General features: G+C 41.5%; 12 protein-coding genes across 20 annotated transcripts in view; 7 read left to right on the forward strand and 5 right to left on the reverse strand.

Moving 5' to 3' along the window:
- Positions 1 to 340, reverse strand: part of LOC115679706 (uncharacterized) — a 2586-nt gene extending 2246 nt beyond the window's left edge. Inside the window, exon 1 of the mRNA XM_030603374.2 lies at positions 1 to 340. This exon is cut by the window's left edge and continues 139 nt beyond it. Within this exon, the coding sequence (XP_030459234.1) occupies positions 1 to 93 (93 nt within the window). The 5' untranslated portion in view covers positions 94 to 340.
- A 1433-nt stretch (positions 341 to 1773) lies between these two features.
- LOC115679741 (uncharacterized) lies at positions 1774 to 3458 on the forward strand. The gene has a single exon (XM_030603433.2). It carries the CDS (start codon positions 1880 to 1882, stop codon positions 3122 to 3124), a length of 1245 nt encoding a protein of 414 aa, XP_030459293.2. The 5' UTR covers positions 1774 to 1879; the 3' UTR covers positions 3125 to 3458.
- Positions 3459 to 8243: 4785 nt separating this feature from the next.
- LOC115664342 (peroxidase N1-like) lies at positions 8244 to 9872 on the reverse strand. The gene is made up of 3 exons (XM_030586285.2): positions 9397 to 9872; positions 9033 to 9195; positions 8244 to 8859 (listed from the first exon to the last, which is right to left on the reverse strand). Exons 1-3 carry the CDS (start codon positions 9793 to 9795, stop codon positions 8432 to 8434), a joined length of 990 nt encoding a protein of 329 aa, XP_030442145.2. The 5' UTR covers positions 9796 to 9872; the 3' UTR covers positions 8244 to 8431.
- A 2304-nt stretch (positions 9873 to 12176) lies between these two features.
- Positions 12177 to 19820, reverse strand: LOC115664340 (membrane-bound O-acyltransferase gup1). 2 transcript variants are annotated; one of them, XM_056307355.1, is made up of 18 exons: positions 19513 to 19820; positions 19340 to 19395; positions 18662 to 18843; positions 18512 to 18560; positions 18259 to 18362; positions 18105 to 18169; positions 17657 to 17727; positions 17230 to 17343; positions 16317 to 16441; positions 16187 to 16238; positions 15533 to 15595; positions 15297 to 15406; positions 15125 to 15217; positions 14927 to 15008; positions 13906 to 13983; positions 13633 to 13708; positions 12758 to 12807; positions 12177 to 12682 (listed from the first exon to the last, which is right to left on the reverse strand). In XM_056307355.1, exons 1-18 carry the CDS (start codon positions 19628 to 19630, stop codon positions 12641 to 12643), a joined length of 1530 nt encoding a protein of 509 aa, XP_056163330.1. In that variant the 5' UTR covers positions 19631 to 19820; the 3' UTR covers positions 12177 to 12640. The 2 variants fall into 2 exon arrangements, 1 of the variants encoding a protein (XP_056163330.1); XR_008815571.1 differs by having other exon boundaries at positions 12653 to 12682; positions 13633 to 13692.
- Positions 19821 to 21856: 2036 nt separating this feature from the next.
- LOC115665677 (uncharacterized CRM domain-containing protein At3g25440, chloroplastic) lies at positions 21857 to 26518 on the forward strand. Of its 3 annotated transcripts, none has more exons than XM_056307367.1 (5): positions 21857 to 22142; positions 23190 to 23640; positions 24116 to 24517; positions 25022 to 25176; positions 26139 to 26518. In XM_056307367.1, the coding sequence occupies exons 1-4, from the start codon at positions 22075 to 22077 to the stop codon at positions 25172 to 25174; spliced, it is 1074 nt and encodes a 357-aa protein (XP_056163342.1). In that variant the 5' UTR covers positions 21857 to 22074; the 3' UTR covers positions 25175 to 25176; positions 26139 to 26518. The 3 variants fall into 3 exon arrangements, with proteins under 3 accessions (XP_056163342.1, XP_056163343.1, XP_056163341.1); XM_056307366.1 differs by having other exon boundaries at positions 21858 to 22142; positions 26078 to 26518; XM_056307368.1 differs by lacking the exon at positions 26139 to 26518 and having other exon boundaries at positions 24116 to 24510; positions 25020 to 25161.
- Positions 26519 to 26652: 134 nt separating this feature from the next.
- Positions 26653 to 28981, forward strand: LOC115665678 (annexin Gh1-like). 2 transcript variants are annotated; one of them, XM_030587530.2, is made up of 4 exons: positions 26653 to 27581; positions 27710 to 27858; positions 27952 to 28170; positions 28253 to 28981. In XM_030587530.2, the coding sequence occupies exons 1-4, from the start codon at positions 27509 to 27511 to the stop codon at positions 28766 to 28768; spliced, it is 957 nt and encodes a 318-aa protein (XP_030443390.1). In that variant the 5' UTR covers positions 26653 to 27508; the 3' UTR covers positions 28769 to 28981. The 2 variants fall into 2 exon arrangements, with proteins under 2 accessions (XP_030443390.1, XP_056163344.1); XM_056307369.1 differs by having other exon boundaries at positions 26653 to 27858.
- Positions 28982 to 29931: 950 nt separating this feature from the next.
- Positions 29932 to 32451, forward strand: LOC115679645 (uncharacterized). Of its 3 annotated transcripts, XM_056307358.1 has the most exons (5): positions 29932 to 30173; positions 30985 to 31105; positions 31800 to 31968; positions 32078 to 32337; positions 32426 to 32451. In XM_056307358.1, the coding sequence occupies exons 1-4, from the start codon at positions 29985 to 29987 to the stop codon at positions 32295 to 32297; spliced, it is 699 nt and encodes a 232-aa protein (XP_056163333.1). In that variant the 5' UTR covers positions 29932 to 29984; the 3' UTR covers positions 32298 to 32337; positions 32426 to 32451. The 3 variants fall into 3 exon arrangements, with proteins under 3 accessions (XP_056163333.1, XP_056163332.1, XP_056163334.1); XM_056307357.1 differs by having other exon boundaries at positions 32078 to 32451; XM_056307359.1 differs by having other exon boundaries at positions 30147 to 30173; positions 30933 to 31105; positions 32078 to 32451.
- A 443-nt stretch (positions 32452 to 32894) lies between these two features.
- LOC115679646 (uncharacterized) lies at positions 32895 to 34867 on the forward strand. Its single transcript, XM_030603286.2, has 3 exons — positions 32895 to 33171; positions 33990 to 34146; positions 34388 to 34867. The coding sequence occupies exons 1-3, from the start codon at positions 32905 to 32907 to the stop codon at positions 34519 to 34521; spliced, it is 558 nt and encodes a 185-aa protein (XP_030459146.2). The 5' UTR covers positions 32895 to 32904; the 3' UTR covers positions 34522 to 34867.
- A 1033-nt stretch (positions 34868 to 35900) lies between these two features.
- Positions 35901 to 42254, forward strand: LOC115679643 (SUPPRESSOR OF ABI3-5). Its single transcript, XM_030603283.2, has 10 exons — positions 35901 to 36085; positions 36206 to 36428; positions 37117 to 37242; positions 37321 to 37473; positions 38427 to 38556; positions 38649 to 38690; positions 39797 to 40117; positions 40213 to 40255; positions 41001 to 41078; positions 41838 to 42254. Exons 1-10 carry the CDS (start codon positions 36009 to 36011, stop codon positions 41902 to 41904), a joined length of 1260 nt encoding a protein of 419 aa, XP_030459143.2. The 5' UTR covers positions 35901 to 36008; the 3' UTR covers positions 41905 to 42254.
- Positions 42255 to 42347: 93 nt separating this feature from the next.
- On the reverse strand, positions 42348 to 45944 carry LOC115679642 (MDIS1-interacting receptor like kinase 2-like). Its single transcript, XM_030603282.2, has 2 exons — positions 43345 to 45944; positions 42348 to 42914 (listed from the first exon to the last, which is right to left on the reverse strand). The coding sequence occupies exons 1-2, from the start codon at positions 45797 to 45799 to the stop codon at positions 42475 to 42477; spliced, it is 2895 nt and encodes a 964-aa protein (XP_030459142.2). The 5' UTR covers positions 45800 to 45944; the 3' UTR covers positions 42348 to 42474.
- Positions 45945 to 49357: 3413 nt separating this feature from the next.
- Positions 49358 to 57072, forward strand: LOC115679630 (potassium transporter 7). Of its 3 annotated transcripts, XM_030603263.2 has the most exons (10): positions 49358 to 49960; positions 51081 to 51309; positions 51439 to 51687; positions 51844 to 51894; positions 52601 to 52861; positions 53512 to 53564; positions 53736 to 53850; positions 54076 to 54330; positions 55228 to 55750; positions 55985 to 57072. In XM_030603263.2, the coding sequence occupies exons 1-10, from the start codon at positions 49661 to 49663 to the stop codon at positions 56517 to 56519; spliced, it is 2571 nt and encodes an 856-aa protein (XP_030459123.1). In that variant the 5' UTR covers positions 49358 to 49660; the 3' UTR covers positions 56520 to 57072. The 3 variants fall into 3 exon arrangements, with proteins under 3 accessions (XP_030459123.1, XP_056163236.1, XP_056163235.1); XM_056307261.1 differs by lacking the exon at positions 54076 to 54330; XM_056307260.1 differs by lacking the exon at positions 51844 to 51894.
- Positions 57073 to 57129: 57 nt separating this feature from the next.
- On the reverse strand, positions 57130 to 60470 carry LOC115679631 (ubiquinol oxidase, mitochondrial). The gene is made up of 4 exons (XM_030603265.2): positions 59900 to 60470; positions 59166 to 59294; positions 58087 to 58575; positions 57130 to 57384 (listed from the first exon to the last, which is right to left on the reverse strand). The coding sequence occupies exons 1-4, from the start codon at positions 60230 to 60232 to the stop codon at positions 57325 to 57327; spliced, it is 1011 nt and encodes a 336-aa protein (XP_030459125.1). The 5' UTR covers positions 60233 to 60470; the 3' UTR covers positions 57130 to 57324.
- Positions 60471 to 60948: the final 478 nt, after the last annotated feature.

Here is a 60948-nt window from a genome sequence, read left to right on the forward strand (position 1 = left end):
CGTCAATGCAGTCGATCGGCGAGGAGCGAGAGAAGAAGACGACGAAGGAGAGGAAGAAGAGAGCAACGAACCGGGGAGAGCCGATGCTGCCATCGTGGGCGATGATGGGTCGGACAAAGACGAGCGGAAGGATGGAACCCAGGAGAGAATGGAAGGAAGTGGGAGCGATGAATTTGGGGGATTTATGAAGGCGAAATTGGGCGAGAGAAACGAGGAAGAAGTTGTGTTGTGTTGTGTTGGTGTTGGGATTTTAGATCAGAGTAGGCAAGAACAACATTCTGCTCGCCCACTGCTTGTACGAATGCATGACAGAGAGACACACTCACGCTCCGGAGTGGCCGGGACGGAGATTCCCAAGTTCTTTTCCTTTGTGAAGGGAAAAAACCATAAAAAAGAAAAAGAAAACTCAAATTATGACATTTGCAACACATTTATTTTGGAATTAAACAACTCAAATTATACCCGTTGTGTCACGTTTATCCTAAACTTTTTCTTATGACAAAAAACTCTAAATATGTAGCTATGCGATACATTTATCCTCAACCAAGATTTCGTCAGATTAATTTCCAGTTAAAATAACGTCGTTTTATTTCACTTAAGCCGCGTGAGTGTCGTGTCAACACCATTTTCTTTTCTGGCCTTCATATAATCAGATTTTTAACGATTTTCATTGACGGAACTTTGAAAGGCGGTAAATGTATCACATAGATACAAGCCTGGGATTTTTTGTTTTACAAAATTTTAGGTAAATATGTCACGGTGGACACAGTTAAGATTTTGTGTGGCTTTTTGCTATGTACGTAGTGAATCACATCGCATGAACTTAATTTCAAGTGATTACCTTAAATATGTCCATTCGAAGAGGGTGACTAGAGGTGACCAACATGCGAGTCAAAGGATAAACCCATTTTCATGTGGTGCAATTAATGTGATTCATAACTACTCCAATCCAAGTCCAGTCTAAAGGAAAAAATACTAAAAAAATCTTAAAACTATTATATTAGTACCAACACAATCTTAAATATTTTCAATTAAACAAATTTAATCTTAAAACATTTTGCATTAAAACCCAATTCTCGACTTGGAGCCTTGGAGGAAGTGGCAATAGGGTTTTCAAGTCCATTCTTTTTTACTCATATTTAATGAGCCAGATGGAATATTAAGAGGACAAATATTGGCAGTGTGGTTTGATCAACTCACATTGAAAGGAACTCATATCGAATTGGCAGTGTGGTTTGATCACGATGAGGGGTACCATGTCTCGAGAATGCCTTTTCGAAGGTTACTCTATAGCTCTAGTGCACAATGGTCCAATAGGGCCAATACAACATCAAACTCGATAGACATGCAAGCCGAATATTATGCAGATAGCTGTTGAATGTCTAGATTAGTACCTTATGTGTCTTCTTAATATAATGCTATATCGACAATAACATTAAAATGGTCAAAATCTTCAACTTTAGAAACCCCGATAAAAGAAGTTCTTCTAACCACACTTCCCGCCGCCCGCCACTCGTTGCCGCTGCCGCCCCGAAACGCCACCATGATATGATCAAAACCCACCGCCGGCACCGTGGCCCTGGCTCGCTCGCCACCACCAAAAGGCACGAACAATCAATACTAACACAATAAAACTGCACGAATTGTCAGCCCCGTTATTTTCCTTTTGGGCCTGAGGTTAGCCCATTGGGCCTTTGCAGAGGGCCGGATGGCCCGAACCCGAAGGAAAACACCCCGACCCGACTGGATTCAAGTCATCCAACACAGCAGAAGAAAACCATCGTCGATCATCGTCTTCGTCCTCAAGTGCCCGAACTCCACAGTCCCATCTCCGATCTCTTCTCACGCCATTTTCGTCAGTTCCTACGGAAGAACGGCCATGGACATCCAGCGCAACACCTCGCCTTCCTCCTCCTCCTCCTCCTCCTCCGCCTCCACCGTCGCTCCGAACTCTTTGACCGCCGTCGCGACCGCCGCCGCCGCCGCCGCCGCCGGCACTGACGACCCGATGCACTCCTGGTGGGAGTCCATCTCCAAGGCCCGCGCCCGCATCGAGTCTCTCTCCTCCATCCTCTCCTTACCTCTCTCCTCCCTCACCGACTCCGACCGCCCCGCCCTCTCCCTCCTCTCCTCCTCGCCCGTCTACTCCGCCCTCTCCTCCGCCCTCTCCGATCCGCTTTCCGGCTCCGGCTCGGACCCACTCTGCCACTGGCTCTACGACACTTTCCTCTCCTCCGATCCCCACCTCCGCCTCGTCGTCTTCTCCTTCTTGCCCCTCCTCTCTGGTCTCTACCTCTCCCGCATCCACTCCGATCCCTCCCCTTCCCTCGCCGGCTTCGAGGCCGTCCTCCTTGCCATTTATTCCTCCGAATGCAAGGCCCGCGCAGGCAAACCCACGCTGATTGCGATCCCAGACCTCTCCCAGCCCTCTCTCTACCACACTCCGCGCACCCGTTCCCCTGCGCCGCCGTCCCGTGCCTCTGCCGGGGTTTTGTGGCCGCCCCTTGAGCCGCAGGTCGCGGTCAAGTCTACAAAAAGGGCCGCGATCGTGGGAATAGCTCTGGATTGTTATTATAAGCAGATCTCTCAGATGCCCTCGTGGTCAAAGCTCGAGCTTTGCCAGTTCGCGGCAGCTTGGGCGGGGTACGATTGCTCTTGCAGGAGGGAGTTTGATGGTGATGAGGAAAAAGTTGATGGGTTCAGGGCTTTGGAGGATGGGAATGGCATGGAGGATGAGATTGAGATTGATGGGGTTGTGGAGGAAGTTAGGAACTTGGCAATTGAAGAGTATGGTGTGAATTTGGAGCCAAAGGGTGCAAGAATCCCGCTCCCTTGGGAGCTTTTGCAACCTGTGTTGAGGATCTTGGGCCACTGTTTGTTGGCTCCTTTGAATGCAGAGGAAGTCAAGGCCGCGGCTTCTGTTGCGGTCAGGAGTTTATACGCGAGGGCTTCTCATGATTTGGTTCCCCAGGCAATCTTGGCTGCGAGGAGTCTCATTCAGCTTGACAAGAGGGCACGCGAGGCTGCGAAAGCGGTTGCAGCTGCGGCGGCTGCAAATGCATCTTCAAATGCTAACACGCCGAGCAAAGCTAAGAAACCTGAGATTCTTTTGGTGTCCAAGTGATGTTTATTTTGGTGCGCGGTTTACTTTTGCTAGTGTTTGATGTTGTTGTATAGACAATTCAAAATCAAATAGTTCACAGAGCATCATGTGTAGGTTCTTGAACTGGTACGTTTGTATTGATAGAGGTGAAAAGTTCATCTGCTGATCCGTATGAATGGGGTTCTGCCCCTTATATTTTGTTCTAGAGAGTTTGCAATCTTCTTCCGTACTTGGATGCACTTCCCTGATGCTTGCCGAAATGTTTTGTCTGTAACCCCTGAAACATATGTACTTGACTCTTTTTGTCCATCATTAGTTGTCATGCTATGTGAGGATTGTCCTTTTGTTATGCCAATGTGCTGGGTTATTCTTCCTTTTATTGGTTACGTGTTTCTTAGCAAATTGATGCCATTTGCTGCTTATAAAGTTGATTATTTGATGTTTATTTGTGTTGATCCATCATTTGGAGGGTAGGTCCTTCCTTGTAAATAATATCGTCCCTATGCTATGAATTTTTCGTGGATGCTGCTCCTCGCACCTTATATATATATTATAGTCTAATACTAGAAGATCCGCCTGTCTCTTTTCTTCTGATTCAGTTCTGAAGAGAACCTAACTGTTTATCTTCTCCAAAAAGGCACCGTTGCCTTCTAAGTTATGATAAGGTCTTCTGAATATTATGTCCCAGGGAATTGTCTCCATGGATGGGGTTCAGAGGGATATGAATGGGGTAGCTCATTCCTTGTGCAATTGGGCTTTCACTAATTCCTTTGTTGGTTTACTTTTGACTTGTTTTCTTGTTCCGTTAGGTCGGTGGGGGGTTAAAGAATCTATTATTCCATGTAGTTTGGTCTCTAATTGGATGAATGCATTTTGATTTTCAGCAAGAAAAAAAGGGGAGAAAGGCTTCTGGACTATTGTCTCACACTGTTATGTTCTTGATCTACTTGATTTTCGCAATGACATGTTTGTTGTTCCACTTTGTGCAAGAGCGTTTCCGTGAGAATTCAGTTTAACTCTGGAATAAAATGAGATCCATTTACTGGTCATCGTATTCTTGTGAACTGTGAGATCGATATTTTACTGATCTGTGAGCTAGGCTGAAGGATGATTATTGTTACCATGAATTTGTGGTCCGTAAAAAGGAGTGATGGAAAGACGAGTTGTCGTTAATTTGTGGTATTTGAAAATCTGTAATTTACTGATTGGTCATACAAAATTCTTGTTAATCGACAATTCTTTCATGGAGAATTCATCATTGCTGAATGGTAATTTCTTTATTTGTTGTTGCTGGATAGGATAGTTTGAACAATTCGAGCAGTGGTTCCTCATATGTATTCCAGATACTCAATTTATGTTAGATAGATAGAATTGTGGATGAATAACTACCTCATCCTGCACAGAAATGCACTTGAGCTGGACAGTATTTTTTTGGTCACGGATCTCTGTCTCAGGGGGAATTGTTAAGAGAAGGGGGTTTTACTATTCTATCTGAGCAGGAGAGAAGAATTGCGAATTCTATTGAGAGGTGGACCACAATGGAGAAGTTGTTGATCTATGGATGGATACACCAATAAATTTAAAGTAAAGCCTTCTGCTCTTTTAGGGCCTGTTTAGGGCCTGTTTGGCAACTTGCTAAATAGTAACTGATTCTGTTCTTTTGTTCCCAGAATCAGTTTGGGAACAGAAATCCGTTTGTTAAATATTTTGTGCCCGGGCACAATTTTTTGCAAAATTGTGCCCAAAATCAGTTTTGAAACCGAATCAAGAATAAAAAAAGTAGCTTGATTCCGGAACAATTTTTTCGTAACCGATTTTTCTTGGTTTTTTTCTTTTTTTGGTTGTTGTTGTTCTTCGGCCTCGCCACCCGCCGGCAGCCAAGCCGGTCAAGGTCGGGCGGCGAGGGTGGCTCGCGGCCTCGCCCAGCCAAGGCGAGGCCGACCTCGTCGTCGCCACCTAGGTCCGTCGCCTGGGTGGCGACGGCGAGGCCGGCCTCACCTTGGATGGGCGAGGCTCGACCTCGCCGTCGCTAGGGTTGGCGATGGCGAGGGCCGCGACGCTTCGCGGCCCGGCCTATGGTGGTCGCGTCTGGCGCCGACCATGGCCCGAAAGGAAGGGTAAAGAAAGAAATAAATATTAAAAAATTCAAATATTATTAATAAAAAGAAATTTTGTGCAGTTATCAAACGCATTTCTATTCTTTTTCTATTCTAAGAACATAAATTTTGGGCTTACCAAACGCCTTCAAATGCTTAGAAATTATTTGCACGGGAATAAAAAGAATAATTTCTTTAGAATCGATTAACGCAGAATGTTGCTTACATGCGTAGCCTTAGACTAGCGATGAACTATTTGCTTGCAGATTGATGTAACTACTACTAGGGGTGTCAGCGGTTCGGTTCGGTTCGGTTTCTTGAAAAATGAGCGAACCGAACCGAACCGACAGGAGTGCACCCTTGAACAAGAACCGAATCTTGCTCAAACCGAAGGCTGAATTTTGCTCGAAGGCCGAACCGAAAAATCGATTTCGGTTCGGTTTGGTTCGGCTCGATTTTCGGTTTCTTCCTCTTTATTTTTTTTTTTTTGCTTTTTTATTTGGTTCGGCAGAATCTTAGGTGAATCCACTCTCTCGATCGACCTCACCCACTCTCTCTCTCTCTATAGTCCCACAAACCGAACCCATCCTGTTCCTCCGTCGCCATCGTCGTCACTCTCTACGCCCTCGTCCTCTTGGTGGCCGCCCTCCTCGTCCTTCGCCGTCGCGTCGCAGCCAGGGACTTCACCGACAATGCCAAGACCCAAAGATTCGACGCCACGAACGGTGATTTGCTTAGGGCAATGCCGAGGCGAACGCTCGCGCTCATGCGGAGGAGGACCTCGGAACCAGCCCGAGTTCCTCTACTTGGGGACCATGGTGAACTCCCGTGGGATATCGGGACCATGGTTGTCTCCGGGAGGCCGATGAAGCGCATGAAGAGGCGAGTCACGGCCAACCTCTTGGACTTCCTTACCTTGCCCTCCTCGTCCATCGGCGAGGTAGGGGTCTCTTCGGGTGAGGTGAAGGAGTTTACGTCCCGGGCATGCGGCGTCGCCGCCGCCGCCGTCGGTGTTCGCCGGACGACGTGCAATTCTTGTTCGGGTGGGGGACGTGGCGCAGGGCTGAGCCGTCGGCGGCGGTGGTGTGCTGGACGTGTAGAGGAGGAAATTTCGAGTTTTGGGTTTTGGGAGTGGTGAGCGTCGAGCATGGGTTTTAACTTTTGGTTCGGTTCGGTTAATAAACCGCGACTGAAATAATCCGAACCGATAAAAAACGGATGGTTATTTATCATTACCGAACCGAAACCGAACCAAAATGCACGAAATTTTCGGTTGCTCGATTCGTTAAATTCTCGGTTCGATTTTTCGGTTCGGTTCGCAACTACTGTGTGCGACAGAGCTTTGGCAGAGCCAATGGTTAGTTTTGGCTCGTCAATTTCTGCTCTGGCGAGTATTTATGTAAGGTCTAGGAATCTAAGATTGATTTGATCATGAAAGTCCTTTAGGAAGCGGCAGTCGAGTTTTGGTCCTGAAATTTGTACAGCGAGGATGTTATGTAGTTCTGAATTTTTTTGCCACATTGCTTCAGCTTGTTTGAAATTTGAATCGCATTTCTTTGAGGAAGTTTTACATCATGGGCGTGAAAAATCAAGAGTTGGGTGAGTCTGGAATATTTATATATTCAGTATGTCTGTCACCATCACTGACCAACTACCGTTTTATAAATATATAATGCTAAAATATCTTTAACGATGGCAAATAGGATTTTAAATTGCTGGGAAAGCGTTCTCTTTATTATAGAAAATGGTTTGTTGCATTCTCTATAAAGTGGGTATGAACAATTGCCAGTGGGCAATGCGACGTGGTACTCGTCTATATAGATAATGACATGGCAACATTTATCAAAAATGGATAATGACACAAATAATTCCTGAATTTTGACACAATATGTAATGTGGTCCTTGAACTTTTAATTTGTTCAACGTGCTCCCTGAATTATTGACACATGTTAATTGTATGAAAATTTTCATACAATTAATATGAACTATATGAAAATTTTCAATGTAATTCTTGAACTTGAAATAATGGAAAGATTAAGTTCAAGTTCAGGGATTATGTTGAACATTTTCATATAGTTCAGTTACTAAATTGAATATGTACTAAAAGTTTTGAGACGACATTGAACAGATTAAAAGTTCATGGACCACATTGCATGTTGGGTCAAGTTTCTAGACCACATTCAACAAATTAAAAGTTTAGGAATCATATTGCACATTGGACAAAAGTTTAAAGACTATTTGTGTCATTTTTCCTATAAAAAAAAACAATGTGATATTTATGTTATGTTAACCACATTTGAATGTTTCGACCAAAAAAAACCGTATTTGAACGTTAGCGTGTTAAACATATTTAGTTGTCACTTGTAACACATTTAATTGCTTTTCTTTTATTCACAACTTACTTGAATTAAAGGTATGTGTTGATTTTTAAATTTTATAACCAACTTCAAATAAATAAATTTTGTATTTATTCCATTCTTTTGTTTGATATAAAGATAAATATCATCAAAACAAATTGTCTTATATAAATTCTCAGTTTAAACTAAGTTTTTTTTTTTATATCTATAAGCTTAAATAAAAAGAATGCATATTTTTGAAGCCATTCTAAAACAAATTTTAAGGTCTCTAAAAACGCCACATAGGTTTTCGATATTACCACATAAGATTTTGTTTTCTGAATTCAAATAGAAATTAAGTCTTTGTATTGAATGCTTCTACAGAAGAAGGAAGATTGTCAAAGATTTCAAATTTACCACTAAGAAATCATTCGACATTTGCTCCGCGAATAAAAAAGGGATGTTGAATGAGACATATATGTTATTACGTATTAAATACTAGTCAAAAATATATTTAGCATTTAGAATATTTTATTGTCGATAACTAGTCCATCCGATCAACGTGAAAGTACATATGTCACTATCATTTTCTGTTCTTATTTATACAGTTATTTATTCAAAGCCAACATCTAGTTTTATATAAATAATCAGATGTCGCCAGAAATCCCCGCAAGAAGATAAGAAATCTTTTGAAATTCATGGTCAGGATTTCATTTTGGAGACGATAGCCATCAAATTTTATTGAAATGAGAAAGTACTGCGTATTTCTTTCTATATCTTGAGTCAACCTATCCACTTCTAAAATCAATAGGACGCGCCATGTGTCAGCTTACGTCGGTTCCAACGTATAACCCTGCAATACTGAAGTTCGATACGATAGTCTCCGATGATCTGAATCATGCATTAATGGCGGAGCATATCTTCCTAATTTCACCATCAGACCCCGTCTTCACACCGATGTTGCTCATCTTCACCATCGATCTAGCAAACTCCGCGTTGAAGTCCATCCGGGTCGGGCCGCTGCCGTTCAGGAAGCTCTGCACGAAGGTTCTCGTGGAGGCATCGGTCCATAGCTTCTGATCGGACTCCAGAACTCCTCTCCCGCTCCTCAAGTTCGCGAAGAAGGATGTGTCGAAACGGTTAGGGCTGCCGGTGTCGAGGGCGACGCGTCTCGTGGCGTCGCCGTTTTGTGGACACAGAGACTGGAGTTGAGAAACAAAGGAAGGATCAATGGAGGGGTCAGCTCCACTGGAGGTAGTAGTGGTGAAGTTGTAGAGTCTGTACTTGAAGACCTGGCAAGCTCCAGTTCCTATGGTGTGCCCTCCTGTATCACGTATTGGTCAAATACAAAGAAACTCCGTGTATCCCTTTTGATACACCAGCACACAGGAGAAATATAACTAGGTTTGGACGTGCTGTAATATTAACACATTTCGGTTTGCCAACTTTTACATTCCAGAATAGTAAATGGAAATGGGGACAAATTGTAATGCTCACCAACAAGAGCAACGAGATCAAGGGTGTTCAGTCCCAAGTCAGCAAACTTTTTCTTTTGCACATCAACTGAATCGACGAAACTTGGCAAATTTGTAACATCTGATGCCAAGGAGACCCGTCCGTCTCTGCGTCCCGTTGGCACAGCCCAACTCGGTCCATTCGTCTGCATTGAATTTTATGAATCACATCATTCAAAATGTCTCGAATATTTGAAGACTCGGCATTTTAAACTGGTCGCAGCTAAAAGATATCAATCGTGTAGCTGCTGCCAAGATTTGCGTGGAAGTGAATGAAATTGATCCACACATTGGTTTGCACTTGTATCGGAGATCTCTAATATTGGAAGTAGAGGATTATTAAATACCAGAGCAACGGAATCACGGGTGGCAAGAGCAAGAATATCAGCACAAGAAACGACGCCAGGACAGGCAGCTTCGAGCTGGGTCTTTGCGTCGTCGATCACTTCATATCCTCTCAGCAAACGGTTCGGAGGTGCCGTTTTCTCAGCATTGGGCCCATTGACGAGGATCGAACCATCGCATCCCTGGACGAAGCAGTCGTGAAAGTGCATCCTCAACAGCCCTGGAGCCACGGTGGGATTGGACCGGAATTGGGCCTGAACCGTCGACCTAATAATGGCCTCGGCACGTGGACACGAACTCGAGTAGAACCCTACTCTCGTACCTTGTCCTCGTACAAAGGTTGGCACAATGCATAATGTGAGGAGCATCAGGAACAAGGTGGTTTTGTTCAGAAAGACCATTGTTAGGAAAAGAGTGGAATGAAGTGGATATATATGCCTTGAGCTAAGAATGCTGAGATTTGATTTTCTGAGATGTTCTGAGCTTGGTGTGAGGCAATGCATGCACAATGTGCATGTATATATAGTGTGAAGAGAGGTCAAACTATGGTGGAATATTATAAAAAGATGGCTGGCGAGCGAGCAAGAGAGAGAGAGAGGTCCTACACGGAGTTTCTTGTATCTTTCGTGCAAGTGGATATAAAGAGTGGAGGAGGATGACGAGAGCATGTCTAATGCTCTGCATGGGTTTCGTTTACATGCATATCACAGTGATCATGGTACAAATGCCACTAGTCGAATCAGCATTTTTGCGAGGACGCTTCTAGGAAAGTGAATGACGCTAGTGTTCGTCGCACCGATTTAGAACCCTCCACTAATATGAAATGGGTTCCTCACATCTTTGACCCCCTAAATCGCACATGGCCAGACAGAGTCTAAACATGCAGATCTTGACCGAGGTCGAATAGCAGAACTGTGTGACAACGTTGCAAAGGAGAGTCAAAATAGACGGAAAAAAGAGGTCCACCAAAGAGCCAAAACACGAAAAGGGTAACGTCGTTTTGTTAATCATGTAAAATTGGCCTTTTGCAATTCTTGCCTAGCCTCACACAATCGTGAAAACCGCGTCGGGGGCCATGCAGAGCGCAGAGACAAAGAAGAGAATACATCCAAGCTCCAATGGCCGACCATAGTCAATTCCTTGATTCTTTCCCTGTTCTTCGTTTTTGGGGGCTGTGTAACTTTTTTTACTTTCTCCTTTGAATGTATTTGTATTTTTGGGTCATGGAGTTTTCTCTTTTGTTCCCCTTCTATTGTTTTTTTTTTGGGCTTCTCTTATATATACAGTATTAAAATACCTAACCTAACTTAACTATCGTATCTAACCAAAATCTTTGGCGGATTACCAGCCGGCCAGTTGGCGACGTGACAAATTTAATAATATTTTAATATTTTTTGAATTTTTTTCTTCTCCCTCTTCCTTCCCGCCGCCGAAGAGGCGACGCGAGGCAAGGTCGACCTCGGGCGAGCCACGCCGGCCACGGCGAGGCTCGACCTCGGGCGAGCGCGAAGGAAGAGGGAGAAGAAAAAAAATTCAAAAAATATTAAAATATTATTAAATTTTGTCACATCGCGCGGTGACCGTCGCGCGCCGACGTCCACGTAGTAAAATCGGCCGACCGAATTGGCACTATATCAAAAGGTTTAGGACTCAATTGGCAAAAATAGGTTTATGACTAAATTGGCACCACCCAAAGGTTTAAGACTATTCAGCACTTTTCCCATATTAAAATACCTAACCTAACTTAACTATCGTATCTAACCCAAAAGAAAAAGACTTAACTATCGTCTCTAGATTTTCTAATATCGTATCAAAGTTAAATTCTACCAAGTTTATTTCCCGTGATTTTTTACCCGTGTCTTACTATATTGGTCCATGCATTTATTTAATGGTAAAGCTTGGTATTCGCATATTCTGAAAGGTATCCTCCTAAATTGGACATTTCATCTAGATAAGAGAGACTCAAAGTGCCCAAGTATGAAGATTTAAATTCCAATTGAGAGGAGTCGCAGTTGTCCTAATTAGTAATGATGGAGAGATTGATCGAGAAGAAATTTGGTTAAGCAGTAAGCATTGAAAACTTTCGATATGAATCCTCATAAGACGATTCAGACATTGGAAAATTTGCTATTGTGGGCATTGTTTTGATAATAACATAAGTTGCATCACAATATCATTTCTTCGAAGGATTCTTGGAAAGGTTTGTCTAGTCAATAGTAGAATGGAAAAGAGTAAAAGTAATGCAATCTTACCGTGGTACCCTCCAACGCATGGAGATCGGCCGCGTCGGCGAGGATACCGGCTAGAAGATGCATGAATCTTTTACTTTTATTGCTGAAGAAAATATTGATATAGATCAATCTCGATACTATAAATTTTGTCAAACTAAGTGTTTAATGATCTCGATACTATAAAATATTAAAAAATTGCCATGTCAGTATTGATTCTACGTTAGTGCTAGCCGGCCAAAAGTGACCGGATGGACTGATGGCACAAATGTAAAATAGTTTAAGACTAAATTGGCACAATTATAACAAATTTATAACTGTTTTGTTAATTTTCCCGTCCTGTGTAATAGGCTCCTGCCACATGGTGGGCCTCTATGCATAAAGCCTTATTAGTTTCCTGTAAACACTTAACCGTGGACTTCGTCTGGGCTCAAGCCTAATCCGAAAGGTGACGATGTTCACACTTCACAGTTCATATACCAAATAACGTCAATCATTACATAGATGCCGAATGTAAATATACATATGGATTATATAAATCATAGACACTCCTGTGCAGGAAAAAGTTCTTCATAAATGGCCTTAATACTTCGACCCAAAATAAATGGCCTTATTACCCGTTTGATTCGATATTTCATACAACTAAATGTTGAAAGAGAGAACTGACAGATCTCATTTTCATGTGCATCTGTTTCTGATTTGTTCGTGCTGCATAGATAACTATATCTTACATTGCAATCAATTGACTAGGATGAAACAAAGTTATACAAAAATAGTTCTCAGCAGCACCACCACCATTCACGAGCATTGAAGGGTTACCAGTCCATACAAGGCTAACAAACCGACTCTCCCACCAAGTGCCGAGAGTAGTCATAGAATGCCTCTCCAAGTTACCTCTGATGCTGAGGCCAGTATGTCAAGAAATTTCATCAATGCTCTTCTCCGTGATCCATTGCTAAACAATCCTACTGTGCAGTGGTGCAATTGAGTACAACCCTTTCAAATCATGGTGTCTGATTCACCGTCCTTTCCGTTTGGCGTCCTGGATATGAAACATGAGCTGCAAAATAGGGAAATAGGTCACTCTGTCACTTTTTTCCATTTGATAGCAAAGATAAGTACATATCTAACTTACCTTGGTCCCCACATAGAACGTCAAGAACATGCCAACAAGGATAGGCCATCCTGCAAGACGGAATACTCTATCAATGCCCGCAGCTCCAAAATTGAGGGAATAAGGAAAAGAGAGTGAAACCAAAGATGAGATAACAGCTCCGCAAATAGCAAGAACTAATCGTTCAAGTTCAAGAAAAAGAGACGTGTCATCAATATGCTATATATAGTGACATGAAAGGACAAAATTGGCTGAATGTCTTAGATGCTAAAAGAGCACTGCAAAATCAGAAGCTGCTGACGATCTCTGCTTGCCCACTATAGCAGCATCCATCCATCTCCTCCCAGACTCTAGTTGCAGTTTCAATTGCCCATGGAGAGGAAAAATGAGCTCAAAACCACTTTAGCACTGGGTTAACCATCAACAAAGCATCAACAGACTTGGATCTTGTGAAGTGCTCACCCAGAATGGAGCTTGCTTCAATACTACTTTTGTGTAGAATGGAAAACTGAAACAATGGTAGCTAGTACAATTAAAATGGTCCAGTTGGCCTTAAACTTGTGTCTCTCATGCAGAACGCTTGCACCTAAATCTTTTGCATTTCATGCAGAATGCTTGGAGAGGCTGGCAGTTTGAAGAATGTCTTAACATTGTACCCGTGCTCCCTAAGGTGGCTCATTCTTATCTAGAAGCCACACAAGGACCGCATACATTGTCTTTGAGACCCTATTTCTAGATGACAAAAATGCAGCTGAAATGTAATGAGCACCGGAACAACAATCTTAGGAGATGTATACAGTAACATGGTTAATGATGCACTATCACCAAAAAAGAAAGTTAATCTTTACAGATGATGCATGTTTAGCTTTTGTAAAGGTGGCAATATTGGGATATACCTTCTTTATGAAGGAATCGAGCAATTAACCAACTGATTCCAGATGGTCCAATCACAAAGCCTACAAGATTTGCAACCTGATGCAGGTGAATCCAAAAGTTAGGATATCAAAGATATTTTCATGAAAAAACAGATTATATACCCACGACTAAGAGATTTTTACGCCCAATGGCATCTTTGTCTTTACAATAAAATATAATACACAAACAAAGAACACATGCAAAAATATAATATGAGACTATTGCCGAAGCCATGAACACAGCAATGGACAGACCATGAGGCAAGTGATTGTGACAGCACCAGCAGTTGCACTGACTTCTCGAAAGAATAACTCCCCAAGAGCGTTTTCAACCTGATGGTAAGTCATAGAAGAAATTCAACCCAAAAGTTACGAAGCCTGTACAGATAGATTTAAAAATCTAGAAACAGACAATGGAAACGACTTCAGCTTTACCTTGTCAATTTGTAACTAAGGTAAGATCTCTAACGACCACGCATGTTAAAATCTAAAGGTTGCTGGTTCATCTAAAATTCCTCACGTTATCGATTTGCATCATTTGCGTCCTTAGTCTTCATAGCCTAATTTCCGTCTTGCTATCAAAGTTTATATGGATATCCAATAAACTTGTTGTACATCTGCTTATACAGCTTAAATGTCCTAGTCTTATATGAGTCAACACTCCCATCATGCTCATCAAACGCCAATGCATGCAACCAAGAGGAATATATGCGTACTTGAATGATACTAGTTATTCTCCATGTAGCTAGTAGATAAGCAGCGACAAAACTAGGCCTTGCATCAAGGGCAGCACTATATTTATCAGAAAATTAAGGAATCCAGGTCCAGTCTAGAACCCTCATATATATCACGGGTCTATGAACATTCCATCACCAAGAATCATCAGTTGATTCCATTGCAAGGAAGTTGTAGCCACAAAGAGCAACCAATCTCCACCAATGTGCAACCAAATTCAAATCAAAAGCTTCTCTCTACCCAGAAGATCTCGGTTTGGCTTCATATGCTATCCCTTATCTTCCTCTTATCTTACTAGATACGAAACTTTACTGAATGCAGGGGAAGGAAATGACCCTTAAACTGCATATCAGATAAATTTACCCAAAACATGCAAGGTTTGAGTTATGCAAAACGAAGGGCAAATCATGGCACTAAACTAAATTATGCTTGCTCTTAGTGCTCTATTTCTTTGTCCGCTTTTACTACTTGTATCAAGGATGGGGAGGTTTAACACAATCAACACCAAAATAAAGACAATTGGCAAAACAGAAGGCATCACCTGAAATGCATTTGCCACTGACTTAAGTACCAGTTCTGGAACATAGAACAAACAAGTCAACCAAGCCCACGATAGAAGTTTCCTGTTGTTTAAATGCATAAGCTGTAAGATAAGGCGTATACCATCAAGCTTGCGCACCTAATTCCTCCATCAGATAAAAGAAATTACAGAACAAGTTTCTTGAGGAATTGGAATTACCATTCGAGGTCATGCCACAATGCTACAAATGTGAATATAACCCATATGTTGAGTATTTTTCTCTGAGAACCTCCTAGAGGAATGTACATGTACCTTACATGGTGGAAATTTGGAATAGCATGAGTCCATGTCGATGGGAGAAGTACAAACAATAAAGAGGAGAAAGTTGCACCTTACAAGCCATTTGTTATAGGATGCATGCCAACTTTTCCAAAAACTTTCCAGATTATAGCAATTGTTGATGCACTTTGGCATATTCTCAGGAGCCTCAACCCCACATATCTGCAATTGCAGGACACAAACTCTATTAAGGCAGGAAGGTCAGCAATGCAGATCAAAGATGCACAACGAATCCCTTGCCTAAGGAACTAATGAGGTACAAACGACAATCAAATCCTGGAAAATTACCAGTGACCAAAGGCGGAAATATCGCCAGATCAGAAAAAACTTCAGCCACATAAAGTTTAAAACCTGTACAAACATAAGAATGGTTCCAAAACGGAAGTTAAGTAATCAAATTCATTATTGGTCCACAAATATATGTAAAAAAGATAAAGTATATTACACAGAAATAGTTCTGCTTAATTAAAGTTGTCTCTGCCAGACATACCTTTACTCCTTTTTTACATAATACCCTCCTCATCTTATATTGCATTAGTCCATTTTTACAGCCAAACAGAACCTGGTCCTTAACTATAATTTGATCTGGAGTATGCTTTCCATCCTATGTCGGACTCTTCATGACCTTTCTTATTTCTTGGTTTTCATACAATGGTTTGCCAGGTGAACTTCTTTTAGATGCATCTATAATTAGATCCAAATGGAATTAGTGATCCTCTGCACTGGCCAAATAGTGCTGATTTGAAGTTTTCAGAAAAACATTGGAGCCTCGGTTTCTACATTGCCCTTTCACCGGTGATTAACTCTACCTCAGTTACCTTTTACTTCATTTTTTCATGCAACAGAAGGTGTATTTTCTCACTTGCCACACAAATTCGAACATAAACAATTGCAACAATAAACTAATAAGCAACAGACAGGATACAAAAAAGACATTCTTACTCCGTAGCCAATGATAAATACATCCATGGCTGATAACTGCTTCCACAAGCCACTGGACAAAAAACATATTTGGTTTTAAGGTAATCAACAAAAAACATTATATAGTGAACATTTTGGGTGAAAGAATCACCTGATTGCAAAGGCATTGTAATAGAAGAAATGAGTCATAAGTTCCATAAGGAGAAGACTCGATATCCATCGGACTCCATAGAGAACTATGTCTTTAAGCGCATAATTCTTCTGTGGCGTCTCCAGCTGCGGCAACAAATAATTCGAAAGTTCAGTGAACCACATAATACTCTTTAGTCCCAATTTAGCAGCAAGAATGTAGCAAATCAACCCGTAAAGGTGACATGAAACCCTAAAATTTTCTATATCAAGGGGATTGAATGCATAAGCGTGACACGGCAGTATATCATCAAAGAGAAGTGAGAGGGCTTATCCAATAGCAAAATTCAGTATATGCTCCGCAAATTCTGGATTGCTAACAAAAGAATAAACAAGCCTTTCTCAATTTGGTATTTAGTGCTTAGAATATACTACTTTCCATAGTCTCACCTCCTTGAAAAATGTCAAAGCAATGCATTGGATGTCTATTAACTTTAAACCCTTCTCTTCACCGATTTGATGTCCACTATCCTAATACGAATGTTGAAGGTCAACTCTAAATCTCAAAGAAGTAAATCATCATGTATTATCTCCCATATTTCCAAAGGAAATATCCAAAAACTCTAAAAAACTTTGCACTTCACAAGTACAACGATTAGTTGCATGGCTAAACCACATCGCTCATATGGTATGCATCTAACCAACTTTGAGTTTGAATTTTAGAATCTCAATCTACGATTGGCTAGTTTCTCCAATCTCATTGCCACATGGTACATACGAGGCACAACAGCACAAACGCTTCTATTATAATGGACCCATCCAATCATGAAGGTATCAAAGAGGACTTACTTTCATATAATAACTCATTAAGCATGGACAACTAGATTAAATAAAAGAAAAAGTTAAAAATATGATATGTAAAACACCAAACTAACCTGTGAAGCAAATGCATTGAAGCTTATAATTGGCCCTGAGATGTAGAGAGGTGCATATATCAAATAGCACAGGTATATTCCAAAGGAATACTTATCACTTGGAACACTTTTTTCCTGATAACATTCAAACTTGTCAATAACCTAACTTATTGCAAGAACAAAATGAATAGTGTTCTATTCCAGAATCCAACCAAACTGTAAAATTTGGTGGCATGTTTTTCTTGATTTACAAATGCGGCAATACTCAGCATGCTTCTACACATGGCAAAAAGAATGTCATTGAGCAACATCTAGCTAATGCTACTAAGACTGCGTTCGTCTTAGTACATACTCTGATAAAAAATTATAATACTTGATGTAGATTCAACTTGAGGCAATGAAAAGCTAAGTATGCAACATTTTCACAAGTAATAAGCAGTGACAATACCTTCTGATTAAATCCCGAACCTCGACAGGCCCAGCAGTAATCATATCCAAAACTGACCATTCGCAAAATTACTGTCAAGAGCGACAAAAGCAGAAACATGGTCAGCAAAGGTGAAGGGCAAGTGCCATTACTAGCTAGTGAAATTTTCACAAATCATCTCTCTACGTGTCATCTGAATTTTCCCATGCAAAGAAGGTAAAGACAAGACCTCCAGCAATGGCCTTTTGACAAGTAAGAATGACCACCCACAGAAAGGCCATTGTTGCATTGAGAAGAGTAACTTTAAGTAGCATCGTGCTTCTGTAATGTTGTGAATTCACTCTTGAATTCATATAATCTACAGTGGCCAAGATCATATATAGAAAATCCAGGAGCCAAGTTCTTAATGACAGAAGTACCAAGGAATAATGTCCACTCAACCTATGACCAATTTTAATGACAGAATTACCGAAGTTAAAGCAAATTTGCCAGCGAAAAACTCCCCGAAAGTTGTCCAAGAAGATCCAGCGTTGCCTGTGCATGATTAATGGATAAATTTGCATTATAACTTTGCTCGTGAGTTTATCCATTGCAAGCTAAGGACACTGAGAATAAAAACTTACCCGAACAAAGAAAAAGAGTACCCCTCATAAACACGATTACATAGAAGAAAAAAAATGGAAAAAGACCACAGCATAAGTGAAAAGTACTTTGTCTTCACAAATATCTGCACAAGCATCAACAAATGAAGATATCATCAGAGGAAAACTAAACCACCCGCCTCATTGACATGCATACACACACCTTTTTATCTTCCCCCATCCTAAAGTTGCATTTCCAGCGTAAGAATAATATTTAAAATAGAATGGAAATTACCTTCACAAGAAGAAAGTTAAGTGAAGCAATTGACAAGACAAACACAGTGCTGCCCACAAAGAAGAACAGAGAGGAAGGATGTCAACGAAGAAAAAAAACTGTATGAACATATAAAAAAACAGACAGAAGAATGGAAAGTACATTACATACCATGCTCCATGTAGGTAAAGCAGGTAAGCTAAAGAAATCAGAAGCCACACGTTGGACATCCCCCGCGCTTTCAAATGAAAAAGTACTCTTGTGCTATTGGCAACAAATGCAAAAATTCCAAAAACGACGGTGAGGATAGGCAAATTTCCACGAAAGTTTCTCCACTGGGCATCCGATAAGTCCTACACAAAGCAGAGGGTACTGTGGATAGTCCAAGACAAGTGAGGGAATATCACCCCAAATGTACATAACTCTTCTTTACGGGTCATTTTACTTAAGCAAAACAGAACCCTGCTGCGTATGTACACACGGCCATCCATGTGTATAAAACTTGAGCTTAAACTCCCTGTTCAGAGAAATGATTTGCACTTCCCCACGAAGCAATCAATCAAGCCAAGGAAAACCTTTTTTTTTTTTTTCCAGATAAGACATGCGCAAAAAAAAAGGAAAGAATGCGCTAAATTAGCAATTTATATCATACAATGATAACAGACATAACTCAGAACAAAGTAGCTTCCTAGTCCTCAACACCTCACCCAGAAGCCCAATCCGACCAATGGGGACGCTAATCACTAAGAGCATCACTCACTGTAAATGCACATGGAAAAGTTTCCCCACAGAGGCTCATCGAGTGACGACAATCCGTATTGAAGTTTCAAAGGCGGGGAAAAGACATACATTGAGTCTGTGGGCGATCCAGCCAGGTCGGAGTCCATCGAGATTCAACGAGTAATCTGCAAAGAATCATCACACCCCCAGATCAAAACTCGTGCCGCGAGACCAAATCCGCATTACAACAATAGACAGTGGAGCTACCGCAGCAGCAGCAGCATAAACCGAACACGAATTACCACGAGAGAACTGGAAAGAGCGCCGTATGATGACGGCGTAGAACACGAGCGCGTACAGCACCAAGAGCGGGAGCTCCCTCCGTTTCCATGAGACGATGTTCTTGCCGTCGTTCTTCATGATCAACGACCGCCGCCTTCTTACAGGGCTTCGGGATACGATGATGTCGTGAAGGGGCAACCAAAAGCTGTTCGACTTCACAGCGGAGGAGTCGTCGTCGTCTGCTCCCACTGTGGTGATTTCGGAGACGCGAGCAGAAGTCAGACACAGGAATTTTCTTTTTGCGCCTAAACACGGAAGATGATTACCTCCGTTTACTGCCGGTTTCTATGTCAACTCATCTCCTAATATTTTTAACGCAAGTATACCAAATTGTTATCGCAGTTTTTGTTTTATTTTAGAGTTAATACTACGAAAAATCTCAAACTGATATGTCTATTATAAATTTACCTCAAGTTGGTACACCTACAATAAATTTACCCTTTATTAGTTTCCGTTAAATTTTACCATCAAATTGCTGAATTGAATGACACATGACAGTTGACGGGTGTATTTATTTGAGATTTTACCTTCTGTTTGTTATAAGTATACAAGTTTGTGATTTTTTGTAATATTAATCTAAGGGAAAATTTCAATTAAGGACCCCAAGTAGGGTATTTTTCTCAAAAAAGGACCCCAAGTGAAGGCTTGTTTGGTTTAACTTTGAAAATGCTACTTGGGGGAATGCAAATACCTTTGTGGGAAATGCAAATGGTATTTGGTAAAAATATTTTGTAAAGCTACTTTGGCCAAAATATTGTGTTTGGTGAATTTTTTTGCAAATGGACTTTGAGAATTATTTATTTATTAAAAAAAAACAAAACCTACCATCGCCGGAGCCGAGCCGCCTCGGCGCCGTCGCCGGTCGGCGACCCTGCGAGCTGACTGATCAGCCGCGGCGGTCGCTCGAGGCCGGGCGACCCTCGGCGGGGTCGCGCGACCCGAGCGACGGCCCCTGGGTCGCGTGACCCCGGCGAGCAGGATCTGCCGCCGGCGGTCGCTCGAGACGAGGCGACCCTCGGCGGGGTCGCGCGACCCAGCGACGGCCCCTTGGTCGCTGACGACCTCAGCGGCCGTCGCCTGGGTCGCACAACCCAGCGGCCCCCTGGGACGGCGTCGCTGGCGGTCGCCCGACCCAGCGACCTCGCCGGCCCCTGTGGCCGCCGCCTCGCGCGCCTGTGAAGAACGGCTTCAACCCAAAAAAAAAAAAAAAAAGGGTGAACAGTGGCATTCGTGGAATGCTAACATTTGGCGATCAAAGGCCGAATCTTTGAACCAAACACTCCAGAAGCATTTTTGAAGGGGCTTTCGAGGCTAAAAGCCCTTCCCAAAGCTGAACCAAACACCATAGTGTCGAATAAGGGCATGAAGTGCTCAATCAGTCTCAAATAAAAACCTGAAGTGCCCAATTAGTCTCAAATAAGGGTCCGGGTTAGCGCGGCCGTAAATGCTTGCTAGAGAGACGAGCGATTCTGTTAGCTGATCGGAAAAGAGCGTTTCGTCTTTTTTTTTTTTTTCCTTTTCCTTTTCCTTTTCTTTTTTTTTTTTCTTCTCTTCCCTCCGTCGACCATAGCCGGGGCCGACGGAGGTCGCCGGCCTCAGGTGGAGGCCGCCCTCACCGGCGTTGGGCGAGGGCGGCCCTTGCTCGACGCCAGCGAGGGTCGCCCTTGCCCGCCCGGCCGGTCGAGGCCGCCGCCGACGTCGGCGAGGGTGAGGTCGCCGGATCGGCGAGGTAGCCTCGCCCGCCCAACCCGATCGAGGCGCCTCCGCCGAGGCCGACGACCTCCGAGCGCTCCGGCTTTGGCCGACGGAGGGAAGAGGAAAAAAAACAAAAAAGGAAAAAAAAAAGACGAAACTGCCATTTTCCGATCGCCGGAACAGTAACTTTGCTCGCCGACCGACGAGCATTTGACCGCCCGGCGAACCCAGGCCCTTACTTGAGACTGATTGGGCACTTCAGGTCCTTATTTGAGACTGATTGGGTACTTCAGGCCTTTATTTGAGACACTATGTCCACTTGGGCTCTTTTTTTGAGAAAAAGACCCCACTTGGGGTCCTTAATTGAAATTTTCCCTTAATCTAATTCAACGGAAACTAATTAATGATAAATTTGTTACAAGTGTACCAATTTGGATTTCTGGTGGTCTATTTGTGGTAGATGATAGGTGTATTAGTTTAAGATTTTTCGTGATATTAATTATTTTTTTATTTATTTATTCGAATGCTCAGGCATAATGGGCCTGCCCAATTGCAGTATGGGCTCCATGTTTGGGTTGGGACGAAACATAAATCTTCCGTAGGGGTGAATTCGACGTCGGCATCTACTTCCCCGTTCACTTGGTCGGATTTTCCTCTGTCGCCGATCGACTTCCGACGCCGTAAGCATCACCAGCTACGCCGGCGTTACAAAGATTTGATCTGCACTCGAAGAAGTCGAAGTTGATGAACTCACGAAGCGTCCGCGTAGACGATGAAGCGGCTTTGATTGTCCGGAGGAATCGATCGCCGTTTACTCCTCATCAGTCATGCTACGAGCAGCATCTTCTCCTGCGAGAGTCGCTGTTCGGGGATTCTCCAATCCTATGATTCGCCGGTACTTGTTCCGCGTCTTTCGACATTGCTTTCGATGTTTCCTCGCTTCTGTGCGGCCATTACGTGGCCTCGTGACCGGTCGTCGCAGTTCGGGCATCTCGCTCTTTGCCTGCCTTCATGCTCTTCGTTCTCATCAAATATCGTCTCGAAGAGACAACTTTGTTGATATTAATGTCGAACAGAATGAACGTGAGTGGCGTCGAAAAGAAAACTAATGAGCTAGTGATTGTCTGTTTTTACCCCCCTCGAGTTCGGTGATCCTGTTTTTGGCATCTATCTTGATTCTTGATGAAACTTCAAACTAAGTATATGCACATGGCGTTGTAGCTGATATCGGTGTCGCGAATGGGCCGTCAAGCTTGAGTTAATGGTTGTTATCTTCAATTTTTCGAACTTGATTAGATAAGTGTATGTGTTCTTGTGGTATTTTCAAGAATCAACTAAATGGCAAGCTGGGGTTCTGTGCAATGTGTTTGTTCATTTACTTCGTTAGAAGCTTTGACCTTACCTGCCATTAATAAGTAGGACTTGGGATGGGAAAGAAAAATGTTCCTTGCAACAGGGTTATAGTATTGTGCTCAATGTGAGCTTTAACCAAGGATTGAGACTGGTTCCATTTTGGGGTGGTTTAGACCTTGTGAGAGAAAGCCATGCTAAGAAATGAACAAGTTCTCAGTTCAAATCTAGCTTTACGAGGCAATCTCTTTGAGCCTCGTGTAGTTACTTTTAACCTGTTACATTACTCGGGGTTGTTTCCACCCAATTCCATTAAAAATAAGTCAAGGCCAATTAGCCTTCTATATGCAAGTAAAATAGATGTGATAAATTGAACAAGTTGACTTGCCTTTTAATTCTCCAGAGGCCCAAGTCTGGGTTTTTACTTTCTTGCGAAACTGATTAAGTTTGTACCCCTCGACTTTACCTGCATTACCTTAAGTTATTTGATGTGTAACAAAATATCTCTGGCCCATCTTCATCTTTTGCCTGCTTTTTTGACTTTTTCGTTAATGAATGTTCTTCATAATATCGGACTTGTTTCTATCTGCAGGGATTCTTTCGTCTGCTCTAGTTTCCTTGCTCATCATGTTTCAAATACTTCATCATTGCCTAAAGATCATATATTTGTGAGGTCACGTGCTCACATCAGAGAGAGCTGCAGGATAGTGAGGCTTCTCCAAGAACGAATTTTCCTTTCCCTTTCAGTACATCCTCTCCCAATGTGGAGATTAAGTACACATGAAGGTTGTGTCATTGCTGACCAATTGCTACATGCTAGACATGTAAGCACTGCATCATTCGAGTTGCAGACAGATAATGATGTTGTCAGGTTTTCTATAAATAAGCCTCTGCACAAAAATGGTCCCCCGACAAAAGTGAAGAAAAGGATAAAAAAATCAAAAAAGGCAAAAGTGAACGAACTCAGGTTCTATCGGCTAAAGGCCAAGAAGAAGATGAACTCTCCAAATCCTGAAGTCAGGATCAGATATAAACTTGAAAAGGTTGGACATCTCACTAGTGTGTAAAGGACAATGGAACTCCTGCATCTTTATATGAGATACAGTCTTGTGTTGTAGTGTATTGAGCCCTCTGAAAAGTTATAAGATGACTGCATTGCTTCTTTTTTTTCTCTATTTAGGGCTGTGTGTGTGTGTGTGTGTTTTTTTTTTTTTTTTGCGGGGGTTGGGGGGATGCTCTTGCAGTTTTATTCTGACTTTTCTGAAACTATTTGGCCAAGATACGCTCCACTTAGAACTTCCTCGATTTTGCTTAAAATTTACTATTGTAAAGCTATACAGACCCTGTTTTCTGTGGCTTCTCTTTTAGTTTACATCAGTATGATATTCTTTCACTTGTTCATAATGAAATTTTCTTCACCATATTGCAGTTCCCATTTTTTTCATCTTTGGATTTTTGCTTGTGTAACCACCTGACAAAAAGTTATCTGCTATCCTTCCTTTGGAGAATTTTGTCTAGGCCAAGAGAAAGGAAGAATGGTTGATTGAAAAGTTGAGGAAGTTCGAGGTTCCCAAAGCACCAGCTGAAAGATATGATCCTGAGATTTTAACTGAGGAAGAGAAGCATTACTTGAAGCGTACGGGTGAGAAAAAGAAAAATTATGTTCCCGTTGGAAGACGCGGAGTATTTGGAGGTGTAGTTCTAAACATGCATCTACATTGGAAAAAGCATGAAACTGTAAAGGTTATATGCAAACCTTGTAGGCCAGGTCAGGTTCATGAATATGCTGATGAACTTGCACGACTGAGCAAAGGAATTGTGATTGACATAAGGCCTGATAATACAATAATCTTCTACCGAGGAAAGAACTATGTGCAGCCAAAGGTTATGTCACCTCCAGATACTCTTTCTAAAGACAAGGTGATTTCAAGCTTTCTTGTTCTCTATGGTGACTACTTGTTGCATTATCAAAATTGCATAATCAAAGTGGTGTTATATAGACTACTTCCTGTATATCCTCTTTATAAGGCACGATGACACAAGAAAGTATGATCATAGATGATAACCTTTGGAGTCTATGAGAGGGAACCTGTCATTCACAAGCCTGATTTGGACTGATCTAATTGCTGCATAAAGTTAGCTCTTGTTTTTTATTCTGCCATTCGTTTTCCATTAGTTTATCTTGTTAACTTTACTTCCTGTTCGTGTCTTCTTAGATGTGCGACTTTTCTAAGTTTTTTTCCACAATATTGCTTTTAGTTATCAAAAGAAAAATATTGACCTCAGTTGACGATACACATATCTTGTATGATGATCATTGAGGGCCAAATACCTTCCTTTCTTATACATTTTGACTCGCTCTTTTGTTTGATGAATGACTTTTATTTTACAATGTTTTCTCTCTTACATGTTTCCAAAATTTAGGCCTTGGAAAAGTATAAGTTTGAGCAATCGCTTGAGCACACAAGTCAGTTCATTGAGAGGTTGGAGAAAGAGCTCGAAGAGTATCATGATCACATAGCTAGGTTCAAGAAAGAGAAAGAGGGTGCTCTCGTCCATTCTGGGGCTCAAACTTGATGGTGGGTGCTGTTTTTCTTCCCTCTGTATACTTTCATTATCTAGCTTCATATCTGAAAGGTAGCTTCTTGTGACCATTTACGGTCATAATTTGCTGCTTTAAAAGTTATCCACCTCTCGTGCATGCATGATGCTAAAGTAGCGATGATTATCTAATCATTCTTCCTGAGTTGACATGGTTCAACTTTTTTTTCAGTTTTCTTTGCACTCGATAAACCTTTTTTCAGGAAAATATGGACATTTTCTCTGTTCAGATTTTGTCGTTTACAAGAACATCACATGTTCAAGTATCACTTGACCATGAGCAATACCTTCACTGCTGAAACACCTGCTTCTATATATTCCCCCATTCTAGATATTTGCTTAAGACACTCTACACCTGATTTTGCTGAGACGCGACATGGTAAAGCAGCATCGTATGCCATTGTTAGGGATCTTTTGTTTGGGTTTTGTGCAGTAAATACTAGACGCATGAGGACAGAGTTGATCTGGTATCAATATGTAACTTGTTGAAGAATCTACATGCATTCAAGTTATGCATTAAGTTGATTGCTCCTCCTCCCTTTTCCTCAAGTTTGGCATCATATTTTATTCTCACCTCACTATGTCCATTTGTTTGGACCACTGAGTCTCTGACTTCAATTTCCTTTGGAAGAGAAGATTCTGTTAAATTGCAGGTCTCCTTGTAATTGTTGGTATCTTTTGCGTTACAGTGCCAAATTATTCTGAGACTGTCTGCATCAATGATGTCGTTATCCGCTTGCCTTCTGTATGTGCTATTCGATTTTCAATGCATGAGTTTTTCAATAAGAAGCACATAACAATCAAAGCATCAACGTGTAAAGTATGCACAGAAGTAGTCATTTATTCTTTGTATTTATATTGTGTTTTCATTTTTGGCAGCATATGACATGGAGATCTATTCTACTAAGTGCCTGAGGTTGTTTCATGTATGCTTCCACAGAGGGCAAGTTTCTTGGCGGTTTCAGCTCCCGGGTTGGGCTGTTATGGAAGCACTTTACTGTTCTGAACTGGTCAATGTGAACTTCCATAGTCCATATCATCTGCAGTTTTGATTTTATGAGAAGAAGATATGAGTAAAGCTAGTCTGCTGCCTTTTAATCAGTGAAGGAAGGGATGGGGAGAGAGGGAGGGAGAGAGAGGCAGAGAGACAGAAGTTTTCCAGTGCCAGGCTTGAGAAAAAGCAAAGTACATATGCTGGAAATTCTAATGCACCATTTGATATATTCTAGTTCGCAAGCTTCGGCAGTAAAAGCAGCCCTATGGGCTCTGCAATTTTGTGACAGGAAATTCTTGATATAAATTCCATTCAACTTTTTTTTTTCTTGTCCATTGCAAAACCCACTTTCCTGTATTCTCCTTTGCTCTACAAAAAGAAAGAGAACAATCACTGCTCTTCCGCTGTTTAGTAGTTTCATTTATTTATTTTTTTCCAGTTGTTTTCAATTAAGGAGCAGCAGTTGATTCCTTGTACGAGCTTGCAAGAGTGGGTGCTGGCAATTTGTATAATTTCCTTTTCTCAGAATATGCTGCTGGGTAAGTTCTGAATCGCTGACGTTATGTTGGAGCGTAGCCTCCACAAATTTTTTAAGACTGTAAAAAGAATATGAAGGAATACTGCGATAGGAGAGTGAGAAGGAACTTATGGCACATAGATATTACAAGTTTAAGCTGCAATTTGTCCCCTTAATTAACTGATATATCTCTGATAGACATTGTATATTGTTATAGTTATGCCCCCTTTATGTGTCTCAAATAAAAATCATTACATCAATGCACTGTATTCAAAATTCTCGCACCATGATTAAGGCGGAAGTTTTGGCTTGCTGATCTGTGGGAGCATCATGGAATGTTGTTCAAAGGCCGGTATTTTTAATGATCTGCTGAGAAGGCCAGGAAGAATACTTGCATTAGGGAAGCTTTTTGAAGAAGCCATTTTACTCCTGTAATATATGAGCCACAGGTATTAAATCAGAAAGTGCTGTGGGCAACTTTAGAGAGAATAAGATGCTGTTGTACTTGTCTACGGACAAAAATGTTAGACATTTTGAAGTCACCAGTAAAGTGAACAATCATGGGAAAGGGAGGAAACATAAGGTCGACACTGGAATGAAGGATTTGTTCCTTTCAAGATTCTTCCACTTTGGACGTAGCTCTTGCTTCCTTCTTCTCTACTTCTCTTTCTGCAAGCCAGACACAGAAATGGTTACGTCATTCCTAAAGGACATTTAGCATCGACTTTTGCCTATAAAATGCTTTTCTTCGTATGCTTACAGCAACAGGTAAGAGATAATTCCCGAAAGTAACAAACAAATGAGCAGCACTCCAATGAAAAGCTCAAGGCAGTATGAGGCGGAGTGCCGATACTTGTGTTCATTTTTCTCTGGTAACATTTCCTTAATCCAACTCCATAAAGAACTGGGTTTTGAATAGATATTATGCAGTGTTCATTCATTTCCGGACTTTTCCTTTTGAGATTTCCGTCACCATCATTTTGGATTGTCATTATGTTAGGAAACGGTGGAAGCGAGGGACAGAAGCTTGTAGAGATATTTTCCCGGAGGTCACAAGAACTCAAGGCCATTTGCCAGACCTACAGTGTTCTATATGGTCATGATCTTCTTCGGGTCATCTCGAGCAATCAAAAGAGCAGTGCATTTACTGTGAGTCTAGCTTGCTGAAGGACCAATTTCTTCTAATTGTGCAGTATAATGCTATTTTTTTTTTTGTTTGACAAATTAATCTTCCTTGTAAAGAGATTGGCTTATCTGCGCGTGAGTGATCCTCAGAGCCGTGATGCTGAGATTCTGAGAAGAGTACTTGTGGCGGGAAGCATCAATCTGGGCACACTGATTGAGATAACATGCACCCGTTCTTCGTCAGAGCTGCATTACATTAAGCAGCAATACTATTCTCGATATCAATCTGATCTTGAACTAGACATCTCCATGAAAGTCAGCAGCGGATTTAAGGAGGTGCACAACTATTATGAGGTACCTTTTGTAACTGACTAATTCCGCATGCAACTTCCTGAATGTTCTAGTTCTTTTTTTCCAGATACTAGCTGCAATATGCAAGTCATGTCGCAACCACACCCACAAAGCGGACACAAGCCTGGCCTTTTGTGATGCCAAGACTCTGTATGAATCCGTGGAGAGTGGGAGGACCATTGATCAGAAGACTATCATCTCACTCTTGAGCCAGCGAAACACTTCCCAAGTCAAAGCCATTCTACTTTCCTACAAGCAGCTATACGGGCACGAATTCTCCAAGCTGGTCAAGCAAAGCAAGTGTGGCCAATTCGGCCAGGATCTTCGAATAGTGATCAGATGCATTCAGAACCCAGAGAAGTTTTTCGCGAAACAGCTCAGGATGAGGAATGCCGACGCTAGAGAGATTCTCGTGCGAATCATAGTCACTCGCTCAGAGAAGGACATCAAAGACATAAACAGGGTCTTTTCAGCTAAAACGGGGAGCTCTCTCGAGTACCTTGTGAGAAGGGAATTTAACGGTGTCAAAGAGAAGGCCAGTGAAACTGTGGCAGCCATTTTACTCGAACTTATCAGGGGTTAGAAGGTTAAATGTAGAATTTATCGGGGTAAATCTCATAAGAATAGTAATGTCACTGGGATTAGATGTGTCATTGAAATTTAGGACCCGGCCACTGGACCATTTCTTCAATTGTTGCGATATTGAATTTAGCTGGGAAGTGTTTGTATAAATCTTGATATGCAAATGAAGAATGCAAAGACTATGTGATGTGTTAAAAAACATTGGCTTCCTTGATTCCAGAGTAGCTTTTTCTTCTTTTTCTTTTGCTTGAAGTGGATTAAAAAAAGTCCTAAGCAGTGCTAATTGTGAAATGCTATGCTAAACAAGAATTGGACAACTCTGTCAATTTGAAAGATGATAATGTTGGCAAAGTAGCTCATTTTAACTCGGAAGTAAACATCTGCAGGGTGTGCATTCTATATATATATATATGAAGAGTTATTTTCGAATTCGGTGTCTACCTCCAAATTTACTATAGTACCCTAATGGCTTATATGATTCTTGCAATAATAAAATCCAGAAGGATAACTTTATGCATTTTGACCGGGTTGTTTTTCTATTAGTGGATAGTTGCTTCCACTAAAACTACTATTGCATCAATAAATCTCGAAGCCATTGGCTACTTAAGTACCCACTTCTTTTCACCATATGATCATATTTTATAATTGACAGATTTAACAAAATCAACGTATGATATTAAAGTAACTTGTGAGAAATTAAAGTAATTTGTGTGACAAGATGATGTATCTCTTTAATTTTTTGTTAAAATAAAAGTTTACCTAAGTTTTATGGGGAAATTTTTAAGAATTATTTTTATATCCATCCATGCATGAAAAAATACTTATGCATTTACCATTGGATGGGTGACATGTGTGTTTGGAGTTAGTTGTGTAATCGAATTTTTCTACATATCAACAGCCCAATAATGTGTGTGTACATTCTTTTTTACACTGATAATGGACCAAACAAAAATTAAGTTTTTCATTCATAACTAGGAAAACATCTCCCCTCATCAATTGAACATGAGATCGGACAAAAAGATATCTGAAACCAGTATGCAATGAGGGCACTGCTCTTCCACAGATAATTTTCATCAAGGGCAATTTCGTCTCTTTAACTAAAATGCGGTGTACCCAGCCACCGTGGCTGTGGAAATAGCCTCCCCAATGAAATAAAACCCAAAACGACTAGCCTGGGAGAACAGCTAGAGGTCCGACAGAGACCGAGAGAAGTGAGAATGAGCTTGGCACTTCTTCAAGGCTATTCTTCCGCAGAAGAAGAAGAAGCGGACGACCCAATTCGCTTCCCCAATTCCTCCGAGGAGGACGGCGACGACGAGCGTCCCCGCCGCCCTTTCAACGCCGGCTCCGCCCCCTTCGATGTGCCCAAGCCGGGCCTTCCTTCTGCTTTCGATGCCTTCTCCGAGGTAAACCGGCTTTCCGTACCCCGAGTTTTTCTCTGTGTTGTTCGCCTTGGTTTCGTGTTCGGGAAGAGTGAAAATTTGTTTTGCGTTAGGGTTCTTGTTGGTCACCCAGACGGTATGGAAAGGGACTGGAAATTGATATTGTGATCTGTGGAATCCAAATTTATGCTATGCTTTTCTGGGCTGAGAACGACATTACATAGCTGCAAGTTTTGATTTTTTTCTCTTTGGGAATCGTTTACAGTGTACCCATTTTCGCATAGAGGGTGGCAATGGGTAATTATCAATGAAATGAGCCGTTTTGAGTTGCTGTGTGGTTGAATTTCCTGAGTTGCTGCATCGTGAGAGACTAAGACTGAATAGGGGCTTAACTTTACCCTCTTGGAGTTGGATGTTGAGGTGATTTCTTCGACTGCAGCTAATTAATTGAATTTCGCAATGTTTGTATTCTTTGTTGCTAATTGAATAACAGCAGCATCAGCAAATGTGCGGTAAGTCCTCTTTCATTGGACCTTGGACTTTGGAATTGGTGGAAATTGAGGAATAGAGACATTCGGCAATCGCCGTTAGTCTGGACTTTTTCGAAAATACTATCAATATGGAAATTGTTCAGGTCCTAGTTTGATGTGCTTAGCCTGATAGCGTGAACAATCACCAGTCCATTTTATGGAATCTCAACTTTCTTTGAAAGTTTTCTTTTACTTCCTGCTTCGGTGATATCCAACTTTAGGAGTTTCATGTATCCAATGTGGATGTTTTTAGTAGAAGGGAGGTCTCAAATTTTCCACCATTGGTTCTCTTGTGGCTAATGGAGATTGTAGGACCGCCAGAGTTTCTTAATAATAGTGTGGAAGAGCAGCCTTCGGCAAAAGAGATCGAGCAGCAAAGGCATGGCAGGCGTAAGAGAAGTAGAGATAAAAAAGATATGCCTGTTGGTAAGACTGCAACTGAAAAATGCATCCTGATGTCATATTTTTCTCGCTTTTGATTACTCTATAATTTCCTACGTGATTGAGATCATTTATCGTGACTATTGATGAGTTCAAATGACAGAACGATTCTTTCTATTAGCAGAAACAAAACAACCCATCACCCCCCCAAAAAAAAAAAAACAAAAAGTCGTTCCTCATTCCTCCTTTACAAGGGCAGGGCCTGAACACAGACACTTATGTGCACAACTTAAACTTAAAGTAACATTCTTGGTTAGTTGCTTTAGTTTATTTTCAGACCCAATAATACTTGAAGGGCCCTATTGTTGCACCTCAAGTGTTTCATGACACTCCTGTTATGTAGAGATATTGTGTGTAGATGGTATTCAATTATTCAAAGGCAATTGGCTACCGACCCTCATACACATGTGTGCACTAGCGGAAGTAAGATTTTTTCTATTGTTTGTAGTTTAAGTTCCTTTTGAGGCCATATAAGTGCTTTAACTTATATTCACGCTTATCTCATAAGGAGAAAAGTGTTATCTGAATACCATATTCGACTCTATAGGCAATTGATAAAGCATGAAAAGTAAGCACTTACAAACAGCTTTTGTATAAGTTGGTGAAGGTTTGTACTTAAAGGAGCCAGTGTCAAAACAATAGTAAAGCCCTTGACCATGAGTTATATGACTACCCGCAGGTGCTGTCTTGGAATCTAAACCTCAGTTGGTTGGTATCCATGAACGTGTAAGAAGTGATATCGAGGGTAGCCAACCTCCAACAGCATCTGTTTCAACCACGGTAAAAGATGGTAAGCGTGTGGCAACTGCAACAAATCCAAACGCAGAGGATGCTGCAGAACTATTGAGGTAAATACATTTCATCTTGCATTCCCTATGGACACAGCTAAAGTAGTGAGCTCTTTGGCATCTGTTTTGCAGATTTACTTAGTCCCTCACCTTTCTTTCCTGTCTGCAGAATGTGTTTGCAGTGTGGTATACCCAAAACATACTCGAGTGCACGAGGAATTGTATGCCCGGTATGTGGAGATCGTCCTCCCACCGACCCGGACAAAGAGCCGAAAAAGAAGGGATCTGCCATAAAAGATAAGGAGAAGAGTAAGAGGATGAAGGGTCAGTCTTCTCACGCCACTTGGAAAAGCGAAACTGAGATGCAGCTCCGGCAGCAGTTTGATTAGTGAAAGAACCCGCCTTTTCCGTTAGTTTGCCTTTGACCATGTACGATACGTTTTTTGGTCAAAGTATAATTGTATTCTTAGAGATCTCATGGCTGCTCGTCATTTAAGAGTTGTTATAAATGAGACAGGGCAATGTAGTTGTGGACTTGGTTAAGAGCTATCGGCAAACATGCCTCGCCAAAAGATTTGTCAGCTTTGATGATGCGCCTTAGCTTCACAAATGAACTCTGAAAGTACTCACATTTTCTCGCTCTTGATGTCGGTATTTGCCATGCCTCGCCAAAGGAACATTGCTAATTTATGAAGTAGGTAAATTTGATGATGGGATAGTATACTTGAGGTATAAATATTGTATGGTAAGTTCTTGGTCCATATCAATAAGTTTCAGCCAATAAGAATGGATATTACCTTTAATATTAAAAGGGTCCAAATTGTCAAATAAAGTTAGCATATCTAGACGTGGGAGAGGAGATACTATTAAGAGGAACATTAGCAAACATGTGGCTAAGCTTCGGATTTGTATGCTGTTCTTGGTAGAAAGCTCTCGTTTGATGCCGCTCAGGCCCATGAGTTATGGGCCCACGACGAGCCCAATTAGTTCAAACCGATGCTGTCACAATATAGCGAACGTGATGCCTCTGCCTCTTCTTCTCACGGTGGCGTGATTCTCGACTTTGAGAGAAGTTGCAGAGAATCGGCGATGGAGGAGAAGGGGAAAGGGAGCGAGAGATGGGGCGGGGCGATCGCGAATCTGACCGAGATGTCTTCGAATCTTGAATCCCTCCAGAGGCTCCTCTTGAAGAAAGCCGTCTTCGTCGACGAGGAGACCTTTGCCCGAGCTTCCCTCACCGCCGAACAAGCCCGTACCATCAAGGTTTTCGCTCCTTAGTCGATCGTGTCATTTCATGCTCGTGTTGTTTCCTCTTAGTCAATCGAGTGTCAAAACCGATGAATTGAATCGTGGGTTTGACTCTTTGAGCGATCACTTCCAATCTAATGCGTTTATGTGGGTGATGATTGCATTTTCGTCAATCAAAACCCCCCAATTCAGTTGCTTATTTGAGCACGCTGTCCTCAATTGAGAACGACCCGATTATTGTTTATGATTGCTTGATTGATCATTTAGGTTCTAGATTGGTGGGAGATGGCTTGGCAGTATAATTCGCATAGGAATCAAATGCTTGACTTCCGTGAAGTTTCTGCTCTTAGTCCAAGGAATCTAACAGTGAAAGTTTCCTGATTAGCTGATAAGGTGAAGGCAATCAGGAAGAGATTTCATCATTTTACATCTGAGGGCCCCGTGTTCGAGTAAAATTTTCCAGCTCGAGATCACGAATTACTCCCGGCAATGGTCATTGAGTAGTTCTTGTTCAATTTAGCATGCTCATGCTACCTGTTTCTTTCATGTTGGTCAGATCTAAGCGTGAAAACGTAAAGACGCACTTCAAGTTGAGAAACTTCGACCACGTCTCCCCATTAGGCAATAAATTGGCTGCTGTAACTCGTTTGATTGCTTACTTTGTTGGATTTTGTCGAGCGAGATACATTGTTTACTTCAATGGGCAAACTGTGCCTTCATGATCTTGAAGAGCTTGTGGTCTCTGCTTTCTTTTACTTTTTGCGCTATTGCCGTCGAGTTAAATACCACTGAGGCACTATCATATTAAATGTTCCTTCTCTCTCTAATGCTAGATTCTTCAACAAAGGGTCGAGACCTTGGAAAGAGAGCTTGATGCGGCTATTACAGCCGCTGCTCGTGCTCGATCAGAGAAAAGGCAGGCCGAGGCTGCACAAAAAGCCGCAGAATTGCGTACTCAGGAAATCACAAGAGAACTTGAGAACACCACGAGTAAGTTTACTGATAGTGACATTTTCTCAGTTCGTCATAATGTCATGTTAGGCATAAGATGTCGGAGTTTAGGCAAGATTGCAGCACGAGGGATCATCACAAGCTTACATAATAGCGATCTTAAGTCACATTTCTTTACTAGAATTGGCTGGTTAACGCGGAATTATGTCACTGAAAACAGCATCATGCCTGAAATTACCGTAACTGATATGTAATTTACATGACCATATGTTTGATTCAGAGGTATTTGAGCTTCACATGGAGGAGCTGCGGGCAAAGCAAGAAGAGATTGACAAACGCGATAGAGATGTCAAACTCCTGGAAGCCATAATTCAGACGCTCGGTGGGAAAGAGTCTAGTTCTACCAGGGTATAAAGCTTCGGTTCTAGTCATAAGTTGTAGCATTACTGTATAGTGTACAATTGCTACGTTTTCGTCTTTTATTTCTTTTGCCGTAATTTCGATTCAGCGGCTAATCAGTTGAAGAACTTTATCCTTACAAGATTGAATTTTGAGATGGGGTGTTTTCCGACCTCTGTATGATTGTTCCTAGCAGCTTTCTTTGAGTCGCCTTGCTTTCAGAGAAAGAACTTCTCCTAGGACTTGTTTCTCTTTTAAGGTACTCTTGCAAATCCTAGTTTGCAAGAGGAATAATGACTCAAACAATTCATAAATTTTGGCTAAATGTGCAATATGATTATTGAAGTTTTAATTTGTTTAATGTAATATCTAAACTTTAGCCTAATGTTTAAAGTGGTCTTTTTAGTTTGTTTAATGTGGTTGCTAGACTTTTGGTGTATCTTGAATTTAGTTCTTGAATTATATGAAAATGTTCAATATAGTCATTGAACTTGAATTAATGAAACTACTACATTGGGCATTTCTATATGGTTCAGGGATTAAATTGAAATGTACTAAAAGTTCAAGAAAGACGTTAAACGAATTAAAAGTTTCGGGACTATATTGCTATTAGGTCAAAATTCATGGACTATTTGTGTCATTTTCCCTTCACAATAGACTAGTCCGAAGAGTGAGTTTTGCATGCCTTCTCGAGTTAGATGGAATTGCAAGCTTATCCTCGAGGTGTTAATTGCAAATGCCAAAGCAAATCACTCGAACAAAACCTAACCATACGTACGCGGCGTTAATTGCAAATGCCAAAGCAAATCACTCGAAAAAAACCTAACCATACGTACACGGCCTTCGATTTTTCCAATTGTCCACATTTGCGATTTTGTAAAGTCGCGATGACATCCACGATTACTTACATTGATCAATATGGAAAAAGAGGTTCATAGATCATAACTAATGCTATCAAAAATGAATGAACAAAACTTACCTAGACATAATTTTTTAGATTTACCTGAGGGACATGCCTCAAAATACCAAAACGCCAAAAGTAGGACCGTTTGTATATCGATGAAAATAGGAATAATGACATAAATTATCTTTGAATTTTTGCTAAATGTATGCAATATGGTCCATAAAATTTCGATTTATTTAATGCGATTCTTAAATTTTAGCTTAATGTGTAATGTGGTCTCTGAATTTAATCCCTAAATTATATTAAAAAGTTCAATATTGTTATTTCATTAATTCAAATTCAGGGATAATATTGGATATTTTTATATAATTTAGGCACTAAATTGGACATGTATCAAAATGCTATGGATTATATTTAATAAATTAAAAATTTATGGACTATATTACTTATTACGCGAAAATTCTCACGAAAATACGAGTACCCAAGTCGGCGACTTCGGGCACACGAGCAATACCAACACGCAGAGACGCCATCTCTCTCTCTCTCTCTCTCTCTCTCTCTGGGGAAGCTACACCGGTGCACTGAGATTTCAGCTTCAATGGAAGGGAGTTCGTCGCGTCCCAGCCGCAAGCGCCCTTTCTTCGAGGACGATCCCGACTCCACCAAACCCCCCTCGTAACTATCTCCAATCCCTTTTCTTCTTCTTCTTCTTCTTCTTCTTCTTGCTAAGACCCTGATCCTTCTGATCGTGTTTTCGGCTGACCGCGCGCGGCGTCGTTTGAATGGAATGGACAGGCAGAAGAGGGTGCGGTTCCCCAAGGGCAAGAAGGTGAAGCCAGGGGACGAAGCCGCCGTCCGGCTCCCCGTGGTGGAAGAGGAGGTGCCTAGCGATGCGAGGGACGCTCGGCTGGCCGCGAAGGAGCGCGCGAGCCGCCGCAACCAAATCACGGCCGAGCTCCTCGGCGAGGATAGCAGGGGCATTGCCAACGACATCTCTTCCGCTGAAGTGGCTTATGAGGTTGGCCTTCTCGTTTCCCCAACTTTTTTGAGCATGTTCTGTAGCCCCTTTGGGGTTCAATCGCGGTATTGTGTTGTCCGATTGATTCCTCAATCTGGTTAGGAGCTTTAGCAGTGCAAGTGCATAGTATTCGGAAAATTTTTGTTCGTTTGTAAGTTTGGATTGTGGTGAAATAGGGCTGTTTAATGGCTTTTTCTGAGCTTTCTGTAATTTCATAGCTTGTGTCGGTATATCAGTAGTTAGCTTGCTTTTAAGAGGTGGCTTGGTTGTTCATGTGTATGCATGCAAGATTTAATATACATTGACCTCGTCTATGTGAATGAGATTTTCTCTTTCAGTGTTTGATTGTGATCTGGTGCCTTCGTCTTTGAGTGTTTTGTGTGTTGAAGACTTTGTTAGAGCACCCGTTTTTTTTTTTTGGGGGGGGGTTTTCTGAGCTACTTTCTTGTGCATACTTACAGCTTTTTGTGGGTAAAAGAATTGGTGCACTATTGCTGCATCTCGAACATAGCAATGTGAAGCCACTTGCCTTTATTTTGTCCTCAGTTATGAAATTTATTGCACCTGCGTTATGCTTGAATACATTTCTTACTGGGGCTTGGGACCGTTTACTACTGTCAAAGATGACAGCCAGACATTGTACTGTTCAAGGGGAGAAAGGGTCATTCGTTGATTATTCGATTCTCAGGACAATGAAAATTTTGTAGAAGATGGGATTCAGATAGAACCTTTCAATTTGAATAAAGAGAGGGAAGAAGGCTATTTTGATGCGGACGGAAACTTTGTAGAATATGTCAACGAAAATGAAATCAAGGTATAGTATTCTTTTTAGCAGTCCTTTTACAATTTCCTAGAGACTAGAGTTTCTATTGGGCTCTTATCATGCCTGCAGGATGCATGGCTTGACAGTGTTGAAGCATTTACAAGCGTGGCTTCTAGAAGCTCGGTTCTAACACCTGCTGAAGAAGATACTCGTGAATTGTCGTCTGATGATATTGGAAAGATGAAGAGACGGATTGCCGACGTGCTTGAGCCAGGAGAAACAGTAAGCTTCCATTTTAGTAAATTTCAGATAAAAGCTACGGAGCTTATCTCTCTCTCTCTTTTTTGTCTTAAAACCCATAGATAAAAACATGAATGGTGTTTGACAAGATAAAAGATTTCGAAGCAGGAAATGGAGATTTGAATAAATGGGCAACCACTTCAATGGTCCTTTGTCAGTGAGAGGTGGGGAGAGGTGGAAGGAGGTGGGAGGGGGGGAAGAGAGAAGTAGTGGGCGGTTTAAGAATGCTATTTCTTTCCGTTGCTTGGTCTGGAATATAATGAATCAGACAATCACAACTATCTCTGGACATGATTTTTCACATATTGATCTGTTTTGGAGAGAGAATAATGTCTAACATTGGTGGATATATACTTGACTTAAGTTAAGCTGTGTTGTTACCATTGCTAATGCAACTATAGCTTGCATAATTTAGTGGTACCGCAATCTGTTTGGGTTCTTATCCCTGTTTTAATCTTCAATGTGGTTCTGGTGTTATGCAAGTCAATATGCTTTTCTTTGTTCCTTATCTAGAGAATGCGGTCTTAAATGAAGTGCGAATTGACTGGTTTTACCTTTACCTTGATGCCTTAAGGCTGTCAATGAAACCATAACTTGTCACTTCAGTTTCTCTGTAGTTGTTTCAGCGAATTCTCTGACCATGCCAAAAGCCATTTAGATCATTTCAGACTATGGGGTTTGAGTATAAGTTTGCAATGAGGAGAATTGCATTCAGAATAAATGACTCTGAAAATTTAGAGATGGATTTGTCATTGGCATTAAGGTCTTTGCCCAGTGCAGACATGTAACTTATATTGACACGCGAAAAGTTGTTTTGCCTAAATCCAAGCATCATATTGAAGGCCTTCTGTAGCCTGCTTATTTAGGTGGTGCTGTCTGCATACATGCTTGTGTGGTTGTGGGATATGTTGAGATGATTTACTGCCTTTGATTAGGTACTACATGCATTGAGACGGTTGAAGGGATCCTCAAGTAATCGGAAGGAGAAGATGTCAGCTGAGACTAAACATCTATTTGACCAGCTCACGGAAGATGCAGTGACGCTTATGGAGAATGGTGAATACAGTTAAGTCATCATCATTGTGTCAAGATTTGTTGAAATGCTACATAGATATACCTTTTGCTTGTTAACTTACTACCTTCATATTATGTGGCAGATGTGTACCATGAGACACGAGAGGTTTTTGAACGAGAGGCAGGTAGTCCATTTACTTTAATGCTTTGCCTTCTCCGTTATATATTCTCACCTTACGTCATTCATAGATTTTGATCATTCTGGACACACATGACAGTCTTGGAGATTTGGGCAGCTCATTGCTTGAGAGAGCTAATAGTATAAATTTGATAATGGAATGGGAAAGGTTACACTGCAGCCAGGCAGCTGGCGAGCATTGATGAGTCTTTGAATTGCCCACATGTCATCTTACATCAGATACACATGAACAAGACACAACCCTAATTCTCAGATTCTCTCTCCCCTTAGCCAAAGAGCCCACCATCAAAGATGCTGTCAAATAGACTCCAATTGCCGCCCCTTGCCCGCAACCGCTGCTTCCGCCACAGTTGAAGACGCTGTTGTCACTTCAAGATCTGAGCCACCGCCTCTGTTGCCATAGGGGGGCTCTGTTGATGACGACAAAGACAATCAACATTGTCTCTGTCGCCGTTAACAGAGCCAGGCCTGGCTCCGCCCTTTTCAAAGAGCCAGATTTGGCTCGGTCGAGCCTCAGCATACATCGACCGAGACAGTTCTAGCTTATGTCCATGACGGGTCCAGAGATGCGCGCACAGTCATGGGTGGTGGAGGTGGCGGCGTGATGGCGGCATAGTTGCAGCGAAAGTATGTGGGGCTGTGGGGCACCGGCTATGGTGGCTGAGGGTACACAGCAACAGATTTTTTTTGGAAGCAACAGATGCTTTGGCTAAGCATCAGCCCTCTTGCCCTGGAGGCGAACTTATTATTCATGCTAATGATAGGCGCAAACTGACGTATTCATATGATGGTTCCTCAATTTTTCATGAGCTGCGAAATTTTTGGTGGTCATTGATCTTTATATAGTTTAATATCTTTATTTCAATTTTTCATGGGCTGCCTTTTTCACTTCAGGTGAAGAGTAAATTTTTCCTTTCTTTTGGAATTATATGAATCATGAGTGTGACATTTAATCCTTTTGCTCCGTGGCTTCCTTCACCTTGTTTCACTGTTCAAATACGGATTATGTTATGTCTAAATGTAAATGCAAGCTTGCAAATTCCTGTGGATTTACTTTACTTATTCACAGTTTTCTTCCCACTACTTTCTCAGAAGGATACGAGAGATTGGCTTGGGCCAGGAAGGGGGGCACAGCCATAGCTGCAGGCAATGGGACAGATAAAAGTTTTGAAATGAATCTCTTATCTGAAGGAACAGATACTGGTTTGGCTTCTGGTCACAACACTGCTGCTGCTGGAACTTCAGAACCTGATGCGTCGACCTTAGATGGCGGTGCTGAAGAGTTTGATATGTTTGCGGAAGATGATGAGCAACCTACTACAAATAAATCACCTGAAGAGATTGATCATATTCCTCATGGAGACAATGTGGTTCCTCAACCATCATTGAGTGTTGACAATGCAAATCCTGGGAGTAAGCTTAATTTGCATGAGCTTCTTGAATTGGTGGAAGAAGTGCTTTTATGCTTTGTGTTTTTACTCATACAGTGTTTACTGCTAACTCTGCAGCTGGAGAGTCACAGAGTGATTATGTCTATGACGAGTCTTCTGGGTACTCGCTTCTTCCCTCTATTCATGTCCACGCTCCATTTGTCTATATGTGTAAGAAACCCTCAGACATGCACGTGCACTCACTTGCTCGTGCACTGGTGACTTTAAGCCTAGACGGGTCCGGCCTGTTAAACTGGCTGAAATGGGACCCTGACCATGGTCCAGTGCAGTTTTTACTTAATATCTGGAGTGGTCAAGAAAGGTACAAACTTGGTGGGTGAACCGGTCTGTTGAACCGGGTTTGACTAGTATTTAGCTCCAAAAAAGTATATGCAAGAGGCGCCTGGGAATTGAACCCTTGACCTCCAGCATGCAGCCCTAACCCAACTGAGCTAGGCGCTTGTGTTTTTTCAATGGCTTTAATAAACATAATAACTCAGTTGTAGATTGGGTGAATCATCAACCCAGCGGTTGAACCGGAAGCCAGACCGTTTCATTGACCAGCCCGGTTTAAAAACACTGAACAAACATAATGGAGACATATATAACACAAAAGCAGGCACCTCTGCTTGAGGGTGTTGATGGGTTGGTTGAGGATTGAGAAGCAATTGGTGCTCCTTTGGATTTAACTTTATCCTTTCTATCCTACCATAATTCTATCAGCCTTTATCTTATACTACTTGGACCTGGAATTTGAGTTTGAACATATCTGACCGTCTGGGTGCTTAAAGCAAACTGAAGTTGCAGCTTAGGAATTCAGTCAACCGTCGGTGTCATTTGGTCTGATCTGTTATATTTTCTTTCAGGTACTATTACAGTAGCAGTTTGGGGTATTATTATGACCCATCTACTAGGCTTTATTGCTCCGCAGCTTCTGGACAATGGTAATTTTGTTATTGATATCTCTACAATTGTTGATTAACCAATGTCCTTGAGTTTTATGATTTTACATGCTTATTGTTCTGGGGTTATCCATTTATACCATCATTATTTGTGTTGTGTCTCATAAGATAAAGCAAATAAAATAGAATGGAGGGTCTAATTCTGATCAAATTGAGTAAAGCTATGGAAGGGCTGTAATTCCTGCAGGTCACTGTTATCTGATGTTAACCCCAGTAAAATAAGTTGACTTTACATTGTTTCCAAAGCAAAAGATAGTTAGATTCATTGGTTGCCTTGCTCCTTAAATTGTCTTCTTTTGACCTCTATTACACACTTATCACATGCAAGTGCCCTTGTCACAAAAAAATGAGAAGTCCCTTATAAACCTAGAAGTTGTACACTTTTCTTGTGGGTACTATAGGAAATATATTAAAGGAGATCGAAGTTTCGTTGAATTGCATCTTGTTGCGTGTATGTAGATCCATTGTGCATACAAAGCACCCGTGCACATGAGATGGGCATTAATGCTCCGCTCCCATTTTCATTTTTTACGTATTTCCTGGTCTATTATGTAATCATCGAAGTGCAGTTGAAAAAGGATGTAGTCATGAAACCAAGTGCCTTTTTGCAATCTATTTTTCATTTGGTGTCAGAACACTCTCATTAAGTTTTCACTGATATTAGTGTAGTACCGGTACAACCACGGTTAGTTTATATGGTATACTTGAAATTAGATGATTCACTTGTGCGCTTTTATACAGGTACGCATTTAACGAGGAAACTGGAACATATGAAGAAGTCCAGGCGGATGTATCCAATACAAGCTAATATAAGGACAGTTTTGTGGTTGTCGGTGGGACCTTATCTGATTAAACGGGGCAAGAGAGTGAGACTTGCTGGTGAAGAAGAACATCGATAGATGGTTTTCTGTCAGTAATGCTAGGTATACTGAGCTTGCTGTACAAAATTGTCATACCAAGAGATGCATTATGCTGTTCTGCGTTAATTAGGTTGCTTTTGAAGCAAGTCGGCATATTTTACTCTGCACCCAAATACTAACCAAAACTGCTGGCATGCTTGAGCTTGCTTAGTTTGATGCACGTGGCCTAATTGCCTGTTCTTCACATTCCGAACTCATTGTTATATTGTCTATTAACTATTGGAGAGTTGTTGATCGAGATGTGCATCTTAGGTACCACCTTGTCTTGTCAGAATTGAATTGATGAGCTATCTGTCTCGTATACTGATAATTGCGTTAGAAGGAAAGATCGTGACATAGACAATGGCTCTTATTGATTTGAGGATGATATAAGCTGGTAAGAATTTTCATGAGTTGGTATAAATAGGGGTCGCCACCAAATGGAATATGCTTCCCTCTGTGCTGCATATACTACATGGTCACCGAGACGTCTTGTCCTCTTGTTCTTGTACCGCTGGGTTTTGGACTTGTCCTATGGCTAATTGATGGGGTGACTCGATGGAAGGTAGCCTTCGAGCCAGTAGCTCCATATAAACTTGCTCCATGGTCGGCCTGAGAAGAGGATTAGCATTTGTGCATGCGAAGCCCAGCTTTATGATGGTCGCTACTTCGTCGGCCATCTCCGGAGTGGGTACTGGCAGACGCTCATCCAACAAATTGTTGAAAGGCAGAGTCTGTACATGCGATGGCAGCACAGACAATGTTGCAGATGACGCTGATGAAGATGACCCCAATGGTGAGGAAGATGAAAGAGAGCTCATCATCTCACAAGGGTGACAACCCATTATTATTTCGAGTGTTAAAACTCCAAAGCTGTAAACGTCGCACTTGTCCGTGACTTTCATTGTGTAGGCAAGTTCTATAGACAAGGCAAAGTAACCGAAAACAATCAGAATAGCAAATATGGTAATTATAAGTGGAAAATGCACAATTGACTTTACCATTTTGATGCACGCAAGGTAAGAGAAAAGAAGTAGAAGGATTTCTGCAATCTAATCAGACTTGTTTATGTCAATTTTCTATGAGCTTTCGAGGACCCTGACTAGATGTTCCATCCAATAGAACCTCAGTAACTATCTGCTTGCGGCTATATGCGATAATGATGATCATAGGTTGAATTGTTACTGTTAAAAGATCTCTCATCTTTGATCAAACTATTCCAAGCACAGAGCTTCGAGAATATCAGAGGCCTAACCTTTTCCACCCATGCATATTCATGAGATGGAACTGACAATTTCCTTAGGTTTCAACTGATATTTATCATACCAAAAGAAAGACAGAGAGATTACCTGGGGCGATATACCCGTATGTCCCAGCGAGCCCTGTCCAGTTGGAGGAATCCAGCTTCAGAAGTTTGGCCGTTCCGAAATCAGAAACATGAGCTTCATATTTCGTGTCCAACAGTATATTGTTGTTTGATATGTCTCTGTGAATAATAGGAGGTCTACAATCATGATGCAAGTAGTAGAGTGCCTTAGCAACCCCTTTCACAACATTAATTCTTTTTGCCCAATCCAAATCTTTTGCTTGCTCCGTGTCCTTCAGGATCTTGGCCAAACTCCCCCTCTCCAAATACTCGTAAATCAAGACCGACCGTTCGGCATGTGAACAGTAACCGTACAGCTTCACGATATTCCGATGCCTGATCTTTGTTAACGCCCTGACCTCATTCTCAAAGATATCTGGATTTGGCAGATTAGAACTGTGGGGAGAATGAAGCGTTTTCACCGCCACGACCTGACCTGTTGACAGTTCTGCTCTATAAACACTCCCACTTCCTCCTACTCCAATGCAGTACTTATGGTCAAAGCCTTCAGTTGCTTCCTTGATGTCCTCGTATACTAATTTCCCGTCATAGCTCCAAATTGCGAATAGATTACCATGATGCGAATCCTCGGATATTTCGCTCATTTTTGTCTTCCCCCTCTCCATGGTATAGAGAATAATAACAACGATACTGACAATTATTGACACTCCAACAAGGGGCATCATAATTACCAATATACTAATTCTTCTCCCTTTTTGACTTTCTATTGAAGAAGGACAGAGCTTTAAGCCAGAATGGTTACCGCATAATCCAGCATTACCTTGAAATGCTTCTGCCGGAGCCACTAGGAAGGCTTCGTTCTTAGGAAGAGGGCCTTCCAAGTCATTATGGGACACATCAACCAGCCTCAGACTGTTCAAATTGTCAAAGGTTGATGGGATTGGACCAGTGAGCTCATTGTTGGAAAGATCTAATATCTCCAGCTTTATCAGATTTCCAAGTTGCCATGGAATTTCCCCGGAGAGTGTGTTTCTACTAAGATCCAACGCAACTTGCAGTGACACCAAATCGCCGTATTCATCAGGAATGCTTCCATTAAGTTGGTTGCTGCTCAAGTTCATGTAGATCATTTTCAAGCAGGAACCCAGCTGCTTAGGAATTGGGCCATTTAGATAGTTTTGAGCTAGATCAAGATAGGCCAGATCAGGCAACATTCCAAGTCCTGGAGGAATTTCGCTGGAAAGATTGTTACCACTCAAAGTCAGATTAAAGAGTGATTTCAAATTTCCTAGCTCATTTGGGATTTTCCCTTCAAGTTTGTTGTTTGAAAGATCAAGCATGTGAAGAAGCGACGATCCCCCAATCTCAGGCGGAATGACTCCAACAATAAGATTATCAGAAATTTTTAGGCTGGTTAGGAGTTGGCATTTTCCCCAGTTTGGTGAAACCTCACCACGGAAATTATTATAGCTAAGATCAATATAGTCTAGAACGGGGTATATGCCGAAGTCTTCAGATATATTTCCTATGAGATGATTCCTGTCTAGACGCAGTCTTGTTAAGCTGGTGCAGTTTTTCAGCCCTATAGGAACAGTGCCGGTGAAATGGTTGTTACTAGCACAAAAGTCTTCCAGAATACCACCGTGGCATATATGCTCAGGTAAGAAACCTGATATGCTGTTATTCGACAGAAAGAATAGTATCAAGTGGCTGAGGTTATTAATCTCTCGAGGCAATGGACCGGACAACTGGTTTCCGTAGAGTGACAAGACCTTCAGGCCTGTCAGATTGCCCATAGATGCAGGAATAGAACCAGTAAGATTGTTCAAGTTCAACCGAAGCTCGGAAAGGAAGTTTAACTTGCCCAGTTCCGTGGGAATTGGACCAGTTAGATGATTGTTCCCAAGATAAAGCAACGAAAGATTGTTCAAGTTTCCGAGAGTGGAAGGAACGGGACCAGAAAGGAGGTTGTTCGAGAAGCTTAACACGTTGAGCATTGTCAAGTTTCCAACCTCGGGAGGAATGCTTCCACTGAGTTGATTGTAACCCAGATTTATTAAGGTTAGGTTACGAAGAGTAAAAATATTAGGAGGGATGTTTCCAAAAAGTTCGTTATCATGAAGATCAAGAGACAATAGGTTCGGCAAGGATGAGAAGTTGAATTCATGCAGTGTACCTCTCAGGCCGATGCTTGTGAGGTTTATGCCTGTGACACTTCCGGCAATATTGCACCTGATCCCTTCCCAACCGCATGAATTGGTACTTGTGTTTGTGCTTGTGATATTGCTTGAAGAAAGCATCCAAGAAGAGAGGAGATGCTGAGTTTGGTCACTCAGGCTCTTTTTCCATTGAAGAAGGGCTCCCACTTCTTGTGTTTGTTCTCGAGTAGAAAAGGCTGAAGCTGCTATGTGCATAGTGGAAAATAAGAAGACAAAGTTCAGGAAAAGATACCAGCAGAAGGAGCGCTTAAGCAACATTTTTTTTTTGCTTCCCAATAACAAGAAGTTGTACCTCTTTTATGAACTAAGTTGATGGATCTTTATATTGATAAATAGAGGGAAGAGATGATGCACATGTGGCTTGGGTTGGTTGATATTTGTATCTGTTCTATTGACAAGTCAAAGATGGGAAAGTTAGCTCATTCTTCTTGGAACTGTCCTGTGGTTTCACAATTGGTGCTTGTTTTTCATTAACGAAGTTTAAATTGGAGATTTACATGTAATTATGCTGAAGGGATTTGGATATAAAGATTAATATAAATGCAAAGTTCGGCTGTATCTAGGAAGCATCCTATCAGTCAAGTCCCTATCATGAATCGCCCGTCACTTGGGGGAACTTTGTGGGTCAAGGGCTCATCTTACTTTGATCCTTCTTTGGCTCTTCCTATTCTTTATGAGGCAGCTAGATCCATCAGAGAGAATTCTTTTGAGTATTGTGTTTTGACTGACATGAGGCTCATCTCAAATTGGGGAACGATGCAAGTTCAAGCTACTCCTCCTTGCCCCAATCCAGGTAGGGAATAAAATGGGCCAGTTGTGTCCCAATTTTCACACTTATGAACCAAGACAGATATGCAAAAATGAGCACTTAAAACAAGTTAATCAATAGGCTGGGCAAGAAAAGTAACAAATGGACGTTAATCCTCCAAAAGTGTGAACTCACATATTCTACACAAGTGTAAACTCATCTATTCAACTTTGCTATGATCATGAAGCTCTTGTTCTTACCAAGACTGCGATGGAACATCGAAAAGATGGGTCCATGGCCTCAACTGAGTCCATGTCAAGCTGTGTGAGTTGCACCAGTTATGAGGCAGCTAGATCCATCAGAGAGAATTCTTTTGAGTATTGTGTTTTGACTGACATGAGGCTCATCTCAAATTGGGGAACGATGCAAGTTCAAGCTACTCCTCCTTGCCCCAATCCAGGTAGGGAATAAAATGGGCCAGTTGTGTCCCAATTTTCACACTTACGAACCAAGACAGATATGCAAAAATGAGCACTTAAAACAAGTTAATCAATAGGCTGGGCAAGAAAAGTAACAAATGGACTTTAATCCTCAAAAAGTGTGAACTCACATATTCTACACTAGTGTAAACTCATCTATTCAACTTTGCTATGGTCATGAAGCTCTTGTTCTTACCAAGACTGCGATGGAACATCGAAAAGATGGGTCCATGGCCTCAACTGAGTCCATGTCAAACCGTGTGAGTTGCACCAGTTATTGCACTAAACGGCATGCACAGTCTCATTCACTAAGTCCACACCTCAGACTTCATTGACAATGAAATTCTGATGCTACTGAAAATACTTTTTGCTCAAATGGGGCGGCATCATTGAGATCAGGACTTTGTTCCTTGCATTGACTTCTTCATTCTATGCAGTATGCATCACAAGTTGCAGTCAGCAATTTTGGCTCAGAAGGTGACCCGATATACGACTTGTGACTTCAATCACAGACCTCTTCGTCAACCAATCTTTCGAAGATTTTCACCTCATCCTTCTGTCGTGTAGAGATGGCAATGCAATTCGTCAAGTTCTAGCCTCGTTAGTCGTCGCCACGTCATCAAATAATAGAACTTCTTTCGTTGTAAATGATGATGAACATATGGACTGACCCATGGATTTGAAAATATACTTAGGATTATGGAATTTTCAAATCCTGCTCAAAAGTCTGGTCAGTCGTGCAGGATCATCTTATGTTTCGTTCCTATCATTATCATTATTTCGAGACCAGGTCAAAATGACTGTTGGATTTCTTGGAAGTGGGAAACTTTGTTTTACTTTTCCAAACAAGAATCTTGGAAGAGCTGTCGCGCATTGTGCTTTCTCAACATTGACTTGAAGCCTGGAACTTGGGCCTCTCCAGCTGAATATGGCACTAATTGTGTGAAAAACTGTTGGAGAATTTTAGGGTTCCGTTTGGAAGGAAAAGGAAAAGGGATTTTCGGGTTGGTGAACTTCTAGAAACGTTTGTAAGTTTCGCCTAATTGTTGAAAGAAAAAAGTGGCTGGCAATACAATCTCGTGTTAAATTATTGACAATTATTTGGTTGTTTACAAATCAGCAGTAGTTCTAATAAATTACCGTAACCTACCAACGTGTTAAAATTACCAACTTTAATTTGAGTGAATTATCCACTTTTCTTTGATGAAATTCCAATTATTTTGAAGTTACTAAATTATATTTGAGCCACATGCTTATTGACTTATGTTTTAGTGGTACCAAATTACCAACTCTTATAATAATTTATCAACTTTTATTGAAACTACCGACTTCTATACCAAATTACCAACTTTATTTGAATTACATACTGATTTTTTTCCAATATAGCCATCAGCTAATTTTAGTTTATCGTCTCTTATTGGAGCAACTTATGAACATTAACCACGTCATTTCAAATCACTAACTTTCCTAATAAACTTATCTATTTTTAGTGAAATTACTAACTACTTTTGAAGGTTGGGCGATCTTATGTTTGCTTGCCAAAGAAAGGTGTATTGGGTTCGAAGCAGACTCATCAATGGAATAAGGTAGCTGCTAGGAAGTTGATTCCGGTGCTGCTTACAGAATCTGGATCTCTTTGCATTGCATAGGTGGAGGTCCATCTTATCAAGCATAATACCTTTTGGCAGCTCCCCCTCGCTGCTAATTTCCTCTTATATCCGGAGGAAGTTGCTTGAATTTAGGGAGGAATTTAAACCTCTTATGCAATGTGTCATTGGAAATAGACATGATTCACTCTTACGGTTGGATCCATGACAACCATTGGGCACTTTGGTGGAGGTTTTCTCCCGCAGAACTGTGTTTGAAGCTGAAGCTGGTATTCCCTTCTTTGCAAAGGTTGCTGATGTTGTTGATGATAGAATGTGTGGTTCCTATAGAGGGAAAACGATAAAAATGGTTCCTCAACTTTGACCCAATGTACAATATCGTTCATGAACTTTTAATTTTGTTCAATGTGGTCCATACACTTTTGATACATGATCAATTTCCCTAAACCGTATGAAAATGTTGTTGTCCTCGAACTTGAATTAATGAAGGATAACATGAGATATTCATATAGTCTAGGAACTAGATTGAATGTTTACCAAACATTCAGGGACCATATTGAACGAATTAAAAGTTTAATGACGAACAATATTGCACAACATATTTGATCAAAATTTAGGGATCATTTATGTAATTATCCCTCCTATCGGATTACGTGAAAAGTAGCTCCAACAAGGGTTTTTCTCAATCTTGGGTGCAACCCGTCCATTAAGGCCTAAAGAATGCATACAGCCCGGATCGGCCCGGCCCGGCTCTGTTCAGCGCCTACGACCAGGCCCGCTTGTCGGTCCGTGATGAAGGCCCATGACGTGGCCCATGTAATCACTCCCAACGAACAGGCCTGAAGCCCAAATCGGGCGAGCTCTCCATCGACGCTGATCTGCATTTTGGGCCGGGCCGGTCCGGGCTCGTGCCCGATCCCATTTGACCGAGCGATTGATGAGCGCAACATACCACCACCCAAAAACCCGCCCTCAAAGCTCGTCATCGTTTTGTTTCGCTGCGCTGCGCTTCGCTCCGTTCTTTCACACACGCCATAACAGAACAGAACACCGCCATTTTCACGCGCACACGCCTTCACTATTTACCAAATTTAACGGAAACAGAAGAGAGACTCTTCTTCTCTTTTACCTCCTCCCTTCTGCTCAATCGCGCGCAGATTCTTTCGCCATTGATCCAATGCTCCACTCTCGATCTCGATCCCTCCTCCTCCTGCTTCCCTCGTCCGCCTAAGATTCGAATGCAGCGGAGGCGCCGCGGCGGCTGTTGAGAAAACCCGATCAGTGTATGGCGGACGACGGCGAATCGGAGAGGGGAGAGGCGGTGGTCGGCATGGGGTCCATGGACTCGACGGAGTCCCGCTGGGTGTTCCAGGACGAGGACGATTCGGAGATCGAGGGCGACGAAGAGGACGAGGACGAGGACGGGGACGAGGACGAGGAGGACGACGGGACGCCGCCGCGGACGACGTTGGATTCGGAAGACGAGGGGAATGCGGAGCACATGCTGATCCGCACCGGTCCTCGCATTGATTCCTTCGATGTTGAGGCTCTCGAGGTCCCCGGCGCTCCGAGGAATGACTACGAGGTGAGTTTTCTGGCCGTTCTGGCGCGCTTTCGTTCGCGATTTAGGTTTTGCATTTCGTTTGGCTTCCGTAATGGAGGTGATTTCTCAGTTGGATGTTGCTGGAGAAATGCGTTGTCTATTTTCCGATCGAATGCGCAATATGACGAGTTGTGTCATGCACCTTGGGGTTTGCGCAGACCTTTTTCTTCGACGAGATAAGATGACTGTGTGATTGAGGTTGAGGGCTTTGAAGACTCTGTCGCTCTGTATTGACGATATTCTGTTCTGGCATAGTTAATTTTTCATTACAGCTAGTGAAGTTCTTCTCCAATGAACATCTGGCTCGTGGAGTTTGCAATCATCCATCGAGAAAGTGAATTTCATTATCGATCTGATTGGAGTTACTACCGTGGTGTAGGGATGTATATTATGTCCCAGCCCTGAGCGGCAAGGGAATATGCTTTGAAGCCAATTGTTCACTTTGGATGTGGTTGCCAGTTAAAAAGCTGGGGGCCTTTGTTTGTATGCAGTGAGGGTTCGATTCTTTTTGTTTGCCAATGGTTTTAGCCCTAGCAACTTTGGCGCTTTGCTTGTTTCTCCTATCTTACTCCTTTTATTTATGACACACTTATCTTAACATCTTTATAAGTGGACAATGGTAATATGCTGTCTATGCATTGTACAAGGACATTATTTGGCTGTTTAGTAGATGTAGATCTGTAGATAATTGGTTGATTTTGGAACAACATCTATATACTATGTTAGTCTAATCAGATTAGGTGGAGTCATAGAGAAGACATCAGAAAGAGGATGATTTCTTGAGTATGCTACTGATATTAATTTGATGTTCTAGGACATTCTTGAAACAAGGTTGAGCTGAACTAACAGTAAATGAACTCCTGTGAGATTTTCCAGTTCCGGGTACAAGCATGTCTAATTGTCAGTGGTGAATGAAACAGTTGATTAGATTCATCTCTTGGTTCCTTTATTGCTTTAGTCAGGCATTCTATTTTGAAGATTACTCCACTTGTTGATCGTGAAGGATAATTGTTTGAAGTGTCATTAAATTCATTGCAATAGAATGTCTTGTTTTAAGCCAGAGTTCCTGGAAATTCAACCTGATTGTTGCATAATGCTGCAGGGAATTAGTGTGGGAAGAAGAATTGTTATCGCATGTCAGATTCTTGGGGTTGTTTTTGGTGACGTGGGAACGAGCCCATTATATACCTTCAGTGTGATGTTCACCAAGGCACCTATTAATGGAAATGAGGATGTCCTTGGAGCACTATCGCTGGTCCTGTACACGTTAATTATCATCCCTCTAGTGAAGTATGTGCTCATTGTTCTTTGGGCCAATGATGATGGTGAAGGTATTATATGCTCCGAGCCCTCTCTCTCTCTCTCTCTCTCTCAACACATGGGACATTACTTTATAATGATCTGAGTTCAATGTTACACATGGGAAGTGAAGTTCTCCTCATTGTTTTGACGTCCTGCAGGTGGCACCTTCGCCTTATACTCATTGATTTGTAGAAATGCCAAAGTCAGTCTTCTCCCAAATCAACTTCCATCTGATGCCCGAATATCATCCTTTAGACTAAAAGTCCCATCCCCGGAACTTGAGAGATCCTTAAGGATTAAGGAAAGGCTAGAGAATTCACTGACGATGAAAAAGCTGCTTCTGATGCTAGTGCTTGCTGGTACTTCTATGGTTATTGCTGATGGGGTTGTTACACCGGCAATGTCAGGTTCTCATTAGATCCTCAGATATTCTATTGGGATGTCTTTAAGGCAATGTATTTTTTTATGTCTAATATACATGGGGGTCATTTACTTGGAACTGTACGTCTACATCATCATAGTAAGCCATTTCCTCATTGTTTTCTTGTGTTTTCCTGATGCAGTAGTTTCTGCTGTTGGTGGATTAAAAGTTGGGGTGAGTGCTATTGGGGAAGGTAATATAATCGCTTAATGATTATTATTTTTTATTTATCCGGTCCTCTTAAAACAATTTTGCTTTTGGTGAAAAGAAGAAAGTATGTTTTTCTTTGTTTTGTTTTTATGTTAGCTTGTTTGAGAGAAGCATTTTAAGAACCCTCTCAGTACTTATTTGTTAAATGTACAAAAATATAATTCCCTACCTTAGAAAGTGTACGGGTAGAATGTAGGTTTTACAGGTTGGGCCTCTTCATTTCTCCTGATATAAATAAACAATAATTGTAAGGGAAGAATAGCATAATAACGAATAAGATAGTTTGTTTTCTTTCAGTTTTACAGCCTTTTTCTGCCGCTTAAGTGCTCGTTACTTGGGATAGTCCCCTTAAGATTGGATCAAGATACCTATAGCAGCTCAATTAATTACTCCTGCAACCCGGCCTCATCAATTATTCGGTTGCCTTTGTCTTGAATCCAAGTTGCCGAAACCCATAATCAAACAGGAAAGAGTATACGATTGCAATGACAACTTAATTGTGGGCTACCCAAAGTCATTAACTAAATTTCTAGGCAATGCAAATTTTTTATGACCCTTTTGGTACTGTAGACGTAAAAATTCTGCTGAGGTGGTGAGTATGGTGGGGTTTCCTTAGTAGGATATGCTTGTCATTCAAAGTTATAGTGATCATATTTATGAGCTAAACTATTTACCTTTTGTTTTTGCAGACGAGGTGATGATGATTTCAGTTGCCTTTCTTGTTGTATTGTTTAGTGTACAGAAGTTTGGAACAAGTAAAGTGGGACTTGCAGTTGGCCCTGCTTTATTTCTATGGTTTTGTTCTCTTGCTGGTGTGGGGATTTACAATATAATAAAATATGACACCAGTGTGTTTAAGGCATTCAATCCGATCCACATATATTATTTCTTCAAGAGGAACACAACTAAGGCCTGGTATGCGCTCGGCGGCTGTCTTCTCTGTGCCACAGGTAGCAAAAGAATCCTGAGTGCGAAACAAGTGTCTTCTTTGATAATAAATTGTTAAAATTCTTTTGCTTATAAAATACTCGTCTCCCACCCATGATGGTTAACAGATTCTCCATGCTAATTTAAAAGCTATTTACTCTTTTAATGGAAAATTTGAATGATGTTACTTCCTATTTATTCTATTTGTGTATGTTATCCAAACTGACTATGGGTGACAGTTATTTAAAGTTACAGATTTTTTATTTATATTTGGCTCGTTAGCAGATGAAATCTGCTGTTGTTCTAGTACAAAGTAGTCTCTTGTCTTGACCTACTGGAATCCTTATCTTGCAAATAATTTTGTAAATGGGTTGGTATTCCCTTGGTGCCTCTCTATGAAATACTTTTACTGATAGAAAAATAAATACATACTTGGACTAGCGATCAACTTATAATTCATGTACTATTATAATGTTCTCAGTAGGCAGAATTTCCCATTGCAGTCCCATTGTGAGTAGTTTCCCCACTTGGCCCCATAATAAAACTTGAAGTTTGGGAAAGCTACTCTCTGCTATCTCCATGGTTTCTTTGGGTGATTGATTATGAAGATTCATTATACATGGCTTTTAGCATTTTCTGGTTGTTGTAACGCTGAATGTGGTTTATTCTTCAGGTTCTGAGGCAATGTTTGCGGATCTTTGCTACTTTTCAGTGCGTTCGGTTCAGGTAAGAAAGCAAGAAAATTTAAGCTTTCCCTTTTATGTTGTTCATTTCCTGTCTATTTATGGCTGCTTCAGTTTTTTCATTATTCTTTCTTTGCTTTTACCCTTTTTTTTTTAATTTTATTTTCTAAGAAGTAGAAGCTGGTTCATATGATTCATTTATTTTTCTTTGCAGCTTACATTTGTTTTTCTTGTACTGCCTTGCCTTATGTTGGGTTACATGGGTCAAGCTGCCTACCTTATGGACCACCATACTGATTATGAGCAAGTGTTTTTCTCTTCAATCCCAAGTAAGCATTATGTAATAAGAATTTACAAATATTATCTGCATGAAGAAGTTCATCTCCCTTGATAGTTGACTGACTGATGGATTATACCCTCCTCAAACTATTTACTGCTCTATGGAAACAACTGCTTCTATTGGGGAGCTGAGTAGGAACTTACTCATTCTTATTCGTAGATTTCTAGTTTTATTCTGTGACAAATTTTTATGCAAGTAATTTAACTTCTTGCAGGTGCAGCATTCTGGCCAATCTTACTAATAGCTAATATTGCCGCACTAATTGCCAGCCGAACCATGACAACGGCCACGTTTTCGTGTATCAAACAATCAACAGTACTGGGGTGTTTTCCTCGCCTTAAAATCATTCACACCTCTCGGAAATTCATGGGCCAGATATATATACCCGCCATTAATTGGTTTCTGATGGTAGTCTGTGTGATCTTGGTGTGCTCTATATCGAGCATTACTGAAATCGGAAATGCATATGGTAATACTTACATCTCCTTGTCACCACTCTTCACTTCCATCTTGAGTCTGTAGTGTATGTGGAGTAGTAGGGAATCTCATTCGTTCATTTAAATTGTGTTGGTCTTCATAGTTGTGTTTGGCAAAGGGGAGAGGTGGGAGTTAATGCGGTTTGAAAGCTAAAAGCTGGAGAAAGGAGCTTGTGGCTATGGTTAATTATAATTATAGTGAATGTTTGACCTGTATCATTGCACATTAATACGAAATTAACATTCTTCTTCCCAATTACGCACCTTGAGCACTTGCCTCAACAACCACCTCTCAGGATTTGAAATTTTCTTTACTTTTATGCTGTTCTATCTCTTGCCCTGTTATCCATTCTCTTAAGTGCACATATTGTGAATAATTCTACTTACCAGTGCAATATAAAGATTGCATTCAGGTCATGCTGCATGGTTACTTGTAATGCTTGCAAATAAATGTGAGAAATATGTGAGATATGTCAAATTTCCTGTTGCATGTCATTATTTCTCTTAGCTCCTGACTATTTATGATGGCTTCTATAGCACTTCATCCTTGTGGGGTGGTTTATATTATATGATTTACTTGGAAGTGTTTTTCTAATATCCGGTTGATGTGGATCCCCCTTGCTTGGAGATAATGATGATTGCTGCACTGTGTCTTAGTGACATAATGAATTCAGACAGAAAATTCGGTCTGTAAACAGAGACGTCGTTGCGTTTGAGGAAAACTTTTTTCATTTGGTGCCACATATTGAGTAAAATTTCTTCTTAGTGTGTACAAATTTACAATCAGTAGTGAGTACTCTATATAATTATGCATTCTTCTTCACTAAGCTTCTTCTTCATAGAGACTGGATTCCCTTTTCATCTTTCCTGATGTTGATTCTGTTTAACAGGAATTGTTGAGCTGGGAGTGATGATGATGACAACAGTGTTAGTAACAATTGTAATGCTTCTTATATGGCAGATAAACATCATCATTGTGCTGACTTTTGTGGTCATTTTCCTCGGAATAGAATTAACTTTCTTCTCATCAGTTCTCTGGAGTGTGGGAGATGGTAGTTGGATAATATTGGTCTTTGCAGTAGTTATGTTCCTTGTTATGTATATATGGAACTATGGGAGCAAGCTGAAATATGAAACAGAAGTCAAGCAGAAGATGTCAATGGATTTGCTGCGAGAATTAGGTAGCAATCTTGGGACTGTCAGGGCTCCGGGAATTGGCTTGCTCTACAATGAGTTGGTGAAGGGCATACCAGCTATTTTTGGCCATTTTCTGACCACTCTCCCAGCAATTCATTCCATGGTAATATTTGTTTGTATTAAGTATGTCCCGGTTCCTGTGGTGCCTCAAAGTGAGAGATTTCTCTTCCGCAGAGTCTGCCAAAAAAACTACCACATCTTTCGGTGCATTGCCAGGTATGGCCAACAAAATTGTCGCTTTCTACGCAATTTCCCGAGTGTTAGAGTTGTGGGAGTCTTAACACACTTTCTTTGAATAAAGATACTAGTCTGTTTTCATGCTGGAATGAATGGGTTCTATTTTTGTTTAATGATTGACATCATATTAGGCATAGTTTTCATGCGGAACTCTTGTTCTCTGTGCTTGATGCTGAGCTTTGAGCCTTAAAACTCACTTGACTATTTTTCAAGGTATGGCTACAAAGATGTGCGCAAGGAAAATCACCAGGCCTTCGAGCAGCTGCTGATTGAAAGCCTAGAGAAGTTCATCCGTCGGGAAGCCCAGGAGCGATCTTTAGAGAGCGATGGTGATGAGGATATGGATTCCGAGGATGACAACTGTGGGTCAAAAGTTCTAATAGCTCCCAACGGGAGTGTCTATTCATTGGGTGTCCCACTTCTTGCTGAGTTCACGCAAGATGGCAACACCATCTCCGAAGCAAGCACTTCAGAAGACATCAGGCCAGTGGTTGAGGCAGCCCCATCATCCGATCCAGAACAGAGTCTCGAGAGAGAGTTGTCCTTCATCCGCAAGGCAAAAGAATCTGGGGTAGTCTATCTGCTTGGTCACGGTGATATTAGGGCAAGGAAAGATTCGTGGTTCATAAAGAAGCTAGTCATCAATTACTTTTATGCTTTCTTGAGGAAGAACTGCAGAAGGGGAATTGCGAACCTGACCGTGCCGCACTCACATCTAATGCAAGTCGGTATGACTTACATGGTGTGAAGGCATGCGGGTGGGTCAAATTATTTTGGTGGAGATTTAGAGAGGAGGGTTTTATCATGAGATGCTCAGCCCTCAAAGAAATTTCGCAGCTTCGAAATACGCAAGATGCTTTTCGGCAGTAGCCCCTGAATCAGATCCAACGTACCAGGAGTTTGTTCAAACTGGCCAAGGGAGCCGCTGTGAGGTATTTTCCTTTGTGCCAACTTGTATCCTTTTTTGACTGCTTGACTGCTACAGGAGGTGAGAACAGCTTTTGTAACTAGTTATTAATTGCCAAAGGGAAAGTGAATTTGTTCTTAAGGACCAAGGGAGAGAATTTCCGTTCCAGTTTTACCGCAGCTACCATGAAACTCGCTAAAGTTGACGGCACGATAATGAGATCCTGAACTATTTTTTTTTCTGTGGTCATGTTTGTTTCGAGGATGACCCTTGTGTAGTTGCTCCTTTGCAAATTGCAGTTTTGAGAATTGCATCCTCAAAATAATTTGTATTATGTGGCTTAGATTCCAGCTTCTGTTGAATTTCAATGAAAAAAAAAATTGATCGGTGTGTGGATCGGGGCTCACGCTGAGAAAGAATGATGGTAGTTCCAGTTACAATGCCGCACATGTGCGCAACACAAATACTTAATGCATAGATGCGATTTAATTTTGGTCATGCAATACACGTTCAGTAGTACAACTCGCAATCGAGGAAATTTAACATCCTGTCGAGGACACCATAACGCCTAATCGAAGTTTCACAGTCGGCTATGGCTAGTAGTAACACGAACAAAAAGGCATGTCTGGAACAGGAAGTAAATTATTCAGTGATAACCAAGCGGAGCTGGGGAATCCTTCAATTTCCTTCCCTGGAAATGAATGTCCTGCACGACAACATTGCAACATCACCAAGCGTCATTATTTGTGATACAGGTGACAACACAAAGCGAAGAAGAGCAGAAGGGGGGAGGCTCAGCATTTTGGCCACAAAGGCCACAAAAACACGTAAAAACTTGTTCGATCAAAGTAACAAAGAAGCTACACGGCACAAAAAAAACGAGAATTATCCAAGAGATTTGTCTGGTAAATTATGCACGCAAATTGATCTCCGTCATAAATGGACTATTGCAACCATTAGAATATCGAATGTAGAACATCCAAAGAGATAGACAAACATAAATTCAGGAAACCAAGTACTACTCCTATTCCACATAGGGTTTAAGAAATGAAAATTCTTTCCAGATTGATCAAAAACTTGTCCAACTAATATGAAGAATCATATCTTTGAAATCGAGTAGGACACAGAAAAAGAAAGAAGAAGCGCCACAACTCTAATAGTAGGGATACAATCAACGATGCGTATTTCCAGAGTGAAAATCAACCATAGTAACAGACTTTGCAATTGTTCTTCATGGCATTACTAAGATCTTCCGTTAATGCTCGAGCTTAGATGTTATCAATTCACATGGAAATTAACTCCTAAGAACATTTTTCGAATAGATTTCCAGGACTTTTTTCGAAAAAAATGTGAAATACACAACAGAATTGGCAATACATGGGCATGCAAATTCGAAGAGAACACTCACAGAAGCAAAGTGGTTGACGTCACGATGGTGAGCTTCATCGGCACGGATAACTGTTATCACGTCCTTCAGAGTTGAATCCTTGGGTAACCTCCAGTAGTCAATGGCAATAGCTGGAGCGGGAACATTTTCAATCGCACCACTGTTAAGATCCTTCAAGAACTCTGTATACGAGTGGATGGCCTCCTCTTCCAGATAGCCAACAACTCTATGTGCTAATTTAGGGGAGAGCAAATAGAGGACGAAGTAAGCATTGAAGAATCCTCCTTGCACTGCAAGAACCAGTAGCCTCTCGTACCATTTTGGTTTCACCAGCTCCACCATGGTCATCAGGTGCATCCTTTCATTCTCTGCTTCTTCCAGCAGGGCTTTGATCCAACCACCACTCTGTTCAAACTTGCGGAGAGACCTTAGGTGCAACAGCATTCCTCCCACCATTCCTGGAACAGCTGCTACAGTTTCAAGCATCATGGCGCGACAACCATAGCGTCTCTGGATTGCGGATTTATCAAAAACAATAAACAAAACATAGTTGTCAAGGTAAACAGAGATGATAGAACAAAATGAACTTTTTCACGACTTTCTACGATTTAGTGTTTGCCACCCGGAGTTAAGAGACCCAAGAGCTCATTCCGAGGGAACAGGGAGGGAGTTACAAACCGTATGTAACAGCCCATGATACCACAAAGAAATTATAGAAGGATAATGGCCACCCAGAGTAACAGATCAAGCCCAATGGAAACAGAAATTGAAAACGGAGGAGAGAAAGAACCATGTGTCCATTTATTTCCACAATCTGTTTGATTTTTGAAGTTTTGGTTAAGAAATCGAAAGGTCAAAGAGATTGGCGCCTCAAGAAGCATCAGTGCAACCCAACTTTTAGAACGGAAGGAACTATCACAAGAGGTGCAAAATAGAGAAGAATATATTCAACACAACTCAGAAAGGCCCATATTCATCTGCCGACAGTCAACTCCAACAATCATAAATTGATCAGTGTAACTCTTGCTATAAGCCGGGTATCTAAATCTTATAATTTAATCAGCACAACCTTTCCAATGCAAGTAAATGATATAAATCACCTGAAAGAAAACATCAGTAGGAACTCTCAGAAGCTTCACTGTATGATATGCAAATTTATCCCCGAATGTCTTCGGCACGTGGTGCTTTTTCAAGTCAATTGATACGTCTGCCCTATAAGTTTCCCAAGGCTGCATCAGAAGATAACACGTAATTACTGACGGATGAACCAAGTGTTTCATAAATGAAATAAGCACGAGAGCAATTCATTGGTGATATCAAAGACTTCATGCTGAAATTAGATCTAAACCCTGCAATGAGAGGGTTGGTTCGGTTATAGAAGTATATTCTGCTAGTAACAGCCGCTTCGATCATACATGAAGCTTGATGAATTTGCATGCATTTTGCAGATATTCCTTCGCCATACCATTCAGAATCAGTACATCACCGAGAGAGATGATGACAGTATGATATCCAGCAAACAGCAGTCCATCTTTTCGTTTCCTACAAATGTGACGGTCATCCCTAAACAAATATATCGAGCGCAGTTCATTGACTAATATCGTCGCTTAAAAAAAAACTCATACAGTTTGCAAAGTTGAGCCGCCGATGACTAGATTTTCACAGATCCAAGAGCAATCCGATGCTTAACTCCACTTGTTCAGAGTACAAACCAGCAGCAATCGTATAAAAACTTTTACGAGTCGATCATAAGAAATCATGCACCGGCACACCGAGAACATATAGAACCTTCAGATAACACATCAGCGACCCGAGACGCACGGAGTTAGCGTACCATGAAGCAATTCCAAGGCCACTCGGTACCGTCTTCTCTAGTGATCTTAGGCCTCGAGATCCCCCAGTAGCTCGAAGGAACCACCGCACCTCCACCGTTCTTCTTCTCCTCCTCGGCAACCGCGCTCTCCTTCCTCGCCTTATCAGCGGGAGCAGGATCCGTCGCGGGAGAACTCAGCATCCTCCTCGCGTAGATCGCTCCGCAAGGGACGCCGCCCTCGCGCCGCCCGAGCTCCGCCTCGAACGGCCGGAGGGCACCGCCGCCGCCGCCGCCGCAGCTGCCGCCATTGACGAAGCTCCGCGCCAACGACCTCATGACGCCCTGACGACTCATCCCGGATCGCTGAGTCGGATCGCTCCACAGTAAGTTCGATGCTTGTCGTGTGGTGCGAACTGAAAAACTGAAAATTTCGAAGCAGAAATATTGCGGACAAAATCATTGCGGTGACGGAGGGAGGGGGCAGTGCTTTTCTACGTGTTTCCGGTGAGCCGTTGATTGACCGTTGCGTGGGAGCTCGGACGGCCGAGATTACGGGGGTTTCGTGGGCAGCGAAGTAGGAGAACGAATGATCCAGACGCTCACCTTCAAGTTGCCCATTTTACTGGAGCGTGTGGGGGCGGTGGCGGCGAGGGGATTTGCAACGTGCGGCGCGGCCCAGGATTAAAATCGGGGTTGCCGCGTTGATGGACAGCTGTTCGCGGGTCAATGGTCCCGACGGTTGACTCCGTTATGTGATCTGAAAGTACCGGGCCGAAGATTGAGTACACGTACAGCACGAACATATTGACTCGACCGGGGGAGATTCATGGCCCTCCTATTTTCGTCGGAAATTCAATATTATCGCTCTACTTTTATTTTAAAAAAATCGAACTGTTCATGTATCTGTTAAACATTTCTTTTGCTGGTCAGTTTCTTCTCACATGGATCATCGAATTACGAATATGGATGTCGGAATACACGCGATTTGCTAAAAACTGTTTTGTATCACCAAATAGACGTTACGTCAATCGACATAAAAACTGATAAATTAATTTATTAAGAGAGATCAT

The sequence above is a fragment of the Syzygium oleosum genome, unplaced genomic scaffold (genome assembly GCF_021117445.2).
Source record: "Syzygium oleosum isolate NSW1041296 unplaced genomic scaffold, Sole_v2.1 Sole_v2.52, whole genome shotgun sequence".
NCBI classification, from domain to species: Eukaryota; Viridiplantae; Streptophyta; class Magnoliopsida; order Myrtales; family Myrtaceae; genus Syzygium; species Syzygium oleosum.

Excerpts from the sequence above, each read along its gene's own strand:
- LOC115679645 (XM_056307357.1), top strand. The coding sequence starts at position 29,985 with ATGAGCTTGGCACTTCTTCAAGGCTATTCTTCCGCAGAAGAAGAAGAA. Across the intron at positions 30,174-30,984 it reads CTTTCGATGCCTTCTCCGAG|ATTGTAGGACCGCCAGAGTT; the intron begins GTAAACCGGCTT and ends TGGCTAATGGAG. Across the intron at positions 31,969-32,077 it reads GATGCTGCAGAACTATTGAG|AATGTGTTTGCAGTGTGGTA; the intron begins GTAAATACATTT and ends TCCTGTCTGCAG.
- LOC115679643 (XM_030603283.2), top strand. The coding sequence starts at position 36,009 with ATGGAAGGGAGTTCGTCGCGTCCCAGCCGCAAGCGCCCTTTCTTCGAG. Across the intron at positions 38,557-38,648 it reads TATGGAGAATGGTGAATACA|ATGTGTACCATGAGACACGA; the intron begins GTTAAGTCATCA and ends ATTATGTGGCAG. Across the intron at positions 38,691-39,796 it reads GGTTTTTGAACGAGAGGCAG|AAGGATACGAGAGATTGGCT; the intron begins GTAGTCCATTTA and ends CTACTTTCTCAG.
- LOC115665678 (XM_056307369.1), top strand. The coding sequence starts at position 27,634 with ATGCAGTGTTCATTCATTTCCGGACTTTTCCTTTTGAGATTTCCGTCA. Across the intron at positions 27,859-27,951 it reads AAAAGAGCAGTGCATTTACT|AGATTGGCTTATCTGCGCGT; the intron begins GTGAGTCTAGCT and ends TTCCTTGTAAAG. Across the intron at positions 28,171-28,252 it reads TCAGCAGCGGATTTAAGGAG|ATACTAGCTGCAATATGCAA; the intron begins GTGCACAACTAT and ends CTTTTTTTCCAG.
- LOC115664340 (XM_056307355.1), bottom strand. The coding sequence starts at position 19,630 with ATGAAGAACGACGGCAAGAACATCGTCTCATGGAAACGGAGGGAGCTC. Across the intron at positions 18,561-18,661 it reads CTTTACCTACATGGAGCATG|CACTGTGTTTGTCTTGTCAA; the intron begins GTATGTAATGTA and ends CTTTGTGGGCAG. Across the intron at positions 17,344-17,656 it reads GTTCGGGATTTAATCAGAAG|GAAAAAAGTGTTCCAAGTGA; the intron begins GTATTGTCACTG and ends GAATGTTATCAG.
- LOC115665677 (XM_056307367.1), top strand. The coding sequence starts at position 22,075 with ATGCTACGAGCAGCATCTTCTCCTGCGAGAGTCGCTGTTCGGGGATTC. Across the intron at positions 22,143-23,189 it reads TCCAATCCTATGATTCGCCG|GGATTCTTTCGTCTGCTCTA; the intron begins GTACTTGTTCCG and ends TTCTATCTGCAG. Across the intron at positions 23,641-24,115 it reads TCAGATATAAACTTGAAAAG|GCCAAGAGAAAGGAAGAATG; the intron begins GTTGGACATCTC and ends AATTTTGTCTAG.
- LOC115679631 (XM_030603265.2), bottom strand. The coding sequence starts at position 60,232 with ATGAGTCGTCAGGGCGTCATGAGGTCGTTGGCGCGGAGCTTCGTCAAT. Across the intron at positions 58,576-59,165 it reads CTACTGATGTTTTCTTTCAG|AGACGCTATGGTTGTCGCGC; the intron begins GTGATTTATATC and ends TCCGCAATCCAG. Across the intron at positions 57,385-58,086 it reads ACGTCAACCACTTTGCTTCT|GACATTCATTTCCAGGGAAG; the intron begins GTGAGTGTTCTC and ends GTTGTCGTGCAG.
- LOC115679646 (XM_030603286.2), top strand. The coding sequence starts at position 32,905 with ATGCTGTCACAATATAGCGAACGTGATGCCTCTGCCTCTTCTTCTCAC. Across the intron at positions 33,172-33,989 it reads AACAAGCCCGTACCATCAAG|ATTCTTCAACAAAGGGTCGA; the intron begins GTTTTCGCTCCT and ends CTCTAATGCTAG. Across the intron at positions 34,147-34,387 it reads AGAACTTGAGAACACCACGA|AGGTATTTGAGCTTCACATG; the intron begins GTAAGTTTACTG and ends TGTTTGATTCAG.
- LOC115664342 (XM_030586285.2), bottom strand. The coding sequence starts at position 9,795 with ATGGTCTTTCTGAACAAAACCACCTTGTTCCTGATGCTCCTCACATTA. Across the intron at positions 9,196-9,396 it reads CCCGTGATTCCGTTGCTCTG|ACGAATGGACCGAGTTGGGC; the intron begins GTATTTAATAAT and ends AATTCAATGCAG. Across the intron at positions 8,860-9,032 it reads TGATCTCGTTGCTCTTGTTG|GAGGGCACACCATAGGAACT; the intron begins GTGAGCATTACA and ends TACGTGATACAG.
- LOC115679741 (XM_030603433.2), top strand. The coding sequence starts at position 1,880 with ATGGACATCCAGCGCAACACCTCGCCTTCCTCCTCCTCCTCCTCCTCC.
- LOC115679630 (XM_030603263.2), top strand. The coding sequence starts at position 49,661 with ATGGCGGACGACGGCGAATCGGAGAGGGGAGAGGCGGTGGTCGGCATG. Across the intron at positions 49,961-51,080 it reads CTCCGAGGAATGACTACGAG|GGAATTAGTGTGGGAAGAAG; the intron begins GTGAGTTTTCTG and ends ATAATGCTGCAG. Across the intron at positions 52,862-53,511 it reads CTGTCTTCTCTGTGCCACAG|GTTCTGAGGCAATGTTTGCG; the intron begins GTAGCAAAAGAA and ends TTTATTCTTCAG.
- LOC115679642 (XM_030603282.2), bottom strand. The coding sequence starts at position 45,799 with ATGTTGCTTAAGCGCTCCTTCTGCTGGTATCTTTTCCTGAACTTTGTC. Across the intron at positions 42,915-43,344 it reads ATACGGGTATATCGCCCCAG|AACTTGCCTACACAATGAAA; the intron begins GTAATCTCTCTG and ends CCTTGTCTATAG.